The sequence below is a fragment of the Tursiops truncatus genome, chromosome 10, assembly GCF_011762595.2.
Source record: "Tursiops truncatus isolate mTurTru1 chromosome 10, mTurTru1.mat.Y, whole genome shotgun sequence".
Classification (NCBI taxonomy): Eukaryota; Metazoa; Chordata; class Mammalia; order Artiodactyla; family Delphinidae; genus Tursiops; species Tursiops truncatus.
This window is the reverse complement of record NC_047043.1, coordinates 62,010,665-62,079,058: the sequence shown is the minus strand read 5'-3', so window position 1 is coordinate 62,079,058 and position 68,394 is coordinate 62,010,665. Positions and strand designations below refer to the sequence as shown.

The 68,394-nt window shown below is 52.9% G+C and overlaps 3 protein-coding genes and 1 pseudogene across 12 annotated transcripts; 2 read left to right on the top strand and 2 right to left on the bottom strand.

Annotated features, from left to right (window-relative positions):
- Positions 1-1,239: 1,239 nt before the first annotated feature.
- Positions 1,240-2,547, bottom strand: LOC117313911 (dehydrodolichyl diphosphate synthase complex subunit NUS1 pseudogene; annotated as a pseudogene).
- A 9,306-nt stretch (positions 2,548-11,853) lies between these two features.
- PRSS50 (serine protease 50) lies at positions 11,854-22,909 on the top strand. The gene is given in 8 exon segments (XM_073787809.1): positions 11,854-11,880; positions 16,340-16,508; positions 18,561-18,752; positions 20,067-20,160; positions 20,162-20,227; positions 21,213-21,496; positions 22,742-22,838; positions 22,840-22,909. Coding segments are annotated over 8 exon segments (999 nt in total).
- A 1,811-nt stretch (positions 22,910-24,720) lies between these two features.
- Positions 24,721-35,531, bottom strand: TMIE (transmembrane inner ear). Its single transcript, XM_033864794.2, has 4 exons — positions 33,282-35,531; positions 29,961-30,078; positions 26,549-26,698; positions 24,721-26,245 (listed from the first exon to the last, which is right to left on the bottom strand). The coding sequence occupies exons 1-4, from the start codon at positions 33,375-33,377 to the stop codon at positions 26,145-26,147; spliced, it is 465 nt and encodes a 154-aa protein (XP_033720685.1). The 5' UTR covers positions 33,378-35,531; the 3' UTR covers positions 24,721-26,144.
- A 1,249-nt stretch (positions 35,532-36,780) lies between these two features.
- On the top strand, positions 36,781-60,835 carry ALS2CL (ALS2 C-terminal like). Of its 10 annotated transcripts, none has more exons than XM_033864734.2 (28): positions 36,781-36,915; positions 38,410-38,518; positions 42,557-42,682; positions 43,451-43,649; positions 43,981-44,046; positions 44,495-44,660; positions 45,169-45,300; positions 46,006-46,125; positions 47,569-47,627; positions 47,771-47,837; positions 48,258-48,454; positions 49,543-49,608; positions 50,041-50,139; positions 50,230-50,391; positions 51,129-51,240; positions 52,341-52,418; positions 53,272-53,402; positions 54,605-54,778; positions 54,933-55,029; positions 55,195-55,352; positions 55,942-56,010; positions 56,932-57,105; positions 58,334-58,376; positions 58,975-59,004; positions 59,204-59,265; positions 59,372-59,521; positions 59,811-59,907; positions 60,326-60,835. In XM_033864734.2, exons 2-28 carry the CDS (start codon positions 38,491-38,493, stop codon positions 60,383-60,385), a joined length of 2,922 nt encoding a protein of 973 aa, XP_033720625.1. In that variant the 5' UTR covers positions 36,781-36,915; positions 38,410-38,490; the 3' UTR covers positions 60,386-60,835. The 10 variants fall into 10 exon arrangements, with proteins under 10 accessions (XP_033720625.1, XP_033720622.1, XP_033720628.1 ...); XM_033864731.2 differs by lacking the exon at positions 36,781-36,915 and adding an exon at positions 39,341-39,462 and having other exon boundaries at positions 38,500-38,518; positions 43,429-43,649; XM_033864732.2 differs by lacking the exons at positions 36,781-36,915; positions 38,410-38,518 and adding exons at positions 38,595-38,690; positions 39,341-39,462 and having other exon boundaries at positions 43,429-43,649.
- The last annotated feature ends 7,559 nt before the right edge of the window (positions 60,836-68,394 follow it).

Genomic DNA, 68,394 nt, shown 5'->3' with positions numbered 1-68,394 from the left:
TTTTAGTTTCTTAAGGAACTTCCATACTATTTTCCGTAATGGCTGCACCAATGTACATTCCGACCAACAGTGTACAAGGGTTCCCTTTTCTCTACATCCTCTCTAACATTTGTTATTCGTAGATTTTTTTTTTTTAGTTTATGATCATTTTATTTCAACTGGTTTTTAAAATCATAAATGAGGTTTTGGAATCCAAAGTCAAAACATATATTCTTCGTAGCCTCAGAATTTGGCAAGCAATTCCAGACCTTGCTTTCCAAATCCAGTCTTCTTTGCTATTTTTCAGAGTCTGAGCCCTAGTTTTTAAACTACTCCATTCTAAACATACAATTTTGGATAACTATTGTGCACTTGTTAATACGATTCTTCTGAAAACAGCCCATCAAATATAAAGAATAATGGTTTCTGTCTGAGTATCAGCAGAGAGGGAAGAAAAACTAAACACCTATCAAAAAATCATTTCTTCATTTAAAAAGTAACAGAACCAGTGCTGTTCTCTGCCATGAAAGAGAACATGCAAAATTAAATTACTTTGTAGACTTTGGTAATGTTTTATTACCTACACAGGCCTCAGTCTTACTTAAAGATCATATTTTTACGCAAAGTCACCGTCAGGATTTATTAAGTAAAAATCCTGGGTACTAACATGGTCCTAAATGTGCTATTCCAAAGAGGAACAGGTTACTTTTGAGGAAGAGAGCTGCCTCGGTAATTTCCCTCAAATGCTTATTTAAATAAACACAGTTAATGGAAATTTTTTAAACCAGCTTTGGGTACTATCTAGCCCACTGCCCACCAAACAGAAAAGGAGATCAAAACTTTCTTTCCTTATTCAGGAAAGTTTCACCTTTACTTTTAAGATTACAACCTTTTCACCTTTTATGACTGCCTCATACAATATTTAAATTTTTTTAAATTCTGCATTTCAGTGTTGTAAGAGTTCTTTTTCAAGTGATCTTCACAACCCAGAACACAGACAACAGAGCGACATTTTCAAGTCACACTGTTTGACAATAACGAAGAGATGAAAATGGACGGATGTCTGAAAATATGTAGTCCCTTTGCTCCAAAGGTGAGCAAACTTTTAACATGTGAACAACACAGAACTCCATTCCTCTGGAGATCCCTCAAACTCAGAATGCTTCCGTTTAATACATCAGTATACTATTCTTAAAAATTAAAGTTTGGTCACTTGGAAAGACTGAACAAAAGTTATTCCCCTCCCCCCCAAAACAACAATAAAACAGCTGTAATCACCCCTTTCTCTCCCCACAAAAAAGGGAAGTAGTTGGGGCTGAAGCCTGTAAATCTGAAATTTCAGCTCCTAAAACATCGCTGCTATTTGCTCAAAGGTGCAAGTCCACATATTTCCTCCTCCAATACTTCCCCCATTTATAAGTTTATTTCCACACACGCATGCACATGCACACGCGCACACATAACACACTCACACATGTACTCTTACTCTCAAGTAAGACACTTTTTTGTGTTTGTTGATAAATTATGAGGATTATAAACTAGATGTGTACAGGGTTTCATAGGTGCTTTGTAAACATCAGAGTCACTTGAGTCCTTTTCTCCAAAAGCCTGAAATCAAATTACACAACCAGGGATCGCTGCTTTCCCTGACGCTGTTCACAGGCTGCATATTGACAAAGGGCAGAGAAAAAGTCCTCATAACTGATGTTCAGGTGGGAAGGCAAAGAGACAATCTCAGTCAACCTGATGTGCCAGGGAAGAAAGCCTAGTGTGCTGTCCACAGGACCAAACTTCAATAGTAAATCAGGATCAGGGAAACCATTTGAACTAAGTAAACTGTCTAACATATCTACATCCAAATCTGTGCATTTCTTTTGCTGCTGAGCTACTAACTGGCAGAAGTCTTGAGCAGCTCTCACAATATCTACTATTCCATCTTCTGGGGACAGCACCTTCACTGCCGATTGGCAATTTAAAACTTGATCATCTTTGTCATTACTATTTGCAAACTCTGGTGAGTATTTGGACCAATCTAAGCCCAGGAGTTCCTGCTGTTGTTTTAAAATTTCATCCATCAATCTGGAATTATTTCTTTTGAGAATACCTTGGTGGTCGTAGAAGCTAATGTAAGAAACGCCCACGGCCATACACCACACCACGAGGCTTGCGATGTCCCAGAAGAGAAGCTGGGCTCCTGCTCCTCCTCGGTGATCACCAGGCCCATGTGCACAGGCAGCTTCTCCAGGGAACTGCCGTCCGCGCGCCAGCGTAGCCGCGGGTGGTCGGCGGCCGGGGTCGGGCCCCCCGCGTGGATGCCGGTGGTGACGGCGGTTCCTACCTTTCCTGCCGACAGCCAGGAGCTTGGGGAGCGTGAAGCCGAGCGGCGCTAGGACAGCGGCGGAGGCGGCCCGACGGCAGCGCCACCAGATCCAGTTCCAGGTGCCGGACCAAACACGGAGCCAGGAGGTGAGCATGCGGTGCAGGCAGAGCAGAGCGTGCAGCACCCGCCACACCAGCTTGTACACCCTCGTCATACTCTCGTGGCGCCCGGGCACCCTACTCTCTCCTACACCCGCAGCGCGACCGCTTCTCATCCGGCCCTGCAGCCGGCGCGGGCCATCTCTCCGCGTTCCCCCGCCCCCCGCACCCGAACCCCTTTCTACTGCCAACACCTCACCTCGACCCCGCCGCCATCTATTCGTAGATTTTTTGATGATAGCCTTGCTGACAGGTGTGAGGTGATACCTCATTGTCGTTTTGATTTGTGTTTCTCTAATAATTAGCAATGTTGAACATCTCTTCGTGTGCCTGTCTTCTTTGTAAAAATGCCTAGTCAGGTCTTCTGCCCATTTTGATTGGATTATTTGTTTTTGTGATATTGAGTTGTATGGGCTCTTTGTATATTTTGGATATTAACCCTTTGTCAGTCACATTATTTGCAAATATTTTCTCCCATTCCATAGGTTGTCTTTTTGTTTTGTCAAGGTTTCCTTTGCTGTGTAAAAGTTTTTAAGTTTAATAAGGTTCCATTTGTTTATTTTTGCTTTTATTTCTTTTGCCTTAGGAGACTGATCCAAGAATAAAATTGCTCTGATTTATGTCAAAGAGTGTTTCACCTATGTTCTCTTCTAGGAGTTTTATGGTTTCATGTCTTACATTTAGGTCTTTAAATCATTTTGAATTTATTCTTATATATGATGTGAGGGAATGTTCTAACGTCATTGTTTTACATGTGGCTGTCAAGTTTTCTCAGTACCACTTGTTGAAGAGAATGTGTTTTCTCCATTGTATATTCTTGCCTCCTTTGTCATAGATTGACTGTAGGTTTGTGGGTTTCTCTCTGGGCTCTATTTCTGTTCCATTAATCTCTGTGTCCATTTTTGTGCCAATACCATGCTGTTTTGATTACTGTAGCTTTGTAGTATACTCTGAAGTCTGGGAGAGTTATATCTCCAGTTTTGTTCTTTTTTCTCAGGATTGCTTTGGCAATTTGATATCTTTTGTGGTTCCATATAAGTTTTAGGATTATTTATCCTAGTTCTGTGAAAAATTTCCTGGGTTATTTTTTTGTTTGTTAGTTTGTTTTTTGCGGTATGCAGGCCTCTCACTGTTGTGGCCTCTCCCGTTGTGGAGCACAGGCTCCAGACGCACAGGCCCAGTGTCCATGGCTTACAGGCCTAGCCGCTCCGCGGCATGTGGGGTCTTCCCAGACCGAGGCACAAACCCGTGTCTCCTGCATCGGCAGGTGGACTCTCAACCACTGCACCACCAGAGAAGCCCTCCTGGGTATTTTTATAGGGAGTGCATTAAATCTGTAGATTGCTTTGAATAGTATGGCCATCTTAATAATATTAATTTTGAAATCTAATAACACAGGATATCTTTGCATTTCTTTCAGTCTTCTTCAGTTTCCTTCATTAATGTTTTATAGTTCTTAGTGTATAGGTCTTTCACCTCCTTGGTTAAGATTAACCCTAGTTTTTTTGTTTGTTTGTTTGTTTTTGACACTATTTTAAACAGGATTTTTAAAAACTTTCTCTTTCAGGTATTTCATTATTAGAGTATAAAAATGCAACAAATTTCTGTATATTCAACTTGTATCGTGCAAAGTTACTGAATTCATTTATTAGTTCTAATAGTTTTGGGTGGAAACTTTAGGGTTCTCTATATAGAGTATCATGTCATCTGCAAAGGTGACAGTTTTACCTCTCCCCTTTCAATTTGGATACCTTTTATTTATTTTCCTTGTCTGATTGCTGTGGCTAAGACTCCCAATACTATGTTAAATAGCAGTGACAAGAGTGGGTATCCTTGTCTTGTTTCTGAATTTAGGAGGAAGGCTTTCAGCTTTTCACTGTTGAATATTATGTTGGCCCTGGGTTTGTTATAAATGGACTTTATTATGTTGAGGTATGTTCCCATATGTTGTTGAGATACCCACTTTGATGAGGGTTTTTATCATGATTGGATGTTGAATTTTATCAAAGGCTTTTTCTGTGTCCACTGAGATGATCATGTGGTTTTTGTCTTTCCTTTCGTTAATGTGGTGTATCATATTGATTGATTTGTGTATGTTAAACCATCCATGGGACCCTGGAATAAATCCAAGTTGATCATGGTGTATGATCCTTTTTATGTATTGTTGGATTCAGTTTGCTAATATTTTATTGAGGATGTTTGCATCTATATTCATCAAAGATATTGGCCTGTAATTTTCTTTTTTGGTAGTGTCTTTTTCTGGCTTTGGTATCAGGGTAATGGTGGCCTCATAGAATGAATTTGGGAGTGTCCTCTCCTCTTCAATTTTTTGGAATAGTTTGAGGATAGGTGTAACCTGTTCTTCCTATGCTTGGTAGAATTCCCCAGTGAAGCTGTCCAGACCTGGACTTGTGTTTGCAGGGAGTTTTTCTGTTTGTTTATTTGTTTTACAGATTCTATTTCACTTGTAGTCATCAGTCTGTTCAAATTGTCTGTTTCTTCTTGACTCAGTCTTGGCAGGCTATATGTTTCTAGAAATTTGTCCATTTCCTTGGTATTGTCCAATTTGTTAGCATATAACCGTTCATGGTATTCTCTTATGATTTTTTGTATCTCTGTGATATTGGTTGTTATTGCTCCTCTTTCTTTCTTATTTTGTTTATTTGGGTCCTCTTTTCTTCTTCGTGAGCCTGGATAAAGGTTTATCAATTTCATTTATCTTTTCAAAAAACCAGCTCTTGGTTTCATCATTCTTTTATATATATATATCTTTTAACTCTCTATTTTACTTATTTCCTTTCTGGTCTTTATGATTTCCTTCCTTCTGCCGACTTTGGGCTTTCTTTGTTTTTTTTTTTTCTAATTCTTTTAGGTGGTAGGTTAGGTTGTTTATTTGAGATTTTTCTTTTTTTCTTGAGGAAGGCCTGTATCACTATAAACTTCCCTCTTAGAACTCTTTTGCTACATCCTGAAGATTTTGGAAAGTTGTGTTTTCATTTTCATTTGTCTTGAGGTATTTTCTGATTTCCTCATTGATTTCATCATTGACCCATTGGTTTTTTAGTAGCATGTTGTTTAGTCTCCACGTGTTTGTTCTTTTCCTATTTTTCTTTCTGTAGTTAATTCCTAGTTTTACATCATTGTGGTCAGAAACATGCTTGATGTAATTTCTATCCTGTTAAATTTGTTGAGGCTGGTTTTGTGACCTAGTGTGTGATCTAACCTGGAGAATATTTCATGCCCACTTGAAAAGAGTGTGTATTCTACTTTTTTTTTTTCTTTTTTGGATGTAGTGTCCTACAGATATCAATTAAGTCCAACTGGTGTTTGGTGTCACTTATGAACTCTGTTGCCTTACTGTTTTTCTTTCTGGATGATCTGTCCATTGAGGTCAGCAGGGTGTTAAAGTCTCCTACTATTATTGTATTTTTGTTAATTTCTCCCTTTATGTCTGTTAGTATTTGCTTTATATATTTAGTTGCTCCTGTATTGAGTGTATATATTAACAAGTGTAATATCCTCTTCTTGTATTGATCCCTTTATCATTATATAATATGCTTCTTTGTCTTTCATTATGGTCTTTGTTTTAATGTCTATTTTGTCTAATATGAGTATTGCTACCCCCACCTTCTTGTCATTTACATTTGCATGAGATATCTTTTTCTATCCCCTCACTTTCAGTCTGTGTGTGTCTTTTGCCCTGAAGTGAGTCCCTTGTAGGCAGCATAATGAAGGGTCTTGTTTTGTTTTGTTTGTATCCAATCAGTCACCCTATGTCTTTTGATCAGAGGATTTAGTCCATTGACATTTAAAGTAATTATTGACAGGTATGTACTTATTGCCATTTTATTCCTTGCTTTCCAGTGTTTTTGTAGTTCTTATTTTTTCCTTTCCTCTTTTTTTTTGTTTTTCCCATTGTGGTTTGATTATTTTCTTTCATAGTATTCTTGAGGTCCTTTCTTTTTGGTTTTTGTGTATACAAAACCTACAATAGGTAGGTTTTTGATTTGTGGTTACCATGGGGTTTATATATATTGACCCCTAATTATATCTATTTGCTTTAAACTGAAGTCATTCAAGTTCAAATACATTCTAAAAGATCTACATTTTTTACTCCCCTCCTCCAGATTTTGTGTTTTTGATGTCATGTTTTATATCTTCATGCTTATCCCTTTACTGTTTATTGTAGTTATAGTTGCTTTTACAATATTTTTTGTTTTTTTATTCTATGTACTGGCTTACTTAAGTTATCTTCAATCCTTACTATATATTTGTTTTTCCTATTGGGATTTTCCCTTTCGGACAGATTCTTTCTTCTTTTCCATTTAGAGAATATCCTTCAGCATTTCTTTTAGGGTAGGTTTGGTATTGCAGAATTCTTTTAGTTTTGCTTGTCTGAGAAATTATTTCTCTTTCTTTCTGTTCTAACTTATAATCTTGTTGGGTAGACTATCCTAGGTTTCAGGTTTTTCCTTTTCATGAGTTTGAGTATATCATGTCACTCCCTTCTGGTCTGCAAAGTTTTTGCGGAGAAATCAGTTGATAGCTTTATGGGGGTTCCCTTGTACATGACTCTGTTTTTCTCTTGCTGCTTTTAGGAGTCTCTCTTTATCTTTAACTTTTGACATTTTAACTATGATATGTCTTGGTGTGGGCCTGTTTGGATTCATCTTGTTTGGGATCCTCTGTTCTTTCTGTACCTTGATATCTGTTTCCCCCTTTAGGCTTAGGAAGTTTTCAATCATAATTTCTTCAAATACATTTTCAATCCCCTTCTCTCTCCCTTCTCCTTCCAGAACCCTTACTATGCATATGTTGGCACATTTTATATTATCCCATAGATCTCATATTTTTCTTTCTTTTTTTTTTTTCCATTTGTCTGTCTGTCTGCTGTTCTGATTGGGTTATTTCCATCATTCTATCTTTCAGATCTCTTATGTGTTCTTCTTTGTTATTTAGTTGGCTATTCATTGCTTCTAGAGTGCTTTTTATCTCAGAAATTGAATTATCTACTTTTGATTAGGTCTTTACAGTTTCTAGTTCCTTGTTAAAAAGCATCTGTGTTTATATTGATACTCTTTCTTAATTCACTTAGCACTTTTTTTTTTTTTTTTGCGGTACGTGGGCCTCTCACTGTTGTAGCCTCTCCCGTTGCGGAACAGAGGCTCCAGACACGCAGGTTCAGCAGCCATGGCTTACGGGCCTAGCCACTCCGTGGCATGTGGGATCTTCCCAGACCGGGGCATGAACCCATGTCCCCTGTATTGGCAGGCAGACTCTCAACCACTGTGCCACCAGGGAAGCCCCACTTAGCATTTTTATTAGCAACTTTTTTTTTGAAATTTCCCCCTTTTCTTTTTTTTAAATTTTTTAATTTATTTTTTATTTATTATTATTATTATTTGCAGTACGTGGGCCTCTCACTGTTGTGGCCTCTCCCGTTGTGGAGCACAGGCTCCGGACGCACAGGCTCAGCGGCCATGGCTCACGGGCCCAGCCACTCCATGGCATGTGGGATCTTCCCGGACCGGGGCACAAACCCACGTCCCCTGCATCGGCAGGTGGACTCTCAACCACTGCACTACCAGGGAAGCCCCTCTTTTTTAAAAAAATAAATTTATTTGTTTTATTTATTTATTTTTGGCTGCATTGGGTATTCGTTGCTGCACGTGGGCTTTCTCTAGTTGCGGTGAGCAGGGGCTACTCTCCGTTGCGGTGCATAGGATTCTTATCGCGGTGGCTTCTTTTGTTGCTGAGCACAGGCTCTAGGCATGTGGGCTTCGGTAGTTATGGCACATGGGTATTAGCAACTTTTTGAAGTCAGCGTCTGGTAGACTGATTATCTGTTTCATTATTTGGTTTTTCAAGGGTTTTCTTTTGCTCTTTCAGCTGGGAGTAGTTCCTCTTTCTTTTCATTTTACTTAACTTTCTGTGTTTCTGTGAATTTAGGTGAAACAGTTATCTATTGTGGTCTTGAAGTGGTGTTTTTATGTGGGAGTGTCCCTACATAGACTGTGTGTGCCCAGTGTCTTTGGTGTGAGGGCTGGATTTGATGCAGATGCCAGCCACTTCTTTCCTCATGGTGTGCTGGCCACTATCACTTTGATAGAGGGTGTGGCTGGTGATGGAGGAGCTAGAGCCTGCACAGGGTGTGAGGTGGGACTTCCTCTCTGCTCCCTGGCTGTGGCTGTCCTGTCAGGGGTGGAGTCTGTTCCCACATTGCTAGAGCAGAAACTCTGAGGTCGGGCTTGAGCCAGCTCTGTTCCCTTTAAGTGTGTGTTTTTCCTTCTTGCTGCACTGGGGCTTTTGCCCCAAAGGAGGGGAGTGATGAAGTAAATGGGGCTGAATTGGAATATGGTTGATTTATAATGTTGTGTTGGTTTCAGGTGTACAGCAAAGTGAATCAGTTATCTATATCTATATAGATATAGATAGATATATCTATCTATATACATATAGATACAGATATATCTGTATCTATATCTCCACTCTTTTTTAGATTCTTTTCCCATATAGGCCATTACAGAATATTGAGTAGAGTTCCCTGTGCTATACAGTAGGTCCTAATTAGTTATCTATTGAGAAGTTTGACTTTAAATCAAGTCTAGTTTTGTGACTATTGCGTGACTATGGATATTCTGATTTCTGGACTGAGATGTTTATGTGACAGCGTAGTCATACTGATTATGATTACATTAATCACAGTGAGCAAAACGTTCTGACTCTGCCCAGTTTTTACCCAGGATCAGAGAAAGAACTCACCCCTTAAATACATTTTAAAGGGACAAAGGGGATTCCAATGAAGATGCCTTTTGTGTTCAATGTACCATTTACACTTTTCCCTGTCCTTTGTCCATGTTTTTCTGTTAAACTACTTTTCTTTTTATTGATTTGTAAAAACTGTAGATATTATATGCTGTGGTAATTGGTAAAGGAACATCATGTCTTTTTCAACTTAATTTTAAGTGGTTCATAAGTATAGGTGTATACATACACACATACTTATGGAGAGAGAGAGAAGATAAAACAAATATGGTTAAACATTAAATTAGTGAGTCTGGGTAAAAATATTATGCTTGTATATTTTCTGTAAGTCTTAAATTATTTCAAAATAAAAAGTTAAAAAAAAAAACTTTAGGAACCGGAAGTTTTAACCCTTTGTGAAATGCTTTACAATATTTTACACTACTTGTCCATGATTTACCTTTTTTACGTGTGGATTTCTTCCCATAGAGTTAATTATTAAAATTTTCATATGTTCATATTTATTGTTATTTTCCTTAATGATTGTAGTTTTTGTGCTGTGCTTAGAAATATCTTTCCTACCCTAAGATTATAAAATTCTTTACTCATACATGTTCTTAATTTTTTCTTTAAATATTTTAATTTTGATTCATCTAGAAGGGTGAGAGAGGAAACCAGTTTTATTTTTCTCCAAATGTAGCCAGTTATGTCAATAATTTTTATTGAATACTTTTTTTCGGCAGTGAATTAGAAATGCCCTCTTTATTATATCATACATTCCCATCTTATTTTTGTGTATTTCTGCCCTTTGCAGTCTCATTCGTGTGCCACCACTCTTTTTAAATTATTGTAGCTTTATAATTCCTTTCTGTATGTGGTAAGGCAAGTCCTCCTTCATTCTTCTTCTTTCTTTTTTTTTTAACATCTTTATTGGGGTATAATTGCTTTACAATGGTGTGTTAGTTTCTGCTTTATAACAAAGTGAATCAGTTATACATACACATATGTTCCCATATCCATTATTCTTCTTTTAAAGAATTTACCTTGCTCTTCTCCCATGTTCATTCTAATTGAACAATCTTTGTCTCGAGGTATTTTCTGATTTTTTCTTTGATTTCATTGTTGACCCATTGGTGTTTTTTTTTTTTAATTAATTAATTTATTTTTTACTGCATTGGGTCTTTGTTGCTGTGCGTGGACTTTCTCTAGCTGTGGCAAGCGGGGGCTACTTGTCATTGCAGTGCGTGGGGTTCTCATTGCAGTGGCTTCTCTTGTTGCGGAGCATGGGCTCTAGACATGCGGGCTTCAGTAGTTGTGGTGCATGGGCTTAGTTGCTCCGCAGCATGTGGGATCTTCCCCAGCCAGGGCTGGAACCCGTGTCCCCTACGTTGGCAGGCAGATTCTTAACCACTCTGCCACCAGGAAAGCCCGACCCATTGGTTTTTTAGTAGCATGTTGTTTAGTCTCCAAGTGTTTGGTTTTTTTTTCCCATTTTCTTTTGAACAATCTCAGTATAATACTAAAAGGAAAATCATGTGGTGATTTTGGGAAAATAGACTCTATTTTGCTCTATTTTATTTGTGTCCCTAGAGCTGGAGTTTATATAGCTTTCTCCATATAATTACTGCATGCTGCTTCTTAACTTTATTCCTAGATATTTTATATTACATCTCTATTGTAATATAAAATGTTTTTTTCAGTGTATTTTCCGTTTGTATTATATATTGATTTTTTGTGTATTTACTTTGTAATAAGCAAAATTCCTAGATATAGTGGATATAATGGATTCTCTTTAATTTTGAGACATACCATCTGCAAACAATGGTAAATTTGTCTCTTACTTTTCAATATGTATGCCTCTTACTTCTTTCTCTTGTTTATTGCAATGTCAAGAATCATATTCCAGAACAGTTGCTCTGTCTTCCAGGGGACACTGTGTTATCTTGTTTTAGGTATGTCTTTTAATAAACAGTGTAATGCTCAGTGCTATATTTTTCAACACATTTGGGAGGCTTTCCTTTAATTCATTTACCAAGAAGAATGTTTCTTTTTATCCCCCTACTTTATGTATTGGTTTGATTTTCTTTTTCCACTCCACTTTTCCCCTGTAGTGGTTTAAAAGTTGTCATATCTCAACGTCATTGTACTACAGATATTTTCCACACATGTATTTAAACTTGACTTAACACCTAGAGTTAATCAATGTCTACTGCTTCCTCCTTAGCAGGACAAGAGCCTTCCTTTTCACTTGCCTCATTTCCATCCCCCAGACTCATCTTGTTGAAAACATCTGGGAGTTCAGCTCACTGAACCCTTCTATTATATCCAAGAGTTTTTAATTCACTCTCTTGGGCTTTCCAGGTTTATGCCCATATGAGCTACAATTAGTGATGATTTTGCCTCTTTCGTTTTCATGATTTTTACTTTTTTCATTATTTTGGGTACTGCTCCCCAAAAGCAACCTGGAATTGTAGCTCTACTTTTTCCTGTTGCTTACCTTCCTGGAAGTTCTTCCCACACTTCATCATGAAGCATGTTGCTAACGTGGCATATCATCTGTCGAGGAGAGAGCCATTCCTTTGTTTCACTGTGGCATTTTATTTCAGGAATGAATGCTATGCTTCGTAAAATGTGGTTTCTGCAGCTATCACGATGACTCTACACTCTAACTCAGCTAGAGTGAGTTAGAGATATGGTTGACTGGACTCCATATCTAGAGTGCTGAGTCAGTTCCATGAACAGATTCTTCATGTCCATTTACCCTGCCTGCCAGGATTAGCCCTCCCTGGTCATGGTGTGCTTTGGTTTCATTCATCTGTTGGATTCAGATTTATAATATCGTTTTTTAGAATACATTTAATTTATTTGTTCATCCAACAAGACACCCCGTGCTGGGCTCTGGGCCAGGCACAGGATAGTGTTGGTGCATGGCCCAGGAAAGGTACTGGCCCTGGAACAGCAGTCCTATGAGACACCATCCACGCAGCCTTTGCGTTTTGTTTTGTCTTCCTCCAGTGAGGCTGGGCTCCACCGAAGGTGTGTTGAGGAAGGCACCCCCTTTGTCAAGTTATAGAATCACAAATATGCTTCACTTGAAAGCACAGTCTATGTTCTGGAACATTTGAAATAACATAAATTATCTGCTCCTTGAATGCTGGATAGAAGTTGCTTGCGAAACCACATAGGCCTGTTTTCCTTTGAAGGGGTAGTTCTTGAGCAATACTTTAAGTTGTTTTGTCCGTGATTATTGGATTTTCTTAGAAATTATTCATTTCATCCAGATTTTAGATCCATAAAGAGAAAGTTATAAATAGTCTTCAGATACTAGAAAGTGTATTTTCCCTGGGTCTGATTCTAGTCTCTTTTCTACTTATACCACAAAGTATTTGAATTTTCCTTCTCTTTGAGTTTTTCTTGGTAGGACTTACAAGATATTTATCTTGTTGTTGTTTTTTAAGTACAATTTATTGATTTTATTCCTCAAGTCTATGATTTTTTTGCTTTCTAATGCATGACACCTGCTTTTTGTCTTTATTAATTCCTTTTCAAGTGTCTTCAGCTGAATGTGCAGTGATAAATAATTGATGATGACAATAAATAATTTATTTTCATTCTCTCTTGTTTGGTATTAAAGTATTTAGACTAAGACTCTTCTGTGTGAAATTCAGGCCCGCATCCCATGGGCTTTGCAATGTATGGCCTTCTTATCTTTCTACACTCTAACTGTAGATTTTAGTTCTGTTTTTACTTTAACATTTTTGAAAGTTAATTTTTTTTTCTTTGATGGGGGTGGTTCACATTTTGTTACTGGAGTCTGGCTTAATTTCATTGTGGTAAGAGAATGTCCACTTACAAGATCTTTCTCTCTCTCTTCTATTTTCTCTCTCTCTCCCTCTGAGTTCTCTTTTTCTCTGGATTGCCAGAGTCCAGTCAACCATATCTCTGTCACTAGCTTGATTATCACTGGCTTGATTTTCCCCTTCATCTTCCATTTTCTCTCTCCACAAAAGGCCCCTACTGAAATCTGTTTAATACATGTCTTTAAAGAAGTCTGTATCTTTGAAAAATGCGTAGTGTTGCTATGTGTATATTTTACTTTGCATAAATGATGTTGTGCTGCAGTCCTCTCCTGTATTTGTTTGTTGAGGAATCTCAATTTGTTCGAGAATCCACATTAAATAGTTTTATTCTTTCCAGTCATTGCCCCCATATGCCCTGTGTCAAATCTTCTTCCCTTCTCCAAACATCATTTTGGGCAGAGCTCATAATTTTCAGTTACTTTCAGTTATTAAATACCTTGTCATATTATAAGTCTCAATTTAAAAATCAATTTGATTGGAACTTCCCTGGTGGCACAGTGGTTAAGAATCCGCCTGCCAATGCAGGGGACACGGGTTCGAGCCCTGCTCCAGGAAGATCCCACATGCCGCGGAGCAACTAAGTCTGTGTGCCACAACTACTGAGCCTGCACTCTAGAGCATGCGAGCCAAAACTACTGAGCCCACGTGCCACAACTACTGAAGCCCACGCGCCTAGAGCCGGTGCTCTGCAACAAGAGAAGCCACCTCAATGAGACGCCCAGGCACCACAACGAAGCGTGGCCCCTGCTCACGGCAACTAAAGAAAGCCTACGTGCAGCAATGAAGACCCAATGCAACCAAAAAATAAGTGAATACATAAAAGTCAATTTGATTTAAACTTCGCCAAGCCCTACTCCATCTCCCTCCTCTGGAGCATGGGGGTCTGGACACTGGGAGCTGACAACTGGGTCAGCCTAGACATGGAAACCTTCAAGTCTCCCTCAACTCACTTTCTCTGCTTGTTAATTTTCAGGGTTTCCTTAGATAGGCTAAAATTGACCTCTAGTTGGTTTTAGACAGAGAAAATGCCCTATCTTAATTCATCATCTATCTTCAATGAGATTTGGTGTCTTTCATTGAACAGATGGTCTTAACTTTGATGTAATTAAGCCTAACACATTTGCCCTCTTCAGGTTTGTGGGGTTTTATCTTATTTTAAAACATGTGCTTCATCCCAAGTCATAAAGTCATGGCCTTACATTTTTAATTAGCTTTATCTTTCTCACTTTTCACATTTAGAGTTTTATTTCCTCTGGAGTTTTGTTATGGCAGGGTCCAACTTCATTTTTCTCCATCAGTTTCTCCACCATCTACAGCAGAGACCTCCTTTCTCAGTCATGACACTTTCTGGAGCATGTGCCAAGTTTCCTCCACCTGCAGGCATCTGGCTGGCTCTCCATTGCCCCATTGGTCTATTTTTCAGTTTCTATGCTAGTACCGTGGTTTCTATAATTATAGCTCTGAAATAGATCTAACTCTGTTTAGATGTTTCTCCAGTCCCCAGCCTCTCCAATTTGCTCTTTTTTTCTCAAACCTGTCATAGAATTCATGGACTATTATCCTTCAATATCAATTCTAGAATCAGATTGTCAAGGTCCTGAAAAAATCCTGCTGACATTTTATTTGGAATCGCTTGAACTTTAGAGGTCAACATAAGGGGAACTGACATTGTTATAATTTTTGACTCTTTCACTCTCTGTTGAATACAGATAAAAGAATATTTATAAAATGTGTATGGAGAATAAAGAATAACACAACCAACACCAATACCCTCAGCACCAAGCCTATAAAATAGTGCATTACCAGAAACTTGGAGGCTTCCACGTGATGATTACTGAATCTCAAACCAGGAAGGCTCTGATGCTGCTTTGGTTTTTCTCTGCTGGCTGGCATTTGCTCTTGGTGCCTCAGCTTCCCTGTGTGCAGGGTGATGTTCTAAGAGGACATGTTCTTTAGAGTGTTTTTTTTGTGGGAGTTCGCTGAAGCATGGCTTGAAAGTGGGTTCCTTCAGTCAGAATCTATATTTGCTTCTGCCAGATACCTGGACATAAAACCAACCCAGAACCTCTTTAAATGACATTCTTGGCTCAAGTTTTTTTAACCACCCAGACAGTGTGAATTCAAGTTGCAAGTTCACATGAGGGCAGGTGTTCCTAGTTTATCGTCACTCGGAAGGTGTGGTCCTTTCTGGGAGGTATAGTTTTTTGCAGGAGGTTTCCTCTTGGGCTCCCCTCCTTGGGCAGGCCCTGGGTTTTGCCTTTCGTCTTCTGCACCCATGAATGAGGCTGTGAAAACCAAAGCTCAGTTTCACTGGGTTTGGCCTATGGCTTTGGGGCAAAAGTCATCTTCTGGGCTTTGCTGATGGCTCTGTGTTTTAGCCCTCCCTTGGGTTTTGCACTCTGAGGAGTCTTTATTTTCTTGCTAGCTCACCCATGCATTTAAAATCTCACAGGTTTAGTTATCTTCAGCAAGGTGGGAAAGGGGATCTAGTCTTCCATACTGTAGGAAGCCAAATGTTGAGAACTGACTTTTTTACATTGTTTTAAGTTGCCTCATCTAAGAACAACGGTATATCTGTACATTAATGTGGGTCTTCTTTTGTGTTCTTAAGTATAGTTTTATTATTTTTTCCTTACATGTTTTATGCACTCTTCATTAGATTATGTCTTATAAATCTTGGTTTACACTACAAGAAAAAATATACATATATGTGGGGGAGGGAGGGAGGGAGGGAGGGAGAGCATGAGCTGTTTTTCAGATTTATAAAACTTTTCAACAATACAGAAGAATGTAAGAAAGTTTTAAGAAAATCATAAACCCACCATCAGCAGAAATAACAGCTACTACTTTTTGATGTATGCTGTTGTAAACATTATTCTTATACATGCACCTGCTTTGCACAAAGAGAGAGGGGGCAGGTTTGCATTTCAAATGGCTCATTCTGTAAGCAGGATTGTAGGAAAGAAGAAAGTCAAGGGCAACACCTTGGAGGCCCACCACGATTTAAAGAGAAGGCAGAGGAGGGGACCGGCAGTTATGGTCAGGGAGTTAGCAGGGGAATGCAGAGAGAGCCCATTGTGATCCTGAACTTGGGCCCCAGTGCAGTGCTTCCATGTCACAGAGCAAGTTCATAGCCATGCGTTGATATCAGGGACAGCACGGGCCTAACACAGCTCGTGCTAAGGATATGGCCCCGGAAGGTGCAAGTTTATTTGTCCAGGACTTGCAGGGAGGCCTTCCTGCTGCCTCCTTTATGCCTCCCTTCCTCCCCTCCACAGGGTAACTCTGGCAGTTCCCTTGTCTGCCAAGTGAACCACACCTGGATTCAGGTGGGGGTGCTGAACTGGAGCTTTAGCTGCAGCCGGCACCGCTTCCCGGGCATCTACACCAGCACCTCCCACTTCACCGACTGGATCAAGAAACAGATCAGTGATGTGAGGTTCGTCAGTAGGGCCGGGCCAGGCTTCCTGAACCTGGTCTTCCTCACTGGCTACATTCTGCTGGTTTCCTTGGGCTCCCCGTGGCTCCTGTGAGTGATGTTTCCAGGGCAGTCCCTCCCGGAGGCCACTTCTTCCTCCCCTCTGTCTGTCCTCAGGAGAAGTGGAGGCTGGAGGAGCACAGGACATCAGGGCAGAGTACTCTGGGGGAGGGTCCCAGAGCCACTGTTTTTTCAGTTGTTCAGTGAAGATGCTCTTGAACTTTGTGTCACTGAAGTCATCATCTTTCTTCTTGATTATGGCCAGACCCTTCAAAGCCTCCCCTCTCCCAAGAGGCCTGGCTGTCCTCTCAGGGGAGCCTCCCTGATAGTCCTCCTTGTACTTGTGCTCATCATGTTCCCCTCTCTGGGCTACAGTTTCCTCTTCTGCCAAATATGGAGCTGGACTTTGTGATCTCACTCCCTGCTTAGTCATCCCAGCACTCCAGCAATTCCCAAGTCCCCATGACTCTCTCCTGGGTCTCTGACCCAACAGTTTTCCCTCAGGCCTTACTGTGAGGGTTGGCCTCTTCCCAAGAAACTCACAATGACCAGACCTGCACTTGTGGACCTGGTTCCAGAACATGTGGGTCTCTCCCAAGCCCTCATATCACCCTAGGAGTCTACAGAAACTGACTGGTTCCTCCTCTCTCCCTGGCAGGGATGGGTGATGATGGGGGGCAGGGAGGGGGGCAAGGCAGAGTGCCTGCTTAGGTGACTGTGTGAGGTGACGGCACCCTGAGCTCCTGAGCTGCCTTAGTCACCTCCATCATACTCTGAAGAGGAAGGACAGGCGCAAGCTAGCCAGACTGAGAGGGCAGAGCTCTGCCACCCTTGTGGAAGGTAGCATGGGCACCCCCTCAGACCTGGTAGGCCTCAGGTTCACAGTGGCCAGCTACCCTTGCCCTTGGAGTCCAGAGTGTAGTAGGTGTGGTTTGCAGGAGATTGGAGTACTGAATGGCCAGCCCTATCGTCTCTCCCAAGACAGCAGGACCTGGCAAATGTTAGACTGTCCTGGCTTGATTTAACTTTCACCTTACCTTTTATTAGGCTAGAATTTTCCAACAGCTTTGAACCAAAGCTTCTCATAGGATTTCCCCAGACTATTTTTTAATTGTATTATCCATCTCTGTCACTGAGCCATCAAAATGTTCCCCAAATTCCAACATACCAAGTGGCCTTCTGCTCCAGAAGGGCCCAATGGTTACTATCCCTCTTTCTCTGTTTATGGAAACCTCACCTGTGTCATCTTTCTAAGCAGATGGATCTGTAAGGGAAGGGCATTTGCTGAATGGCGACAGTGCTTAAAATTATGCACTCTTGAAAAATTATTATTGAAAACATTTTAATCTGCTTAATTTCAGTGCCCTGGGGCAAGGCCCCACCGTAATTACCAGGCTGGAGGGCAGGTGGGACGGCTTGGAAATCCCGGATGCCAGCCCCAGGGGTTGGGCCTTCATCTCACCGGGTAGGGATGGAAGTGGGCTGCCGGAGGAGGAGGTGCAAGAACCGGCCGAGGTGAGGTTAAGGGACTCCAGGAAACTGCTGGGCCAGGCCGACTGGGAGACACGGGGTCCCAGGAGGGCAGAGGCGTGGCCAGAAGCCAGGCAGTCCTGAGCACCAGCAAGCTAGACAGAGGGCGGCTGGGACACCAGGAGCACCATCGCGGGGGGGCCACTGGGGGGCGCCGCGCGGACGGGGTCGGGAGCACCCGCGCCCACCACACCAAAGAAGCTGCTGCTGGCTGCCAATGGGGGGCACCGTCGTGGGGCCAGCCCCGGGAGCGGCATCGCAAGAGGAGCGCCGAGGCTTATTCGCTGCTTCTCGGGGATGGAGCTCTGGTGTGGGGCGCTGGCCGGCTGGCGCAGTCCCCCGCAGCCCCCGAACGTCCGCCCTTGCCCACGCCGGGCTCCTGCTGATGTTACGGCTGTTAACTGCTGCTGCTGCTGCGGCCCGCGGGTGCCGCCCCTCCGCTCCTCCCACAGGCCTGGCCTCCACCTCTGATCCTCTGCGTCCTTCCACAGGTTGCTTGGGCGCTGGCAAAGTGCCGGGGGCACTGTCCACGGATGCCCCCGCCGACCTTGACGCCCCCTGTGCCCCCAGTGCCACCTGTCCCTCAGGCGGACGTCGCTTCCCCCGGCAGGCTGCCACTAGCCAGCCGCCCAGGACCCTGCAGTACTCTGCTTCTAAAGCCGACGAGGATGAGTTCCTTTCCCGTGAGTACTGGGAGGAGGGTGCCCAAGCAGCCTGAGGACCTTAAGGGGCAGCGGAAGAAGGGGCACGGAGAGTGAGAGGGGACCTTCCTTTTACCAGTGCTTATTGAGCACCTGTTGTGGGCCAGGCCTCCCATGCTGTCGACGTAGGAGGCAAGGAAGGTGGGGGGAGCCTGGGGTGTGCTCATGTCCTGCCTCCCTGATGGTCTATGGGGACAGCACCTCTCCATCCGGCCCAGTCCCTGATCCAGGCTCCCAGCCAAGGCCTTAGGGGGTCTCCAGCATGGCTTCAGGGAGCCTTCCCTTGTGTGTCTCGGGGCACACCCACAAGGCATTCTCTCCATCAGTGGCTTCCAAGCATGTTGAAGTAAGACCCACATAAGAAATACTTCTCATCCTGGAACTGAGTGCACAGAATTTAACTGTCGCAGAAAGTCACACACAGGACCCAGCTGCACCCTGCTGTGCTATTCCCTCTCCTGCGTTAGCCTTTACAGCCGCTGGTGACAGCCCACTTACATTGATCTCACGATCCTCTAGTCCATTTGGAACACGTAGGAGCGGGACTGCTGTGGTGTTAGATATGTGCATCTTCAGTTTAAAGAACTTTTTCTGTCAAATCTTTTCCAGGGTGACTGCACCCATTGACCTTCCCTCCAGCAGTGAGTGAACAGTCTGGGGCCCTGCTCCTCACCAACACTTGTTATCAGGGATATTTAGTTTTGCCTGGCAGGTGGTGGTGAGCAGAACCTCACTGTGACTTAAGTCCACACTTCCCTGAGGACTAATGGGGCTGAAGAGCTTCTGCATTTGTTTGCTATTGGGGTTTCGTCCTCAGATGTATGTGTTCTTGCACACTACCCATTTTTCTCTTAGGTCACCTGCCTTTCTCTCACTGAATCACAGGAGAAGGATCCTAGAGGAGGGGGAGGGGTCTTCCTTGGCTGAAGTAAGGGAACCAGATGGAAACACAGATGGGTTTGTGAAGGGCCTGGCCAGAGCTGATGTCTGCTTGACCAGGACAAAGGAGCTAGTGGCGCACCAGGCTGGTCAGCTGGGAACGCCCTGGGGCCTAAGCTGTGGGACCAGAGAGAGGGATACCTGGGGAGTGCTGAGGCCCTTCTGAGGCTGGAGACCCCAGTCCTCATGTGAACAACATCATTATGTGATGACCAGTGAAGAAGGAGAATCATTGGATGGGTGCAGGCCATCTAGAGAGGTGGGAGATCAGGCTGAGGGGAGGAGGAGGGAGAGGTGCTGTGGGATGTAGCTGGAAGGGCCCATTCGTTATCAGGCTCCTTTCGTTTTCCTCCTTAGCCTGTGGCTTCTCCTATGAGCGGGACACCACCCTCAGGGATCCGGAGGCCATGGCTCGGCGGTGACCGTGGATGGTCAGTGTGCGGGCCAATGGCACATATCTGTGCAGGCACCCTCATTGCCTCCGAGTGGGTGCTGACCGTGGCCCACTGCATGATCCAGTGAGTCGGGGCCTAGATGGATGGGTGGAAAGTCATTGGAGCCACCAGGGCCCCAGTCATCTTGCCAGCTGGCCCATCAGTGGCAGACACCATAGTCCTAGCCCCACCTCACCCTAGCTCTGAGCAGGTGGGGGATGAGTCCTGCAGATTCCTTCCTGGGAGCTGGGGGTTTCCTCCCCTCACCTGGCCCCCTCCAGTCCTGTGCAGTCATTCCATAGATAGGAAACGGAGGCTTGCAGCCACTGTCTAGGCCTCCTTCCTCCTATCCGCAGAAAGAATGTCCTAATTCTTCTGCTCCACACCCTTTGTTTCACTTACTCATTCCTTCCTTCATTCAGCCAACAGCCTTGGCACTCTTTGAAGCCAGGCCTGGCCTGGGCACTGGGGGCAGAAAAGGGCTGCACCACTCCTCTCAGGTTGCTGGGGAAGACAGACAAGAAGATAGATGCTCACAGGGGAGTCTGGTCAGGGTGGGAATGAGAGAGTGGGCATGCCCATGTTCTGGGGCCAGGGAGCGGCCTGAGGGTCACATCTGGCCATGAGGGCTGACCAGTGGAGAAGCGAGCTCCAAGCCTAAGGGACACGCTGAGAAAGTAGGCTGGAGGGCAAGGCAGCGCTGATTGCACAAGGTCTCTGTCACTTCCAGGGCCCAGCATGGGATGCTGGACAGAGTCCAGAGTTTGGAGCCAGAGAAAACTGGGTCCACGTCCCAGCTCCACACTTCTTAGCTGTGTAGCCTTGAGTCAGTCACTTGAGCCCCATTTTCCCTCTCCATAAAATGACGGGTTGTTGTGAGGACTGGACCACACAGTGTGTGTGCAGGGCCCCCTTCACATCTGTTGTGAGGAGTGGGCTCTGGGGCTTGAAGCAGGTGGGTGGCCTACCTGGATTTGCTCAGGGTGCAACAGTGTGGTGGAGGGTAGGGGGTGCAGGCTGGGGTGGGGTTCTTGGAGCTGATGGAGGACTCTCCTTGCTGTTCCCCTAGGAGTGATGTTACCTATTCAGTGTGGGTGGGGAGTCCATGGGTTGACCAGATATCCAAGTCTACTGTCGACGTCCTGGCGCAGCATGTCATCGTGAACAGCCATTATCGGTCCCATCGGTATTGGTCCAGGGTCGGCCGGGCCAATGACATGGCCCTCCTTAAGCTTGAGCGGCCACTCAACTACAACAAGTATGTCTGGCCCATCTGCCTGCCTGGCTTGGACTCTGCGCTAAAGGACCACGCCCTCTGCACTGTGACAGGCTGGGGACTCCCCAGGGTTGATGGTGAGTCGGAGCCTCCCCACAGCAGGGTGGGTGGTGTGGGAGAGGACCTGGGTGCAGGCTAGGGTCTACCGTGGGCAGATATTTCTGAGACACCTCCCCCAGGGACCCCATCCCCACCCCTATCAGGCTCTCATCTCTGAGGTCTCTTTCCCTTTGAGGGTCTCAGCAGTGAATGTATCATGGCCATTTAGGCCTTAGGGGACCCAGATTGCCCTTGAACCCTCAGGCCCAGGCCAGGGTTGTAAATAGGACTTCCTTGAAGGTAGAGGGGGCACAGAGTAGTATCTTGCTGTCTGCACACAATCCCAGGGCATCCGTGTCTTGAAGCAGAACAGCCAAGGTGAGAGGAGCAGGATTCTGTGTCTGTAAAAGGCTCCCCAGAAGATCCCATGTGGCTGGCTAAGGGCAATCTGCACCCAGAAGGTGGGAGTCACTGAGGGTCCACTCATGACTCCCTCCTGCAGCAGTGGCCCTCAATCCCTCATCATCCCAACTTAGGAGCCCAAAGGGCAGGACGGGAGTGTTGTCCCAGGGCCGTCCAAGGGACCATTTCCTTATGAGCCCTAGGAATGTCCATTTCCTTCAGGGAACCCCTATTCTTTTCCCACAAGAGAGGCGCCCTTCCTTGTGGCCTCACAGAGCCAGCTTGCCTGAAAGCACCCACAGGGTCTCCAGCCTAGGGTGGGGTGGCTTTTTGTCATGCCTTCCATGGCCTATCTGAGGAATGGCTGGGAATGGTTGGAAGTCACCTGTCCCCTAGGAGCTCAGACTAGGGACAGAGATACAATTGAGAGAACAGGGAGGGGAGTAAAGAGTGCCTGAGACCCACGGAGGGGAGTCTAGGGAAGCTTAGAGAAGGAAGTAGGCCTTTGGGGAAAGCTTGAAGAAAAGGCAGGATTTGGACCTTAGATGGGCCTGGTAGGCTTTGGGGATAGAAGGAACACAAGAGCCAAGATGCTGAGATCAGAATGGACTCAATGGATAGTACTCTGCAGGATGTGAGACCAGGTCCAACAAGGCCAGATCATGGGTAGCCTGCTCCCAAGGTCTCTATGTCAAGGGGCCCTTGGGAGGCATCAGCTGGAGTGGTGGGTGGCCTATGCCTGGAGAGATCTCCAGAGCTGCTGTGTGGCAAGGAGAAGGGGCTAGAGGAGTGGCGAAGAACAAAGGGAAGATGGACACAAAGCTGGCGGCAGTGGGCAGGAGCGAAACCGCCAAGCCTGAATGGGGGCCCCTGTCCCACAGGTGTGTGGCCCCAGTTCAGGACCATCCAGGATAAGGAAGTCACTATCCTAAACAGCACGGAGTGTGAAAGCCTCTACCACAGGTTCTCCAAAATCCCCTCTGATTCAGATCATCAACTCCCAGATGATTTCTGCAAAGGACGTCAACAGGAACAGTTTTGCTATGTGAGCATCTCTCCCCCTTGCTCATTTGCCTCCAAGGGCACCTGGCCAGGAATGGGGCTGGGGGAACAGGGAAGCCAGGACCTGCGGGGAGGTGGGGAAGGGGATGGGGATGAGCAGGGCTGACTGAGGGGGAAGATAGGAAGATGGGGGAGGGGAGACTTGATGAGGAATGGAGATTGGGAGGAAAGAGATGAAGGTTGGGGTGAGAGAGATGGGCAGAGGGGATGGAGGTTGGAGATGAGGGAGAAGAATGGGAGGCAGTGGGAAGATGGAGGGTGGGTATTAAAGAGATGGGGGATGGAGAACTGGCAAGAGAGAGATGGGAGGTGGAGCCCTTTGAGGAAGGTCTCCTGGGTCAGGACCTCAAGGGCACCCCCTCAGCTATGTGACACTCGGGGGCTGCAGGGAAGGTCTGATGTGAGGGCACCCTGCTTCTTCCTGAGCTGGATTAAGTCTCCCTTGGACTACATCTGGCCTCCTTTTTTTGTTTCCCCCACCCCTCCCCACAAGAGATAAGTGGTGAGCCCTTGGCCTGTCCTGTGGAGAGCATATGGTACCTGGTGGGAATGGTGAGCTGGGGCCCAGGCTGCAAGAAGAGCAAGGCCCTGCCCATCTACCTACACATCTCCTCCTGCCAGTAGTGGGAACGCCTCAATGGGCAGACGCTGCCAGCCCCATCCAGGGCCCTGCTCCTGGCACTCCTGCTGCCCCTCAACCTCCTCGCTGTCCTCTGACACTCGTGCCGTTGTCTCTGGGTGCACCCTCCCTTGCCCAGGCCCCTCCTCACCCTCTGTGCAGCTCTCACAGCCTCATAAGGCAGGGCAGAGACTAGGTGCTCAATTAAATGTTTCTCTTCCCCATGCTTCCTCCTTCCTGGGCCTGCTCCAGTGGGAGATGAGAAAACCAGACAGGGGTGGGATGGGCAGTTTATACTGAAAAGTACAGAGCCCCAGGATCCGCCTCCATCCAAAGGTTCAGGGTGGCTACCACAGAAGGTGGAGGGAGTGTGTAGGGATGATATTGGGGTCCGATGATGGAGGGCCTAGATACTGGGGTCAGATGATGGGGAGTCAGGCTGAAGCTGGAGCTGCCAGGACGCAATGTGAGGCTGGGAATAAGGGTGCAGCTCTGTCTGGGCTGGGGAGGTAAGTGTGTTCTCCTTGACTTTGGCCCATCTTCTGGCCGGTGGCTAGAACATACCCTGTTTTTGCCCTGAAGCACTGTAGTGGACTTTGACCTTCCAGCCCTGTCCCCTGTCTGGAGGCTGGGGCAGATGCCCACTGGGATCAGATATTATCCCCACCATCATCAGACATGCCTGTCCATAAAGGGCTAGTGGAGGCCCAGGTCAGAGGTCAGGGAGGCAGCTGGCAGGGTAGATGTAGCCCGGGCCTGGACTTACCCCAGGCATTACCAGCTGCTTCTCTGACTTATAGTGGCTCCTGCTCCTCTGGGCTTCTGCTGCCCAGCCAACAGGAGGGCTCTGGCTTGTATGAGTAGAATGATCTTTGCCACAGCCATATGTATGAGAAGCCCATAGGCTGGAGCCCAAGGGCAGAGTCAGGGTTCCCACTTGGTGGCGCAGTGAGAACTCAGCTTCCACAGCAGGGCCTTCTGTAATCTCTCTGCTCCCTCATGGCTGTAAGACCCCATGCTCCTTCCCCCATGCCAGCCTGGTTCCCTCTTCTTGTGTAATAATGGTCCAGGTCCAGATCAGAATCCAGGTTTGACTCCTCTGTGTCCCAAGCACCCACTTATTGAAACCCAGGGTGTGGAGCAGAGGCAAGTGGAGAGCAGGCAGCTTCCTCCCTGGTCCTGCTGCCCTGCCTCAGGGCTAGGCCCCACTGGCTGCAGCTGACCCTCTGCCTCTTGGCCACCACCTCTCCCTCCAGCTCATCTGAATTCAGGCTGGGAGAAAAGTCAGGAGAGGGAACGTCAGCCTGGCCTACACCACCTATCATCGATCACTGCATCACCCTCCACATAAGTGCTCCAGGGATGGGGCATCCTGAGGGGTCATCTCAGGTCACTCGGGTATGAGAAGGCACTCAGCTTTATTTACAAATCTCTGCAGGCTGCAGAGTCAGTGTCAGCTTTGCCAGCAGCTCCCCCTGGCTCGGAAATCTCCGGTGTCTCCTTAGTCTCCAGGCCCAGGTCTGAGTACCTCAGTTGATGTTCGCTGCCATCTAGAAACCCTTCTCTGCATCTCCCCTCCCCAAGGATTCAGTCCCCAGGTCAAGTTTGAGCCTTCACCTTCTGGCTAGCAGTGCTTCTTTTAGGCACCGTTGTTAAGAATGGAAGAGGAAGCTCTGGGCTGTTATATTCAGCACGTGGAAGGCTGGTTGCTACCTCAATCCCTAACTGCCCCCTGCGGTGATCTCCTGGGGTGCTGACACCTGCTACCACAGCTGAGCCTAGAAAGGGCCAGCAGAAAAACCCAAAGTCCCCCTTGGCTTCTCAAATTTTCCCTGTATTCCCAAGATGGGGCCCTTCTCTCTCTGGCCCACTGGCCTCAGCCTTCTGCACCCCTGCAGCCCCTAGCCCTGAGCCCATGGGCCTCATGCTAGGCCCTCCAGCAGCCTCAGCTGCATCACAGCGTGTAAGACAAGTGTACCCATTGCTTAGAGCTCGGTATCTGCTATGCTGGGGGTTCTGCTTCTGGTCTCCCTCTGCTCACTGCCCTGGGACAGAACCCCTGCCAGGCTTGGGGCAGCCCCCTCATCACCAGAGCTGCTATCCAGCTAAGTTCGAGAACCTTCTGCTGCCCCTGCTTCCCCCAGTGACCCTCTCTCTCCTCATGGCCAGCCTGGTGTGGCCTCACATCTAGCCCATCCGGGTCAGCCATCCCCTTCCAGAAGGAAACCCACATCCCATTACCCCTTTAGCCACTGCTGTGCCTGGCAGAAGAGGGGACAGAGGCATGTATGGGTGGGTAGAGGCCACTTTGGGTCTACAGAGGGACAGTGGCCCAAGACCACCTCTGCTGAGTGGCCACTTGGATGGGGTGACAGGAGTGGAGTCCAGGCTGGGAGGCAGCACACCTAGTGAAGTCATATCCTTGCCCCAGTAGGCTCTAGGACAGGGTCCTGGGCCTCAGCAACCCCCTCTGAGCAGGGAGAGGATGTTCTGCAACCTCTATGGTCCATGTATGAGCTTGGAGTCTAAGATGTCCGGACTCTGGCCAGGACTATGAGCCCCAGGGCCAGCTAGCCCCAGCCTCCACCTCCAGGAAGCTCTCTTCATTTCTCTTCTTTCTTCTTCTTGGCCTCATTCTTCTCATCCTCCTCTACCTTGATGGCCACTGTATCCACACTGTCCTTCTTCTTCTTCTTCTTATCACCTGTGGAGCAGAGGAAAAAGGGTGCAACAGGAGTGAGACAGGGTCCTAGGGCCTGCACCAGAGCCTCCCAGTCCAGCCCTTCATTCCTTCTTCCTTCCAAACCTCTCCTACCTGCAGAATAGCTCCTTGTTTTCCCTGCCTCACTCTGACCCATTTCTTTGCTCTGGTCTCCAAAAACAGGGCTGGGTCCCCTCCCTGAACCAGTGGAGGGGAGGAATAGGGCAACTCTGGGTGGCAGGATGGAGGAACTGGCCAGTGTGGCAGAGTCGGAGGGTGGCGGGGCTGGGGGCCAGGCCTGCTCACCTCCAGGGACTTCTGTGAGCTCATCGAGGGGTGGCACAGTCTCTAGTTTGTCCGTGTATATCTTGGCTGCCTTTCGCTGTAGGTACCGGGCTTCAATCTCCTTCCGGGTCCGTGGCACGCGGCAGTTGAAGACACAGCAAAGAGTGATAACTACGGGGAAACAGAGCAGGCTTGGCAAGGGCCAGAGCTCAGACACCCCAGGAATGGTTCCCAAATTTCAGGCCTGTCTCCATCTACCTATGTGTGTCCCACCCAAGAGACCCTCTCAGGAGGCTCCACATTTTGACAAAACCCCTGTGGGCTCTGGGATTTTCAAAATATCTTTCCTGAGCCGGGCTGGCTTCACATAGTAGGCCCACTTTCAGGAGGGCCTTGTGCTTGGTTTGTTATTCTGCTGTCACTTCCTTGAAATTCTTAATGATTTTTGAACAGAGGGGCTCACAATTTCATTTTGCACTGGCCCCGTATATTGTGTTACCAGTCCTGGTTCTGGTGGGTCTTTCTGACTAGACTGAGAGGTCCTGGAGGGCAGGCAGTGGGCTGGACCATGACTCAAGCTACAGCCTCCTGGAGGGTGTCCTGTGCTTCTAACCCAGGCGTCTGGGCTCCTGTGCATCCTAGTTTTTCCTCCCCAGGCTCCTGAGAGCACCTCAGACCCTGGAGGACATGGCTGCATCCTCCTCAACCTCCCTGAGGAGAAGCCAGGGCTGCTCCTGGCTGTGAGAGCGTGAAAGAGGGCACAGACCTTGCCCCGGCGCGTTCACCTTAGACAGGGTTATTCCAGGAGTGGTTTTCTGGCTCAGGGCAGCTGTGCCCACGCAAGCTGGCCAGGGCATGGAGCTGGCCTGTCTAGGGATGGGCAGGGCAGGGCTGCCAGGACCCGGCTGGACTGAGTTTATTTTTCTAAGGCCCCTACAGTCTGACCACCTTGGCCCCAGCCTCAGGGGAGGGGATGGAGCTGCTTCCTATTATAAATCAGATGACCAGACATAACTTCCTGACAGACTCCTAGGGGCAGGAGGGCCAGGCGGACAAGTCAGGCCTATTTTGGGGAAGATAGATCAGACCCATGTGGCCTGGGCTGGAGCACCCCTTGGGGTCATCTTGTGCAACCCCTTCAGCCAATGTTGTGGTCCCACTGAGTCTCCCCCAGACTCACAGAATGAGAGAAAACAAATGAATGAGATGGTTTCAAAGCCTTTGTGGCTGAGGACAGGACTGGACTCCTGAATAAATGGATGGGGTGTCAACAGCATCCAGGAACACATGGTGGGGGGTTAGTTGTGCAAGGGTCCCAGCAGTAGGTCTGCCTTTCTTACCCAAAAACCTGGGTTCTGGTCCTCTCCAGACCCCTGTATGCCAGAGGTCCAAGGTTGGACCTCCACCCTACTGGCTTGGACCACCTCTTCCAGCTACCCCACCAGGTGCCTCCTCAGGACCATGCCCATGCTCTCTGCAAAGGCTGGAGGCCTGGGCTTTAAAGGGAGCTCAGCCACAGCTATTGGCAGTCAGAGCAGGACTCCAGCACCGCCCCTCACTCCAGGCCTGCCCCACCCAGCCTGGCCTGTTTGCTTCTCTTCAAAGAGGAGAGAAACAAAGTTCCTTGGATCGAGTTCCAGGCCCAGGCAGGGGCTTGGGATAGGAGTCCCCAGGCTGGAGGGGACCCCGAAGAGGTACCCCATCCAACTCCAGCTCTCTCCACAAGGTTCTGGGGGTGATGCTCCACAAACAGCTGTACCACCTAGGCCCAAGCAGACAGGGAAGTGGGAAAGATGTTTCCTCCCCAGGAGATGGCGTTCCCTACTCCCTAGAGCCCTGCATAGAGGGTAACAAATGCTAAACTGTTGCTCAGAGGCCTTTGGGACTATCCCTTACCTTTCTCTAGGAAATGGGTTTAGGAGAGGAAGTCAGTCTGTGTGGTTGAGGTCCCAGTGCCTTTTTGGGCCTGACACTGCAACTTTCCTATGTGGCCCCAGGTACTTCTACCATCTAGGGCCAAGCAGAGCCCTGGAGAAACCATTGTGTGTCTTGAGGCCCCATGGTGCCCTCATCCCTGCTTCTTGGGGTGCCCCAGAGCTGCTCCTTGGACCTGCACCCTGGATTGCTCCTGTGGCCCCTGCAGGGCAGATACCTCCCCCAACCCTACCTCTTGGTACTGGGGGTTATTCCCCTCTCTGGACACATGAGCTGGGGCTGCAGCCACAGCTGTTTCTCTGTGGGGCCTCCACTCAGAAGCCTGACTGATCATTGGCCGTGGCTAGGAACAAAATGCAGGCTCTTGCTCCCACTCCAGCCGGGAAGACATGGGGGTGTGGAAGGGCACTTCTGGTGCCAGGAGAAGCACATGCAAATTAGAGGTCCTTGCCTCCCCTGGAGCCCCCGCATCTGGATGGGCCCTTCTGGTCAGCCCTGCCCCCAGGCTAGCTCCAGCTAGGACTTAAATGCTCCTTTAGCCCCTGACCCGGGTGCACTCAGTAAACGTCTTATGGGGGTTATCTGAGACCTGTGTGGAGGCCATTTCCTTGCACCTCTGCCCACACTGTACCTCTGCCTGTAATGCCTTTCCAGCTGCCTAACACAAAACCACTCATCCATCCTACCTATCTACAGCTTGGAGGACCCCTCCTCCATGAACTCTTCGCTGGGGGAGTGTGTTTTCTTTCTCTTTACTGCCTGTGCCCCACTCCTCCCTTTGGCCTGTAGGAACCTCTGTCAGACTCTGCTGTGTACCCTGGCGGCCTCTGCCATCCAGTCGGCGTTTCTCGGCCCCCTTTTCCCCAACTCCAGACCCCAACTCTGGAAGGACAACTGAAGGGAGCATGCCAAACCGGCTTCTGTTGCGACTTCGCATCAAGCAACTCCCAGGTCCGAGAGAGGAAGGGGGTCTCCTGCTTTTGACTGAAGTAGGTGAGTCGTTCCAGGGAAATGGTATTTGACAGTGCAGGGTTTGCAGCCTGGGAGCCACATTTGCTGGGTGTCTGGGGAGCCTTTGGGCTGAGCTGCAGCCAAAGGTGGCCTTGCTGGGGCCCCTGGGTGTGGGTGTTTTAAGCTAGCCAAACTGCAGAAAAAGCATGAGGAGGCCAACGATAGGGAAAAATGACACGTCTTCGTCCTGGTTCAGTGGAATCCCCTGTAATTACCATAATTGCCGTGTGGCTGCATCGCCGGTCCGGCAGAATACTTCAGGTCACCACCGGCCTGTCAGCCCTCCACAGGGACTTTGTGTGGATCAGGAGGTGCCAGAAACCACAGCGGGCCTCCTGTGGGCGCCTGGCCTGCCTGCACTGCCCGGAATTGCTGCTCTGAGCCCCTGGGGGTGGAGCGGGGGGGTGGAGGGGTGATGAGGCGGTGCCGGGCTCCTGCTGTGTTGTGGCAGCGGCAGGGGGCGGTGATGGGGGGAGCAGCTACTCACTGATGGACAATACGAAGAGCGAGAAGATGCCCACCACGTGCCACAGGCGCATATCCCAGAACACCACCGTCTCCTTGGTCAGCGGGGGCGGCTTGGGCTTGGGTGGGGCCGTGCTGGGCTGTGGGTCAGGAGAGAGTGGAATGAGCCAGGCAGAGGCCAGGGGCTGGGACGGGGCCGAGAGAGGCCCAGGTCTCAGCAAGCACTCACTCAGTCCAAACATTTCAGAATCTCCTAGAAGCAAGTGTCTTAGACGTTCATAAACAATGCCTCAGACCTTGGGAGGTTCCAGATTTAGAACGGGAAGAGGGTAAAGCCCCAGAACCATGGAGCTGGGAACTTGGAGTGCAAGGGTTGATGCTTGAGGAAACCAAAGCCCAAGGGGCAAAGGTGGATGGCTTGTCCCAGTCAGGTTCAAGGGCCCTTCTCTCCTCCTGCTCTGGCCCTGGGCTCCTCCACACTGGCAGATGGGGTCTCAGGACCAAGGCCAGAGACAAGGCCTTGTCTCTGTGGGACTTTGTTCACATGTACCTCCAGTGTGGGGTGGGGTGTGGAACTGGAGTCAGGGCTCCGTGACTCTGTTACTTGACCAGGACTCCCACCAGGTGACCTCAGCAGTCACCTGTCCTACCTGAGTCACCGCCTCTGACCAGGCTAGGCCAGAATCCTCACAAAACGGGTCTAGATAATATGTCTGAAGTGCAGTAGCGACACCTGGAGGCCAAAAGCTGTAAGCACGGCTGGAGCAATCGTGAGCAGAGCACAGCGCGCCACTTCCCACCTTCCCAGTAGGACACCACCCTGTCCTGGGAGTCTGAGGGGACATGGCCCTGCTCTGGTGGGTGGGAGCAAGACCTATACATGATCTGTGGGGCTGAGAGGGATATGACCCTATCTCTGTCACCAAGTTTGGCTGAGGGGTGTGGATGGGGGTTAGTACTTGGAGGGAGAGGGGATCCTGGGGCATCTGTGCAGTGCCTTGTCCCCTGATTAACCAAATAAGGACAGACATGAGGAGTCTCTTCCAGCTCTCTGGGAAGGAAAAGCAACCCGCAGTTCAACCATCTGTCCAGTCTTTCCTCTGGTGCATAAGCATGGATGGGGCACCTACCAAAAGCCAGGTACTTCTTCATCTAATGGACACCACCCTTCAGAATGTATTGGGGACACTTGGAGAGGATCAGCAACCTGTCCCAGGTAACCCAGAGGATCTGTGTGCCCAGGAGTGGTACATGATTCCTGGCTCTTTTCTCTTAACCAAGGCAAACTGGGGTAGGAGACTTCTTTTCTCTAGGCCTCGGTTTCTCCATCTGAGTGGGATGGTTCCAGCAGTGTCTGGGAAGCTCTCTACACAACCTGAGTGGTAAAACTGACAAGATATCCTTCCTCAGCATCATCCCAGGGGCCTGGACCCATTTGCGGGCTCAGACACATGTCTGTGGGGTCTGGCCCATGTGCGTGGGGTTGGGGCACACATATGGGGTTAGGGCTGGGCACTGTGGGTATAGGGCACGTGCGGTTGGATACACATGCATGTGGTTGGGCACCCATCTGTAGAGTCAGGGCCAAGGTCTGGGCAGTGGCAGGGTTCCCTGAAACTAAGGCTCAGTGTGTTAGCCCAGTTGGGTTATATAACTGGAAGATTCTGAGGGCCACGGTAAAGGTCTCAGATTCAGAGGCTGGGCAGCCAAGAGCTCACTTCTTACACATTCTTGTTCCAGCTTTGTTCAAGACACCCTGATAGGGGTCTTGGGTAGAGGGAAACAGGTAACAGTTGGGCATCTCCTTGTGGGCACTGCTAGGGGTCTGAACTCAAGCTTGGAGGCCTGGCCTCCAACAGAACCTCACAGGCTGATGGAGGGTGATACCTGTGGGTGGGGTGGGTGGTGCCATGGACCCTAGCCCTGCTCATCTTTCTGGTGCTTCCCTGGATCGCCTGGACTCAGCCAGGGCCTCGTTCAGGCTGTAGGCAGATGGCAGGCAGATGGACTTGAAATGCAGTTTCCCTTGATGGGCTGGGAGAAGATGTTTTCCTGGGGGCTGAGGGAAGAATCCTTGGCTCAGAAGTGAGTTGACCCCCACGCTCAGGCTTCTCCTACAGCCAGACCAGCTCAGTTTCTGCGCCTGAGGCCTCAGGGCAGCTGGTGAGGGGACCAAGTACACTGCATGGGGCTCAAGCCAGCCTGGCTCCCCTTACAGGGACACTAGAGCTGACATCTGACTCCAGCCCAGCCTTCTGATCACACCCCCTGGTCAGCAGCAGGAACAGGGGGTGCAGGGCTCTGTCTCCATGTACCTCAGACCCACCAGTTCAGGGCTGTGTCCCCTCAGACCCCACGGAACAAGTGCCCTGTTCTCCCTCTCCCATCTTGTCCCCCAGCACCTGCCCCTTGAGGGCTCTCCTGGGTGCTTGGCTGTCTCTTACACTTCTGTTTCCCTGCTGTCTCCACTCTGCCACTGCCTACAAGGCTCTGACCCCACTCCTCCCTTGTCCTGCCTCTTGGGCCTTCTCCCTCCAGCCTAATGCTCCAGAATTTTGGGTCTGGTCAGCCTCTTTGACTCCCCTTCCTGGCTTAGCAGGAATGGGGTACAGAGGGGCCAGCCAAGGAGGCTGCAGATGGCCCCCACCCTTCCCTCCCTGGCCCCAGCCAGGCTCCTGGCCAACCCCCCAGCCGTCCTCTTCACCTCTTCCCGGGCGATCTTAGCAGCTCCTTACAGTTCTCCCAACTGTGTGCCCTCTTCTGATTTATTCTCCTTCCAAACCAGGACTCATGACTCTTGCCCGCTCAGAAACGTTTGCTAGCTCCCAGTTATCACCAGGACCAAGTGAGACCCTGAGTCCTTGGGCCCTGCCCTGCTTGCCCCTCCCCTCCAGGGCCTAGTGTGCAGCATGGAGTCTAACTCAACACATGGCTGCTCTAGGAAGGATGTCCTCACCCTCCTGCCTCCCACCCACCACCTTCGACCTCACTAGACCAAAGATTAGAATAGGGGCTGAGTGTCCCCCATCAGACACTCGCTGATGCCCGGCTGTATCTCCAATCAGACCGGGAATCCCTAAGGTCAGGGTGAGTCTCCCCCATCAGAATAATGTTCCTGAAATCAGAGGCTGTGCCCTCCCATCCGACCAAGGACACTAAGATTGGGGGCTGGGTCTCCTCCACAGCCTGGAAGCACGTGGGATAGAGCTGTGTCTCCCCATTAAGTCAGGTCCTCTAGGGCAAGAGGAAGGGAAAAATCAGCTGCTGGTCAGTAAGGCGCCCCCCAACCCTCTGCCTGGAGGGTGACAGCCACCCCGAGCCCCTTCGCGCCGCCCCGCCTCACCTCCACCAGCTGCCCGGCGACCCCCGCGAGGCAAACCCCCAGGGCGGCGCCGCCCAGCGCCCAGAGCGGCCCCGCGCCTAGCCGCTGCCCCGCCATCTTCGCGCGCTCCGCGCAGCTCGGCAGCAGGTCAAGGGGAGCCGAGGGATGCCTGCCGGGCCGCCTTGGCTCGGTGACTAACCCCCGGGCCAGCCGGCGCTCGGCGGTGGCGATCTGGTCTCAGGCAGGCTGCGAGTGGGCATCATTTATTCATTGTCGGTGTCTGGTTCCTGTGCTGCCCGCTCCCACACCACTCTGGGTGGAGGGCCCGCCCCGCTGCGGAGATCACACTCCAGACTCCGCACTCCCCTAACCCGACCGAGACCGACATAGGGCCGGGAGTGGGTGGGAGGGAGGGCAGGATGGGGTCAGGTCCTTGAACGACAGGTCCCACCTTCCCTTCCCCACTCCGGCCTCAGTTTATTCATTTGGGACAAAAGGGAGGGGCTGGAATCTGCTGATCTAGGAGGCCCTTCCCATTCTGACGTTCTGAATTTGAAAAACTGTACTGGACCCAGATTGGGGGTGTTGGGAATGGCATGGCAGGCAGGTTGCCATGGTGACAGGTGCTCAGGGATATCCTGGTCTTTCTGGGCTGGCTTCCTGCCCAGAGGCAGCTCTGGTCACCCTGGACACCAGAGCAGGGGGGAGGGAGAGGGGGAACAGGGGATGGCATGGTCAGAGTAGCCAGCTGCGGGTGTGATGGAAGGTTCCTGAAGGAGCCAGCATCTGTGACCCCACAGGACAGGGTGGGCTCCCCCTGGAAGGGCTGGAGGACCATGTTTTGCTTCTGATTGATCCTCAGCCTCTGCCCCAGCCTGAGCTCTGACTCTCACTCCAGTCTGAGCCATGACCCTGACCTCACACTGAACCTGGCCCACACTGCACTCTGGTCCTGACCTCAGAGTGAGCCTTGACAACCCAGGGACTGAGGGAGGGAGGCTCGGAGGAGCTGTGGAGACCTGGGGAGGACTTTGGAAGAGGAGTGGGGAGGCCTGCGATAGGGAGACTCCTCTGATCCATCCTCCCCCTCTCTCCTTTCCTTCCTTCCTTCCATTATTATTAATCTGAGAAGCAGCCCAAGTGTTGGACCCCTGCATTCCTCATCACCAAGGGCACCAGTGGAGACCTGTGCAGGCTGGGGTGCTTTGGGCCTTGGGCCTGCCCTCAGAACTGGGGACCCTGTAGATCCAGAGTCTTTTGCGGCTCCTGCCTGGTGGTGCCGTAGATGGGCAAGGACCAAGGCAGGCTGCAGCAGAGAGGAGGGGGCCAGCTGCGGATACCTACAGGCGTCAGGGCTAGGAGATGACAGGGCAGGCAGGAAAATGAGAAAACCACTGGCAAAGGACAGCTGGTCCATCGAGAAGACCCTTGACAGTGGGTGGCAGTCTGGGGACTGGGTGGGCTGGACCACCCCACACTCCCCAGGCTTACCCTCGTCAGGCAATGGGGACTGGGTGGGCTGGGCCACCCCACACTCCCCAGGCTTGCCCTCGTCAGGCAAACCACTTGCTGCAGCTCTCTGCCCGCCATTTCTTCAGGCCATCTGTTAGGAGAGCCACACTGACCAGCCAGGGACAATGGGGTCAGAGAAGCCTGGCTGGACTGGGCTGAGGTTAGTGAGCCTGACAGTGGCCTTGAGTAAACCATTACTCCTCTCTGCTTTGATGTCCTCACCTATGGAATGCAGAGGGCAAGACTCTCATCACAGAGCTGATGGGAGGATTATATGATCTAACGATTATGGGAGTGATGAGTACAAGCTGGCTCTCCTTGATGGGACAGCTCAGCCCAGGAGGGGAGGGTGTCGTTGCTTCTTTCCAACCAAAAGGTAGGGAAAACCCAGTGAAGAAATCTGAAAGGGAATACAATCATGTGTGTCCGCAGTGTCCCCTGATATGGCCTCTGCTCCAAGTGTGCTTTACCTCCCAGCAGGCTGTTGAACACAGCTGAAATGTCACTGTATGCTATTTATCATATACCTTTTTCCCAGAGCTTTTTCCCAATACAACATCCTAGATCCCCACATCCCCCAAACACAGTACTGTCATGCAGGCTTTGGAGTCAAACTGACTTAAAATAACAAGATGGCCCAAAAGGCTTAGTGCAGTTTTAAGCTTTAATAACCTCAGAAGTATAAAACTGCAAACTTACAAGAGACACCATTTGAAAGTTTAATTATTTAAATTTCCTTTTTTGCCCTTTGGAGATGGCAAAACTTGACAGAAAAAAATTAAAGTTATCCAAAATTCACGATGAAATTAGCATAAAGAAAATATAAGGAATGAAACTTTCAAATTATGTTTCTTGTAAATTTGTAGTTTTATACTTTATAACTTATGAAGTTATTAAAGCTGAAAATGGAGACTTATGGGTCATGGTCATATTGACAGCTGTGAGCTCTTAGTGGGCTACTGAACCTCTCCAAGCTTCAATCCCTCATCTGTAAAATGGGTATAACTACAGTATCATGGCACCTGCACATTACAAGCCTTCAGTAAATGCAAGTCGTTACGATTATTGCTGTCACTGTTGTTAAAGGCAGTGTGAAATTACTTTGTATGAAACCCAACTATACTTGGTTCATTCAGTTCCTTATTCTCGAATATTTGCGTGTTTCCAGTTTTCCAGTGTTAAACACCATAGTGAGAGGGACATCCTGAAAGCTAAAGCCTTTTCCACCTTTTTATTCCTCCCCCTGTTTACTTGTGAAGAATTGAGGCCCAGAGAGGGGTTGTGTCCTACCTAAGGTCACTCAGGAACTGGGGCCTCAAACTCAGTTTTCAGCTCCTAACCCAGAGCTCTGCTCACTGTCCAGTACTGTTTCTACTTCTTATGAGGGTCCCCATATATTCCTGCACCCCACTCCCAGTTGGGCCCATCAGGTCTGGGGTGGCGGAGCTCTGGACACCCATGCTCTCCAGCCTGGCTTCCCTGGAAGACAGTGTTCCCTCCACGCATGGTGGCATGAACGCTGGCCTGCAGAATCCTGTTTGTCCCTTGTGTATTATTTTTAGTTCCTTTGGGTTTCCTGTAGGGATCCAGTCCAGCCTCCAGGGCCTCTGGGCTGGAAGCTGTGGGCAGAGTCATTTGGCAGGGGCCAGGGGATCCTGTAGACATTCTCTTCTGGAGCCTGAAACCCCAGAGCTCAAGGTTCAGCTCTGGGGAAGCAGGGGGTAGGGAGCGAGGATCCCCCTAGTCACAGAGCCAGGCTGAGATCCAGTGCATCTTGGACTCAGCCTGGGCTGGGGTTGGGGGCTGGCTGGCCTAGGCCTGTGACACAGTGGCTGGGGCCTGTTGGGAGCTGGCAGTCTCTGACCTTGTTGGCCTCGGGCCTGGCCCAGAATAGCTCTGGGGCTGAGCTGGGCCTGGGTGAGACCTGTGTGTTCATCAGCATGTGTTTATGTCCCAGGGCACTCAAGTACGTGGGAATACACATGCACTCTGCACTGGCCTCTGTATGCCTGGGTCTCTCAGTGCGCACTCCATGGAGCAGTGTGAGTCTGCACACATGCACGTGTACAGAGCTGCCACCCAAGTTATGCACTATGGAGGCCCTGCCAGTGGGTTCAACAGCAGATGGGTCCGTGTGACACAGGTAAGTGTACACACCACCATATTCCTGTGACTGTGGAGTCATGTATGTGTGCAGGGAGTGTAGGAGAGGTGCAGGTGGGTGTGTGCACATCTGTGGTGGGGTTGGGTAAGGGCCCTGGGCTGTACTGCAGGGGGTCAAGGGCAGGTGGACCAAGTGGAGGCTGTCTTTTGGGCACTACCGGGCACTACAAATTACCAACAACGCTGGGAGAGAGGCTGGGCAGGTCATGCCCCATTTATCAGGTGTAAAACGGCTTGGCAATGGCTGTGACGCTAGCCAGTGAGTGGGGAATGAGTGAGGGAAGACCAGCCCTCAGCCTTCCAATTCCCCTAGATGTGGCTGAACAGGAAATCTAGGCTCTGGGGAGGAAGTCAACAAGGCGCTTCTCTTCCTGCTTGAGCCCAGGCAGCACTGCCTTCCCTCAGCTACAGGTACAGATAAGGAAACTGAGGCCCAGAGAGGGGGAAGGGCTGGCCCAGAGACACCCAGCACAAGATTAGATCCCTCCTGCTCAGGGCCTGGCCTGCCTGCCCTGTTTGTTGCCAAGTGGTGGGAGCATACGCTCCTGGATCACCTTGCTCTCTCCACCTGTGGCTATGGCCACTCTTCAGCCCTTGGCCCTTCCTCCCAAGGCCCAGAGACCTCTTGTCTGCCCACCGCAATGTGCCAGGCCACTCACAAAACCGCCAAGACCCTGCTCATCTGTGAAGGAATGCTTGCAACCCGCCATGTACTCCACTGGGGATCTCTCTTCAGCCTGGCAGGACGGGGCATGCCTCCCACCAGCTCAGACTTGAGTAGAGCATTGGTGGGCCATCCTTTCTGCATTTCCACTGCCTGTCTATGGATGGGGCCTTTCGGCCTCAGTGTTGTCAGCCGTGAAAGGGGCAGTGACGTGGGTCATTCCCTGGAATCCGCGTGCCTCAGTAAGTGAATGGAGAACCGGAGGCAGGCAGCAGACTCCTTTGTTACAGGCTTGAACCGTGGGTCCTCCCCCTGCCGGGAGGTCCGCTGGAACAAGGCTTCTCCGCCACCTTTGCCAAGGTCGGAGGCCCTGGCGCGCAGACAACCGCTGGCTTCACGCTCTACTGGGCCATGTTGAGACTCAGGAGTGCGGGCAGGGGACTTCCCCAAGGTCACTCAGGAGTGGCCGCTGGCCACGGACACCCTGCCCACCGCGGGTAGCCTCGGTTTACCCTACTCTCGGCCACAGGTTTCATGAACCCACCTGGTGCTCCTCTTGTGCCGGCCCCTGTGACTGGTGCGGGCGGAGGAAGGTTACCGGGCTCTACCTAGGCCTGCAGAGAGTCAGAATGAGGGCGGAAGGGAGGGGAGGGGAGAGGGATTGGAAAAGACCCCGCCGGGACGAGGAAACCAAGACTGCTTCTTAGACACATCCAGGCTCTCCTGGGCGTGAGCAAGAGCGTGTGCGTGTGTGTGTTGGGGGGAGCGAAGGGCGGGTCAAGCTCCCACCTCCTCTCCTCCTTCTCCCAGCCCCCCACCGTGTCCCAGGAGACTTCAGACCCCGGAAGACAGCAGACTGAGACTTCAGGAGAGCCCTAGTGCACGGGGCAGATGGACGCCAAGCCCCGCCTACTTCCAGGCAGGCCCCCGCCCTTGACTCGGAGCGGTACCCGGAGGCGAGGCGGGGACGGGGGGGTGGGGGTGGAGTGGCCTTCGGGGTGGGGCCTGCAGGGGCGGGGCCGACGTGGGGCGGGCGTCCGCGAGAGAGCTACCGCGGCGGCTTTCCCGGCATGGGACCCCGCGCCGCACAGGTAAGGGAGGGCTGGAGGTCTCGCGTCTGGGGTAGAGCCCTTCTGCTCCCCGCCCCTGCTCGCTCCAGGTGGGACTTTAGTCTCCGCGTCCCCTCGGGCCGCCGCGCGCCGCCCCTCCACGACTCCTCGGTCCCTGGCAGCACTCACACCCGGGCCGTCCGAGTTTGTCCGAAGGTCCCTCCCTCCCAGCGGGGTTCAGCTTCGTCCTCCCTGCCCCTTGGTCACCCTGTCACCACGGGACAGCCTCCCTGGGCCCGTGCCTGACATGAGGGCAGACAAACACGTGGGCAGTGCCCAGGGGCTTGGCCTGGGCTGTGGGGTGACCCCGCAGGGCCTCAGCCAGCCTGAGAGACTGCCAGGAGGAGGTGACGCCGGCTAGTATTGCTTGCAGTGAGAAGGCATGGGCAAATGCCTGGTGGTGGGAAGTGGATCCCATGTTTGGGAAATTCCAGTGACTACTTAGGAAGAGGAAGGAAAGCTGTGAAAAAAGCGACCAGAGAGATTGGGAAGGTGGGGGGTGGGGTCTAGGACAAGAAGCCTAGAGCCACGGAAGGGCAGAGGAAGGGTGCCGGGGTAGGGTGGGGGGAGAGGCCCAGGTGGAGGCTGGGACCCGTCAGCTGTGACAGTTCAGCGCCCCCTCCCTTGGGCAGCCCCTCCCTCCTCTGCCTACCACTGAGTTTGCTGGATGATCAAAGGGGTTCCAAGGCAGCCCAGGAAAAAGCCTCCACAGCAAGCAGCACTTCCTTGCCTGTCCAGACCAGGAAATAACAGAGTGAGTACCATGACAGGGTGTGGCCCAGGGGCCTGAAGGGCCAGGCCTTGGAGGAGGCAAGGGAGAGAGGGACCCAGCGTGGACAGAGGCCTAGAATGCAAGAGAGAGAAAGAGAGAGAGCGCGAGAGAGAGCACGTGAGAGAGAGAGCAGGTCTGGCGGCTGGTTAGATTGCCACGGGGACTGGCAGCTGACTCACCTGGACACGCCAAGACTAGCCAGTCTGTCCTCACCCCGCCCCATGGTGAACATGAAGCCTGCCTGGGAAGCCTAGGTACTTGCTGTGGCAGCCTTTCAGGTGAGCTTGGTGGGACTGGGAGCCAGAGGCCTGGGTCTGAGCCCTGTACACGCTCTACAGTTAGTGTTTCTGGGCCCTCCCATGCCCTTCTGGGCCTCAGTTTCCCCATATGTACATCATGTGCAGTCTACTACTAAGGAACCTTCGAGCTGGATGGAGTGAGAGCGTGAGGAAGCCATGCCCTTAACCAGAGAGGAGTGGGTTGGAGGTGGGACTGGGGTTTGAAAGGGGAGACTCCTGCCGGGTCCCTGTGGTGTTAGGTTCAGCACCTCTTCCTCCTCCCTCGCCAGTATACACACTCAGGCGCACTCACGCCTGGCCTGGCCCCTGCCCTCACACTCTCCTCACTGCCTGCGGGATGAAGCCCCAGAACTCCCTAGCCTGGGAGCGGAGGCTCTCGGGGCCAACCAGACCAGATGTCTAGCCTCAACTGCAGTCTTCTCCCCACCCGCCGTCTCACCAGCCATGTTTAACCTCTGGCCTTTCCTCTGGGCAGTGTGACTCGGTTTCCTAGGGTTAGAGATCCTTTTGGGGCCACAGACCTGGCCAGTCTGTGTTGCCAGTGTTGCCAGTTTGTGTCGGTAAGACTCATCGTCAGGGGCCCCAGGCTGCACTGAGAGATAAGGGAGACTGAAGAGCAGGTCCCCATACCCAGAGGAGCTCCCCTCCACCGGTTTATGCTTTCTAGGGAGGACTAAAATAGTTTGAAAAGCTGTGATTTAGTCAGACCTTCATTTCACAGAGGAGGTGATTGAAGCCCAGAGAAGAGCAGGGATCTGGATAAGCTGGGGCATGGCCAGGGCCGAATAGCTGGGCAGAGGTCAGAAGGGGGTCCTGTGGGAGCTACTGAGGTGTGAGCCATGGGTCCAGGGTAGGGGAGCTTCTGCCAGCCCCATGGGGGCAAGGGGAGGAAGCCTAAGGGGGAGAGGAGTGCCCTGGGTGTGGCATTGGTTGGGGTGGGCCCCAGGTAAGTGTCGGGGATCTGATGTGCAAGGCCTCCCAACAGTGAGTTATCTGCTGCAGGTCCCCAGCTCACCCTGATCTGGTTCCTAGTCTGTACCTCCCATCCTGGCTGCACCCTCCCCCCTCCACCTTTAGCTGGTGTCCTCACCTCTCAGCTCAGACCCCGACAGACTGCCAGCTGAGGGTGGAAAGGTCACTTCCCAAAGGGTCTTTCCATTCCACCAGTTTCTGGAGATATGGGTGAGGGTCAGATGGGCCCAGGCCGCACTTGCTGTACCCCTGACTCCTTGGCTGTGTTGTCCTGGTATTCTGAGCTGACTTGGAGCAACCCTACCCCAGTCCTCCACAGGGGGCTGGGGCTGCTGCAGGGGGCCAGCAGAAAGAGAAGCCTGCAGTTGGGTGTCCAGCCATTTCTCCTTCCTGCTTCTCCCTCCCAAGGCCTCGCCCTCCTGAAGCAACAACAGCAGGAAAGGTGGGGCAGGAATGTCCTGGGCCTGGGCCCTTGGCCAGAGATCTGAGGCACTCATCTCACTCTGCCCCAGAGCCAATTCTCTGGGAATTGTAGGCTCTGTCAGGAGCCTGGAATGCCCTTTGGTGTCTTTGGGGTTGGGTGGGGAGGGATGAGACCCCTTCTCATTTGATCCTTTGGGTCTGTCTGTATCTCCTCATATTATGTCTACAGCCCCACCGAGGTCAACCAACTCAGAGCCTCAGAGTGTCAGAGTCGGAGAGAGGCCGAGTCTGAGGGTCTGGGGTTAAAAGACTCTCTAATTCTCAACCCTGAGACGTACAGTCACGTAATCTGGGCAGATGACCTCCTTTGCCAGGTCTGGTAGGAGAGGGCTGTGTCTGATTGGAGGATGCAGCCTGGCTATGGGGATGGGTTCGAACCCAGGCCCCTTGCTCCCCCTCCCTCCAGTCAGGAGGCTGCGTTCTCAGGTGATCCTGCTTTCTTGGAGGGTCCCGCTCTCCAGGGAAGGAGGTCCAAAGACCTGCCCACCCCCATGGCCCCCACCTCTGGAGTAGAACCCGTCCTGCAGCTTGCAGGGGGGCATGAAGTGTCTGGCTCCTGCCCACACTCACCTCACCCTCTCATGGCTTGGTATCATCTCCTCTGAAACTGTCACCAAGTCCATGTCCCCAAGTCTGACTTTGAATCCCATCACTCCCCCACTCTGAGGCCCTCCATGGCTTCTCTGTTAGCCACTTAGGGAGCTCTTGGTGGGCCACCTGCAGAGCCTGGGCCTTCATGCCCATGAGCCTTTGCTCTCATGGTTCCCCCACCTGCATGCCTTGTCCTCCTCTCTGCCTCTTTATTTCTTGCCCATCCTTCATGGCTCCAGCAGGATATTTCCCACTTCTCCCAGACCCCTCCTACATAGCCCTATTGGGTGACAGGGAGTCCTGAGCCATGGCCTTGAGATAAAGGCTGTGCTCCTCCGAGAGTATGTCCTTGTTTCCAGAGAGTCAGTGGAGAGAGGACTAGGTTGGAGCACTACTAGATGTTACTCTGAGCTCTTGGGAGCCATGGTGGGTGTTTGAGCAGAGGAATGAGCAGGCCAGAGGGCTTAAGGAGCATCTGCCTTTTGGGTAAAAAATAAATGCTTCCCTTGGCAGTTCTGAGTCCTCTTTCCCACTCCTTCAGGCTCCCCTCAGCTGGGCCCAAGTGGAGCATGAGCAGGGGTCACTGGCCAGTTCAGAAACTCCCCTTTGGGGTGACATGGGCTCCTTGCTCAGTTCTGAGGTAGGGTGGTCATGGGCCTTTTGGGCATGTAGCCTGAGAGGGCACCCTGCTCCCATGGCTGCTATTCGCTCTAATCTTGCTTGGTTCTCAGGCCCTGAGTCTGGCACCCTGGCCATGTGCAGCCCTGAGGAGGCAGCCCTGCTGCGGCTGGAGGAGGTCTTCTCAGCCACACTCGCACGCATCAACAGCTTTGTCCTCCAGCCCCTTCTGGAGGCCGGTGAGTTGAGGGGAGGGTGGGGGATGCAGGAACCGTCCTAGGGACAGGAGTCCTCCCTGTTGGACCTTCTGAGCTACAGCTTTCTCAGCTGCAAATGGGAGCGGTGACGTTTGGTGTGGGTGTCTTTGGATGGATCCAGGGCCCTCACCCCCAGTTGCTGGCTGCTTCCTTCTCAAAGGGACCCCAGGGAACCAGGCTGTGAACCCCATTCTAGCCCAGACCTTCTGTGAACGGAGACGATGTTCCATCCCTCCCAGGGCACAGGCCTGGATTCTCTGCCTGAATTCTCATCTTGCTTTCACCCAGGGCATGACTGGAAGGCAGGATGCCCGGTTTACAAAATGACCTTGGGCAGGTGCCTTCCTCTTGGGGGCTCTGTTGGTGCATCTGTGAATGGCAGGAGACTACAGGACCCTATGGGCTTCACATTCTGGACCTGAGGAAGCTCTGAAGCTCAGGGGGGATTCTTGTACTTGGTGGCCCTAGGTCATCAGTGCTGTCCCTGTTTAGTGAGGAGGTGGACACGTGCCCCTGTTGAATCCACAAGGGTGCTGCCCACTGCTGTAGCCTGCCCATCCCTTGCTGAGCTCAAGGGGGCACATGGGCTTCCAGTTCTGTCCCAAGGACCCCAGGGATGTGAGACCCTAGCTGCAGCTCCAGGGCTAGGGGTGCTGCTGCCCCTCCAGTGACCACCCAGGGCCTCTGCGTGCTCCCTGGAAGGTGGAGCGGCCCTGTTCCCCTCACAGTGTGCTTGTGCTCCTGCCCCAGCTCCAGAGCCCTCAGATCCCTGGGGCAGAGAGTGCCTACAGCTCCTGCAGCAGCTGCACAGGAGCTCCCAGCAGCTGTGGGAGGTGACGGAGGAAAGCCTGCACTCACTGCAGGAGAGGCTGCGCCACCCGGACTCCATCAGTCTGGAATCCCTGCTGCTGCTGCACAGCGCTGACCGTGTCTTGCAAGTCCACCTGGAGTAAGATAGCCGAAGCAGGGCTGGGGCCGGCACTGGGACTCACGTGGGTCAGGGCTTTGGCAAAGGTTTGGGTTCAGCCCTGGGTTTGGATGTTAGCCTGGTGACAGGCTCAGGCACCCCAGATCTGAGCCTGGTGGCCTCCCAGGGAAAAGAGACTTTGAGTTAGAATTGTCTAGTTGGGTCAGTTAAGACTCAAGGTCACCAGTGCCCAGAGCCAGGCCCTCAGGGCTGCAGCCACTCAGTGGGTGGGATCTGGGGACACCAGAAGGGCAGGGGCTTGGGTCTGGAGCTGAGCGCTGGGCTTGCTGGGTGTCCCCTGTGCTACCTACAGGTACATCGAGTCCTACACAAGCTGTGTGGCAGTGCAGGCCTTTCAGAAGGCAGTAAAGAGGAGGAGGTGAGCATGGAATACTGCAGTGGGCCTCTGAGTTGGGGGTGTCTGGGAGGGAGGGCTTGGGGAAGCCACGTCCCCAGAGCAGTGAGTGTCACGGCCCGGGACTCATCCTGAGCAATCCTGGCTCTAGAAATTGCATGCTGCTCCACACTGAAGAGAGGGAGGGAAGCCTAGTGAGGCTGTGAGCAGAATCCATATACCAACTCACGGGAGTGACCCTGGGGTGGGGGATCATTCCTAATTGCTACTCAGGGTGGGCTTTCATCTCTGAGATACTGCTACCGAATCTCCAACAGGGTCACTCAGCCACTGTTTTTCTGATGGGAGAGAGGTTTGGGGTCTGGGACTGTCCTGGGATCTGAGAGATTAGCCAGGGCAAGGGGGCAATGGTGGCAGGTGTGGGAACAGAGGAGGGGAGAGTGAAGGGGTGTGCGGCCCTCCCTCCGCTCAGCGAGTACTGGCAGGGCCAGCGGAAGGCGCTGCAGCAGTTCCTGTCGGGCATGAGCTCAGAGGGCTCGGTGGGCACCGCGCTGGTCCAGGCTCTCCGCCAGCCACTCACCCATCATGTGCAGCAGTGCGTGCTCCTCCTGCTGAGCCTCAGGGACACTGTCGGGGAGGTAGGTAGCAGGGGTGATGGGGAGTAGGGGGTAATTGCTGGTTATCAGGCCTGTCTCCCGTGGGGAAGCTGAGGGATGGGAGAAACAGGCCTCTGGCTCAGGGAACCTGCCTACTCAGGAACCCTGGTTTGAGAAGGACCTGGCCATGCCTTGGGGACATGGTCTTGCTCTGGGGGGGTTGAAGGGATATGTCCTTGCCCTGGGGTATCTGAGGTACATGGCCCTGCCCTGGTGGAGCCAGCAGAGACCCAGAGAACAAATGTAGAATCATGTACTGGGTGTGAGGACACATGGCCCAGCCCCAGCTGGGGGAGTCATCGAATGGTCCTAAATCCCCTGGAAGCATCCTCCTACTGCCAGAGGAGGGGCCGGCAGGGAGAAAAGGGAAAACTTAGACTTAGACCCAGACCTCCTGACCGGCTGGGGCCAGGCCAGGGCTGGGGCAGTCATCACAGGGTGGGAGAGGATTCTGATAATACCCCACCCCGGCTGCTCTGTCCCCCTACAGAGTCACCCCACCCGGGAGCTGTTGGTGCATGCAGCCACCGTCTTTGGGAACTTGCAGTCCTTCACGAGGCAGGAGCTGGAGCAGGCCATGGCCACGCAGGCCCTCTGGCACACTCTGAGCAGCCGGCTGCGGGTGAGTTCGAGGCCTGAGGGGCAGTGAGGGAAGGGGTTGCCATCCGGCAGGGGCCCGTTGGGTAGCTTGAGCTGCCTGCTGCCTGCTCCATGCCTCAGCTTCCCCACCTGGGTCGGGGGGCAGTGGCTAAAGCAGGTGTCTGTGACGTTCCCCTGTCCAGCCATCCTCACCCATTTGCTGAGCACCTCCTGGGCTGGGATGTGAGCTTCTGGCTCTGGGGAAGCGTGGTCAGCAGAATCGACCCTGTCTCCTGGGATGTCACTGAATGATTGCACCCCCGAGTCACTGCCCGTATTGCCCCTGCAGGAGGGAAAGTCCCCTGTGCTCTCACAGGACGTGACAGGCTTGGGGCCCAGTGCAGCAGAGAATTAGGAGGACAAGTGAAGGGGACAGGAATTGCCAGAGAGAGGCAGGGATTGTAGAACCCTGGGTGAAAGTTGATGGGGGCTTGACTGGGGCCGTGGCCTGAGATGGGTTGGAGGAGGACAAAGTAAGGCTTCAAGAGAAGTTGTGCTGTCCTTCTGGGTATAGCCAGGAATGAACCCCCCCACCTTGGAGCCCCAGTGCCCATCGCTGACCTGGGAGCCTCCAGGAGATGCTCAGAGTGTTGGGGGAGGTGCCTGGGGCAGAGGCGGGCCGTGGAGTGGCCAGCAGCATCCAGGACAGAGGTCCCTGAGCCTTGCACCTCCCTCCTCGCCTCACCAGGATGTGCTCTGTACCCCCGCTCACCGACTCTTGCAAGACAGCCAGGACATACCTGTGACGGTCACCCCGCTGAGGGCAGAGCGTGTGCTGCTCTTTGATGATGCCCTTGTCCTGCTACAGGTAGGGTGGGGCTGGCCAGAGGTCGTGGGGTCACAGTGGGGGTCTGAGGGCTGGTTGAAAAAAGGAGTAGGAAAGAGACATGTGGCTGGGAGCAAGAACTTGGGCCTGGGGAGGTGATGGGGGCAGAAAGGCAGAGTGCTAGGGTGGGGGCAGCAGGTGGAGCCATCCCTGAAGGAGTGTGGGCTATGGAGCAGGGCTCTTCCAGTCTCAACTCTCCACAGCTGGTATCCCTGTTAAATGTCTTCCCCTCAGTTTCCTTACCTGTAAAGTGGGACACTTGTCAGTTTGTGCTTCAGCAGATGGCAGACAACTCCTAGTTGTCTTCCTCCAACAGGAGAGGAACCTCAGACAACGGTCATAAGTGGCCCGTAGTGGCTGAGGAGGGCTGCGTGAACCATTCAGGGCACATGCAAGGCTTCTAGAGAGGAGTTCCATGTGGCAGCAGTGCCCGGGCTCTCGGCATTACAGAAGTCAGGAGGGAGCCGGTACTAGGGTTTGGGATTTGTTATGTGGCCCATAACCTTGGCTGTGCCTAGTTCCCCCTGAACTTATATTGCCGCTGTGATAGCCAGAGCACTGCCTTCTGTATCCCCCTAGAGTGTCAGCCTGGAGCTCCCCTGCAGATAGGGAGGCTGAGGCCTAGAAGGGATGCTACTTGCCCATCCAAACCTGTGTCTCCTGAAGCCTGGTTTTGGGGTTTTGATTCAGTTTGAGTTTCCCTCCACTCCCAATTTCACCCTCTGTGCTCCAGGTATGCTGACGAGATACTGTCACTAAAAGGTGCTGAGCCCTTTCCCACCTCTGGACCTTGGCACGTCCTGTTGTCTGTGCTGGACCCTCTCTTGTCCTGGCCCGTGTCTGGCACACTCCTCCTCCCCCTCAGGCCTGGGCCTGGTGCCGCTTCCACCTGTGTCTGTTGCCAGGTGAAAGGTCACTCCGCAAAAGCTTCCAGAGGAAGGGAGGTTTGGTCTATCTCTCAGAGCAGGGATGACATTCCAAGTAGAAGGAAGAGCACATGCAAAGGTTCAGGCTGAGGAGAATTTGTGGCAAACTGGAGGAGGCCCAGGCAGTGGAGGGGAGTGGTCTGTGTGGTCTCAGGGGTCAGGCTCAGCCGTAGGGACCTTAGAGAGGTTTCCAGCAGGGGCTAACAAGATCCATGCTGCGTTTCCAGAAGACCACTCTGGGGGCCCTGATGGAGCAGAATGTCGGGGGTGCGGGAGGCTTGTCCTGGGTTTCTGGCCAGGCCCTCGGGTGGGAAGGGAGGTGGAGGACCTGCCCTGGAGATGGGGAGCCGGCAGGGGTGGTGTGGGACTCCGTGCTGGGCGTGCCGCACTGAGCATGCTGGGGACACCCAGCGGTGTGCCAGCGAGCTGCTGCTTGGGAGCAAGGCCAGACCAGAGAATAGGTGAGCGTCTTGCCCACCTGTGCCCCCTTCTCTTCCAGGGCCACAGTGTCCACACCTTTGATCTGAAGCTGGTGTGGGTGGAACCTGGGCAGGACGGGTGAGCACCCCCATCCAGTGACACCCCAGGCCTTCCCTCCCTCTACCCCGTGTAACCCGCCCACGCCGGGGCTCTGACTTGGGCCCTCCCTCGGCACCCTCCTGGACAGAGCGGGAGCCCACTCATTGGCTCCATCTGTCTAGGTGCATGTTTCACCTCCTCACGCCTGAGGAAGAGTTCTCCTTGTGCTCCAAGGACCCACAGGGCCGGGTGAGTGTGGGCGGACTGTGAGTCCGGGGAGTGGGGTCAGGGGAGTGAGGGAAGGCGACAGGAGGGTAAGGGGAGGCTCGTTGGGAATGTCAAGCCCCTGGAGTCACGGTCAGAGTGAGTCAGGGGTCAGCCTGGGCTCAGGCATCAGAATGCCGAAGAGAACACGTGTTTTTCTCTGTGAAGCCAGGGTTGGGGCCTGTTCGAAGGTTCTGTTTGGCCTCTCTGGGCAGGCCCGAAGCTGCAAGCAAGTATTCAGGTCTGAGTGAGGCCCCAGGGAGCAGCACGGGAGCCGTTGGAGGTCCCTGCAAGTGATAAGAGTGGGTGTGGGTAGGGTGATACCTGATGCCGCCCCAGGAGGCTTCCTAGAGGGGCTGCCTCCAGCAACAGTGGCCTGTCCTGTGTTTCCCTGTCCCCCCGCAGGTGGCCTGGCAGCGGAAGGTCACCCAGGCTGTGTGCCAGACCTTGCGTGGGAAGAAGGACTTCCCGGTGCTGGGGGCGGGCCTGGAGCCTTCTGAACCCCCCACCTGCCGCTGTGGAGCATACACCTTCCGTGCGGAGGGCCGCTTCAGCCAGGCCACCTATGAGGGCGAGTGGTACGGTGGCAGGCCCCATGGCAAGTGAGTGACCGAGGAGGCTCTGGGCCAAGCAAGGCAGGGATCCTCCTGGGAGTCCGAGGGGCAGACAGGACCCGTATGGACCTAATTGCCTCGGGGCATGAACCAAAGGCTGTTACCCGCCTGTGGTGAAATCTGTTTGTCCCCCACAGTCTCTCTTAAGTCCTCTTGGACAGGACCTGGCCCACTGTAGGTTTGTGCCAGATACAGTCTTGATGGCAGTGAGGCTACCGAGCGTGGGGCAGTCATCAGGAAGCTGACCTGCAGGGCCCACGGTCACCATTCTGTTCTCAGGCGGGTGGAAGAAAACTCTCATGTCTACATAGCATTGTCTGGTGGTGGTAGAAATGTTTTGCAGACATTCTGTCTTCATCAGTCCTTACAAGAATGCTCTGGGGGAGTGTTATCACCCCCATTAGGTGATAGGTGCAGAAGCTGAGGCCCAGAGACTGGCATGACTTTCCCCAGGCCTCAGGGCAGGTTCTAGGGTGAACCTGGCCTCAGTTGCAGGTCGACACGACCCCACAGGCAGATAGGCTTTTGAAGAACATGGCCCCAACTTGTGCTACAGCTGGCGAAACCAAGGCCCAGAAAGCAGAAAGGACTCGCCAAGGTTACGCTTGCAAGCATTCCACTCGTTTCTGATACCCTGCCTGCTTCCAGAAAGGGCTTGAGGAAGCTTGTGAACAAAAACACAGAAAAAGCAATGCTGTGTCAGAAGAGGAGACAAGGACGGTAGAAACCCCACTAACTAGCACTTGGCTTGAGCTTGAAGGTTAGCTCTGAGCTTCCTGTTGGTCAAGGGAAAAAGGCAACCTGGATGCTTCCAGATCTCTCCCTGCTGGGTGTGGAGCACACTCTGTGAGGCTGCTGGGGCCATTGTGCCAGGAGTAGAGAAGGGCTGAGAGCCCATGTGGGGTCATAAAGCTCGGAGAAGAAGACCGAGTTGGGGCAGAGAGTCCAGTCCAAGGGGGATCGAGGCCTCGGAGAGAGTCTGCGGCGGAGGTTGGCTGGGGGTCTTGTGTGTCTTGAAGGTCTGGTGGGTCTGATGCCCATGGACCTGATGCCCGTGGACCTCGACTGTGTTACAGGGGAACCCTGAAGTGGCCAGACGGGCGGAATCACGTGGGGGATTTCTGCCAGGGCCTGGAGCACGGGTAAGGCTGGGGCTGACACAGGACTGTGTGGTGGGCAGGCAGGGAGTGGTTTCCACCCCTCTCCACTGTCACCAGCTGGGCCCCATCCTACACTCCCAAACCTCAAGCAGAAACTTGGAGGCCATGTGGTCCAGCTCCACTCATTGTCCTAAAGGGGAAACTAGGCCTGAGGAGGGGGGCAGGTCATGGAGGGAGTGGTCCAGGGCCAGAAGGCCCTCCCAGAGTGCATGGGGGTTGGGGTGGAGATGAGGTGTCCTGAGGGGCCCTTGGGAACAAGATGGGGCTCAGCACCTCTCAGATTCTCCCCATCGTCTGAGAAGGCCCCTTGGAAGAGCAGGGACACTCCTGGGCATGGAGGGGGTGTGACAGGTGTCTTGGGCCAGGGCTGTGGCCCCAGTGCTGACTTCCCTCCCTGCCCACCCACACTGACAGCTTTGGCATCCGCCTGGTGCCCCAGGCCTCCGAGGATAAGTTTGACTGTTACAAGTGCCACTGGCGGGAAGGCAGCATGTGCGGCTATGGCATCTGTGAGTAAGTGACCCTTGGCCTGATGGTAGGACAGGCTCGTGGGACAGGCTCGTCCTCTGGGAGGCAGGGCCAGCCATTGGTGACCCTCCGCAGGTACAGCACCAGCGAGGTGTACAAGGGCTACTTTCAGGAAGGCCTGCGGCATGGATTTGGGGTCCTTGAGAGCACCCCGCAGACCCCTCAGCCCTGCAGGTACACGGGCCACTGGGAGAGGGGCCAGAGGAGTGGCTATGGCGTCCAGGACGACGGCGACAGGCAAGTGCTCTGCAGCCCCGCACCAGGACTGAGGGGCAGAGGGGCCTCACAGGCCAAATGCCTCAGGGCCCGGGTTCCCTGTCGTCACTGGGTCCGTTCTGTCTGTCCCCCAGAGTCTCTCTGAAGCCCCTCACTTTCTTTCCATTCCCTCGGTTGTTGCTGAGGCTCAGGATGAGGGACCCCGACCTTGACTGCAGGAGCCCCCCCAACTCTGGCCCCTCCCTGCGCTTTCAGAGAGGAGTTTCTGGCCCCCTGATCTGGTCCTATCAAAGGATCACAGCCCTTCCAGGCTCTCTGGGCTGAGACAGAGCCCAGTGTCCTTGGCCTGACATTTGAGGCCTTGCCTGCTCCTCTGACCTCATGCCTGCCATGCCACCTGTGTACCCCCTAGCCTTTTAGACCACTGAACGCCCCCACGTATCTATCGTACACTCCTGCCTCAATGGCTTTGCATATGTTAAATGGCACCCTTACTTACTCCATCTGTCCTTCCTGCCACCTCTTCCGGGAAGCCTGCCAGGATGCCTTCCCCCAGGCAGGCTCCCTTCCTCCTCCACCCTCGTTCCTCCTGCAGGTCCTCACCTCACCTGCCCTATGTCTGACTTGAGTGGATTCAGGCCATGTCATTGCTCCTTATCTGACCGCTGCCCCCACCCCAGTCCCATGCCAGCAGAACACACAGAAGGTGCATGGGAACAATTCTGATCCAACTCTGGCCCTACTCTCTCCTCCCCCAGGGGTGAGCGCTATATTGGCATGTGGCAGGCTGACCAGCGCCATGGCCCAGGGGTCGTGGTCACCCAGGCGGGTGTCTGCTACCAGGGGACCTTCCAGGCAGACAAGATGGTGGTGAGTGCAGTGACCCACGTGTGTCCTGAGCTACCCTTTCCCTGCTCTGGGGGCTCCAAAGCTGAACTGAGACTGGTCAGGGGTGGATGGAGCAGGAAGCGGGGTTCCGACGTGCTGGAGGGAGCCAGAACCTGGGCAGGAATCCAGTTCTGCCACCTACCTACCCTGGCCTTGGCCAAGTCCCTGCCCCTCCCAGCCTCAGTTTTCCCATCAGCAGCTCAGGTGAACTACTTATGGTAACGACTCACTAAAATAGCAACAATGAAGTGCATAGTAATGAGGATGCCAGCAGCCTCTACCACCCATGTTTATAGACCCCTAACTGGGTGTCTAGCTCTGGGCTAAGCCTCCCAACATGATCTCATGGGATCCTCCCAGTAGCCCTGGGGTCATGTTATTGTCCCTAGTGTAAAAGTGACAAACGTGAGGCTCAGAGAGGTCAGAGAACCTGCCCACTGTCGCATTCTGTTGAGTGCAGGTCTCCCGTGCCCGGCATAGCCCTCACCTTCTGCCTCACCCACACCCTGCCAGGTGCTTGGCACATAGTGCGGCTCTGGCCTGATGGCTGTTACTGATATTGTGGCTTGTTTGTTTATCTATCCTTTGTCCTGGAAAGGATTGAAGGAGGAAGAAAAGGTAAGAATAGGCACATAAGATAGATTCAGAAATAAATAGAACACGAATTGTATCCCATTTGCTTCTGAGCTTCCTGGCAGCCAATGCAGCACAGGAGCCTGATCAGCTCCACGGTCCCCGGGGTCAGTGACAGGGAAGTGGGGATGGTTCAGGAAAAGCCCAGTACTTCCTGAGCTGTAGGTGGGAAGGAAGGGTCCCCCAGGAGGCTTCTTGAGAGAGGCTGCTGGAGGGGAGGAGCCAGGTCCCAGGGTGTCGGTCAAGGTAACCCAGGGTCGAGGTCCATGGGCCTTGTGCTCAGTGCTCAGAAGGCCAGGGGCTGGCATCCCACCTAGGCACAGTCCTGGGAGGTATGGCAGGGCTCAGGACCCTTCTGCCCATGGGTCACTGCCCACCTCCCCTCCCCACCGCCAGTCTTCTGGCCCTTCCTAACCCACTGCTCCTACCCTCCCCGCTTCCTTCCCTAGGGCCCAGGGATCCTTCTCTCTGAAGATGACTCCTTGTATGAGGGCACCTTCGCCAGGGACCTGACCTTCGTGGGGAAGGTGAGAGCCACAGAGACCTTACTCCACTCCCTGCTGAGACCTTGGCTGGGGCCTGTAATCTCCCTGCTTGGATTTAGGGCTGAGGGTAGGTGGAGCAGGTAAGGGAGGGCCTCTCCCATCTCCACTACATCTAGGGGGTGGATGCAGTGACGATTCCCTGCTGCGGAGGTGTGATTTGATCGGGTGTGAGTCAAGAGGGGATAGGTAGGCTTGCCTTGGGTGCAGAGGGTGCTGGTGGTCTCCCGGCTGTGTCTCCTCCTGGCCCCCAAGAGAGGGATCCACCCCCTCCACCACCACCATCAGTGCCTTGGGCAGGTGCCCCTGGAGGCATCGTCCTTCAGTATGTTTCTGCCTGAGCTGACCTCGCAGAAGGTATCCCTGCTGTATCCCTGCTGGGGCCTTTGGAAATGTGGGGGCTATTTGACTGGGGGGTACTATGGCATCTAGTGGATAGAGACTAGGAATGCTGTGAATGGAACAGTCGCATGCAGCAAGGAATTGCCCCTCCTCAAGGCCGGTAATGCCTCATGTCCTCCCGAGGCCTCTGCCTACTTCTGGACCCAGTGGTGGTCCTCCCCACTCTGACCTGTGAGTCCCTTCTCTGTCTCCCTCGCCGTTTCCTGCCTCAGAGATGAGCCCCTTGGTGGTGGACACAGGCAGGGGCTCCTGCAGGGGTGGAGGATTATGAGCCCCTTGGGGTGGGGCAGATTGAATGGATGGTGGGAAGGCCATCCATCAGTTTCTAGCCTCTGTGACCTGGGATGGACAGGCGTGAGGCCTGTCATGATGGGATGGAAGGGCAGCTGGACAGACAGATGGACAGACATCCCTGCATCTGTCTCCCGGCTTCCAGGGCAAGGTCACCTTCCCTAATGGCTTCACCCTGGAGGGCTCTTTTGGCAGTGGGGCAGGGAGAGGACTGCATACCCAGGGTGTGCTGGACACAGCTGCCCTCCCTCCAGATCCAGGCAGTACCCGCAAGAGGTGAGAGACTGACTGTCTGGCCTGTGTATTCTGAAGCCTTTCTGGGGGGGGGGGGTGTCTGTGTGTGTCTATGTTTCTACCCTAAAGACTCAGGTCTCATTAGAACGGCTTTTCTGTACCTCCTCTTAGCTCTTTGGAGAGTTCAGAGAGCTCAGGTCGCATAGCCCTTGTCAGAGACTCTTGGAATTAAGGGCTATGTGGCGGTAACTCCACATGCCACAAAACCGGAGAAAAATACTATGTGTAGGCTTTGCTTAGACCCTGCTTTTATTCTAGGAAGGGTACAAGACAGTGTATGAAACAAAACAAGCAAGAATAAGGTAGAAAATTAAAGTGTGAGTTGAGCTTACAAGAAAGGGAGGTGCAGATAGGCCTTATAATCAAGCATTAGCCTGGCTCTGAGTTCCCTGGCAGCCAGGGTAAAGAAGGAAACTTACTAAGTGGAATCACTGTCCCTATCCTGGGGTATTTGAGAAGAGGATGGACTTCTTCCCTATGGGGACAGAGTTCTTCCTTGGAAAACCGTTGTTCAAGTGGTGACTCTTACTATGTCTGTTGAGGTGAGGGTGGTGGTTCTAATGGTGCCAGCCAGCATTTCACATGTTGTTTACTTGACACATTGTCCCTGCGTGTTTCTTTTCCCTGACAGCAGGAGCTAGAAGTGGATGGCAAACCCTAGGGGTGTGAGCCCGGGTCGGGTGCAGGTGTAGGAAAATCTATGAGCGTGACATGGGAGAGCAGTGCTCCATTAGACACTGCACCAGACACACACACGGCCAGACCCCTAAGCCTATTGGCTGAGACAGGATCAAGCTCAGGAAGGACCCAGGTGTGGTAGGAGGGAGAGCGGGGTCCCGTGGCGGGGGCATCCTGGGATTTGGGCCCTGGTCTCTCTTAGGCCAAGACCCCACTCTCTGGACTTGGCCTTCAGCTCTCCAGCTCTTTCTGTTTCTTTTCCAGTGCTCTGTGTGCCCCTGTCTCTTTTCTCTACCGTGGAGTAGATTCTCTCTGACCCTTCTCTGCCTCCCGTTTCTCCTCCTGGAGCCTTGGAGGTCAGGCCGCTCTGCATCCCCCACTCCACCCACCCCACCTGGGCCCTGACTCTGGGCCAGGCTGGATATCCCCACCTCTCCAAGGGCTGATCAGGGTCCTGCCCAGCATGGCTCCATCCCTATCCATGTCCCCCACTGCCTCCATCGCAGGCAGCTGGGCCTGGGCGTCTTCCCCGTGGAGAGCCGCTGGCAGGGCGTCTATGGCCCCTTCCAGGACTTTGTTCAAGCCGGCTGCCCTGGAGACCTGCAGGAGGCCCTGCTGGGCTTCCACGTGCAGAGCTCAAGGGAGCTGCGCAAGTCCCAGGAGTACCTGTGCTGCGAGAGGTGAGGCCCAGGCATGCGTGGGCGTGTGTACCCATAGGGCATCCAGAGCTCAGTGTTGGGGTCGTGGGGCTCTGAGTGGGCCAGGGGAGGAAGGCTTCCCAGAGAGGGCAGGCCTGGGCGTGGGTGAGAGACGTGTGTGTGTGTGGTGCCCCAGGACCCACCCCGAGGACCACGCAGGCAGAATGGAGGACATCCTGGAGGAGCTGCTGCAGCACCGGGCGCCCGAGGCCCTGCAGCAGTGCCTCAGGAAGGTAAGGGCTCCAGGGGAGGGTGCTGACCAGAGGGGACAGGCCTGCCTGTGGGCCCTTGCTGAGAGTGCCTCGGTGCTCCCATTGAAGAAGTGGGGTCCTGCGTGGGCACGCTGTGCTCCAGCCCACGGTGCTGAGTATCTCTTTGTTGCCTTTGCACCTGCCCAGGCCCTGAGCAACTCTCTGCATCCCCTGGGAAAGCTGCTCCGGACTCTGATGCTGACCTTCCAGGCCACATACTCAGGCATTGGGGCCAACAAGCACCTGCAGGGGCTGGCACAGGAGGAGGTGAAGCAGCACGCCCAGGAACTCTGGGCCGCCTACAGGTGAGCTTGGTGGTACATGGGGACAACCACTGCACTGTGACCCCAGAGCGGGGTGTGGGGGAAGCTCTGCCCTTTCCAAGCATCAGCTCTGCCTGGTGCCCTGGGTAGGAAGGGTGCCTTTGCCTTGGGTCTGGATTGAGAAAGAAACAGAGGGTGGGTTGGTTAATATGCAGCTGGTGAGCATAGGGGTTAGAGGGTGGGGAGGTGGTAGCAAGCCCTGACTGCAGCCAGAGTCCAAGCCCCAGCCAGGCCCCGGGCTAGCCCTGACCCCAGGAGAACTCTAACCCCACTGCAAACGGAGCCTGACCTGGGCTCAGACACCATCTCCCGTCCTGTCCCGGCTGAGCTGTGACCTCGTCAAACGCTATAAACTGAAACCTTAGATGCTGCAGTTAGTGCTGTGGTAGGGTTCCAGGACACTCAGGCAGACATCCCGTACTCCCAACCTCCTTGCTGCTGGGGTTTGGGCCACTGGGCTCTGCTGTCCTCAGGCTCCATGGTTCTGGGGGTGGAGCCCACCTGCCTGGCCTTTGGTGACTCCCATCCTGTGGGAGATGGCAGCCACGCTGCCCCTCCCTTTGGTTTGCAGGGGTCTGCTGCAGGTTGCCTTACAGTGCAAGGGCCAGGTCCCAGAGGAAGATCAAGATGCAGAGACAAGGTGACTGCCCCCATTAGGTCTGTGGGGTTCTCTGCCCTGGTGCAAGCAGCCAGGCTCGGGTCCTGGGAGTCCGTATACCTTTGCTTCTGGGTCCTCCTTCGGGGGAAAAGGGTATTTCTTGGGAAGTGTTAGGGGTTCATGCTATTGACCAAATATTGCTCATTCACCGTTCAAGAATCAGAATGATCCATGACCTCTCTTCCTTGAGCAACCTGGGGAGGGGCCCTGCCACAGTGCATCAAGTGCGTCTTTGTTCTAAACATGTTATCCCACCCTCATCTCTTGGGTGTATGGCGGGTGAGCACTGCCTCAGGCACCTCCTTTTCCCTGTGCACAGATGTGGAAACTGAGGCCTGGCAGGGGCTGAGCCTGAGGTCACACAGAGCAGGAATTAAGTGGGTCATTAAATCTGTCTCCCCAGTCCCCCGAGACCAAACCTTACAATTTGCCTTCAGATTCCAGGCCCAGAGATCCTGATCAGAGAGGTCTTTCTGTTACTGCATTGCAGGAGGCATGGGAAATGGGGTTAGACATTAGGGAGAACTTCCCCCTGAGTCCTAGGAAGCACAGAAAACTAGGAGGCAGAAGTGGACTAGCTTGGAACGGCTGCTGAGAGCTTTGCTGCAGGTCACTCATCTATCAAGGCCCTGGTTTTGCTTTCAATTAAATGGGGATCAAAATTCTGCCTCAGCTGCCATATTGGTTCTCAAAGTCAAGTGAGAGTGTGAGGTAGTCACAGATGACAATTGGTTGTGAAATGACTGAGAACAGGCTGGGAAGGGTTTTCTCCAGGATGGAGGAGGCTGGAGGCAGGAACACTGTGGTGGGACGAGGAGTTCTGTGGACTCTTTGAGGGGCAGCCCAAGTAGATCCCCAAGCCCACCCTGCTGACCCTGACCTGTCCTGGTGGCTCTCACTCAGGGACCTGCAGGTGCACAGATTGATGCTACCCCTTGTCCTGCCCAGCTTCTACTCGGAGCTCTTCACTCTCTACCTGCTTCTTCATGAGAGGGAGGACAGCCTCTACAGCCAGGGCATTGCCAACCTTAGCCTCTTCCCCGACACCAAGCTGCTTGAGTTCCTGGATGTACAGAAGTAAGCGTCCCTACCATGCCACGATTGCCAGAGTTCTTGTGTAGCAGAGGGTACAAACCCAAATTGTCTTCAGCAAAAAAGCGGGGAGGTTAATTGGCTCGTGTATCCATGAAGTTCTAAGGTGTGGCTAGATTCAGGTGTGGCTGGATCGGGGTGTCCAGTTGCATGATAAAGGAAGCAACTTCTCTCATTCTCTGTTGGGCTCTCTGGCTCCCCCGTATGGTGACAAATATGGTACCAGCCACTCGAGGTTTATATTCTCCCAGCTCAGGCCCCACAGGGAGCTGGTGTCTCCTTCCCAGCAGCTCCAGCAGAGCCTCTGAAGTTCCTCCCTGGCTGGGCTGGGGTCTTGAATGTGCCCCTGAATGCTGGCTGTGGCCCAGATTGGCCAGGCTGGCCTCAATATCTACCACTGGGGCTGGGGCAAGGTCGCCTGCTCCCAGCTCTTGGACTGAGAGTGGGAGAGGGGAGATCCTCAAGGGGAAACTGAGGACTGTTCCGGAAGTAGGTCAGAGCCTCCCTTCCGCCCTCAGTCATCAAAATGTTCTTTCTCCTTCATGCCCCTTTGATCCAGTGATACTACCAGTGTTGAGGGCATGAACGCACTCTCTCCTCCCACACCTGGTTTCCTTTGTCTCAAGGTGATGGCGCTTCCCATTCCCCTTCCTGCCGAAAAACCTTGTGTCCCCTTCCGATGTGGTGAATGTTTCCTGTATCTGACCAGGCACCAGCCCAGAGACCTGGTTGTCCATGGCTTTTCAAGAGTCCCTCCTCCCCACCCCTCCTGCTGCCTCAGTGCCGCCTCCTCCATGCTGGCCTCCCTGCTCCATTGGCTCTACTTGCCTTGCGTGGCATCCCTACTTCTCGCCAGCCTGGGCCTGCTCGCTGAGCCCCTGGAGCAGTCTCTACCACTGAGCTCTCTGGCCTGACCCCCAGGACTTTGCCCGGGAGGGTCCCCTGGCCTGCAGCACTGCCCCTCTGTCTCCTCATCGTGTTCCAGTCCCACTCGTGTTTTGGGGCTGCATGGAGGGCTGCCCTCTCAGGGAATCCCTCCTGCCCTCCTCTTGCCTGGGCTTCACACAAGCGTTCCCAGATGCCATTGTGCATCCCCTGCCCCTCTCCCCTGCTCAGCCCTCCTGGGGGACATGGAGGTGCAGGGAATTTGCCCTCTGACCTCAGACCCCGCACCCTGGTCCTGGCAGAGCTTCCCACCTTGCTTTAATTTCAGGCACCTGTGGCCCCTCAAGGACCTCACGCTGACGACCAATCAGGTGAGAGTGTGGGCCCATTACCTGCCCAGGAGAGGGAGGTCTGAGCCTGAGCTGGGCCCCCAGGTTTGCCCAGGCTTCCGAGCAGCTCTCTGCCTCATGGTCACTGGTCAGAGGCTGCATAGGCGGGTGAGGGAGGATATGGCAGGCTTTCTGCACTGTTCTGATTTCCCATGTGGATGAGTGTACAGCCACAGTGACCAGGTTCAAGCTTAGGTTCCACCCTTGTACTGGCTGTACGACCTTGGGTGAGATGCTTGATCTCCGTGCCTCAGTTTTCCCATCTGTGGAAGTAGTCCCTGATGCGTACTAGCACTACCTCCTGTGGTTGTTGTCGGGTGATGTGGGCCAGAACATGAGGGGCGTTGGTTCTCAGTGTGTTTGCTGGATCGGCAGCATCCGTGTTGTCTGGGAGCCTGTTAGAAAAGCAGATTCTTGAACCCATCCCAGACCTACTGAGTCAGAAACTCAGGGAGTGAACTTGGAATTTGTGTTTCAACAAGCCCTGGGACTCAAGAACCATTGACATAGAACTGGGCGGCACCCAGTGACCATTGGCTGTTATGATTCTTATCTTCTTTTTCCATTTTGATCCTCCCAGCCTCCTGGAGACCATTTACCCCACTTTACAGTTGAGTAGACTGAGGCTTACAGTGGATCTGTGACCTTCCCTGGGTCACTTAACCCTCTGGGCAAAGCTGTCCTGAAGCCAGTGATGGGGAAGGGGGTGGGTGGTGAGGGGCTCGGGGGCCAGCCCTGACCCTGGGAAAGAGGAGGTGACGGAGCTGGGGGGCTGCGGCCTCATCTAACCCACTCCCCCAACCACGCAGAGATACTCCCTAGTCAGAGACAAGTGCTTCCTGTCAGCCACGGAATGTCTGCAGAAGATGATGTGAGTCCACACCCCGGGAGGGTGGGTGTGGGTGGCAGGAGTGTTGGGGCCCCTGGTTGGGACTGAACCTGAGGGCCTTGATCTGGAGCCGGCTACCCTCCTGCAGCACCACGGTGGACCCCCGGGAGAAGCTGGAGGTGCTAGAGAGGACATACGGGGAAATTGAGGCCACTGTGTCGCGGATGCTCGGCCAGGAGCACAATCTGCCCATGGACGACCTGCTGCCGCTGCTCATCTACGTGGTGTCGCGTGCCCAGTGAGCCCCAGCTGGGGGTGGGCTGCAGGAGGTTCCCTTCCCACCCTGCCCACCCCCAACCAAGACATACTCCAAAGTCTTTGAACATGGGGGTTTATGGACACAGCCTTTCTTGGTACACATGGGGAAGCTGAGGCCCAGAGAGGCCCACCCAGGGTCCTGTGGGTGCCAAACTCAGAGCAGGGACCAGGTGTCCAGCCACCCAGGCCAGAGCTCCTTCCCTGCTGCTGGAGGCGTGTCCCTGATAGGTCCCCTCTTCCCTCTCGTTGTGGTGGCGGTGGTTCTCCAGAATCCAGCACCTGGGAGCCGAGATCCACCTGATCCGTGATATGATGGCCCCTATCCACACAGGAGGCCTGTATGACTTCTTGCTCACGGCCCTGGAGGTGAGGGACAGAGGCGGTGGGCCAGGCAGAAATGCCCTGGCCACTGGGGCAGACCCCTTTCACCCCAGACACCATCACGGGGATGAGCTCAAATTCACAGCTTCTGTGTGTCTCCATGGGAAGGGTCCTCACAGAGCCACTGCTCTTGCCCTTGTTAAAAGGGGCTGGGTGGGGGGAGGTGGGCACAGTGCATCCCGGCCCTCGGATCCCCAGGGCTGAGTGTGTTCCAGGCTGCATCCCTGAGCACAATAGGAGAGGGAAGGAGCCATTTCCTTGCAGACTGTGGCTGAGGGCTGAGTTGGAGACACAGTGGTCCAGGCCCGGGAGGTGGGTGCACCCCAGTGTCAGGCCCTAGAGCCTGTGCATGTGGCTGAAGCGGGCAGGCCAGCTGGCTTCAGCCTCACCTCTCTCCTGCCAGTCCTGTTACGAGCACATCCAGAAGGAGGACATGAGGCTGCATCGCTTGCCCAGCCGCTAGAACTCCAGGGAGCCGTGGTAGCTCAGCTTCTCCTGGACAAACTGCAGAGCTGAGAGGGGCCGCCATGGAATTCCCGTGGAGTGAGCGTGGCCCACTCTGGCCCTTGTGGCCCACAGGACAGAAGGCAGGATGAGCCCTGGAGGTGGCTCTTGGGGGAGATGAGCGTTTAATTTCTCGCAGGGAGATGCTGCTGCTGTCCTGACTGGGAGGAGGGTGAGGGTGATGGGTGTGGCCCCAGAGCTGGTGGTTTCCCCTCCCCCTGCCCCCTGCCACTCTCTGGGCCAGCCTTGGATGACCTTCTTGACCAGCAGCAGCTCATGGACTGGGGGCAAGGAGCTCCTCGCCTCTCCTTACCTCATCCTTGCCTCCAAGTTATTGAGCCTCTCTGGGCCTCAGTGTTGCCATCTGTAAAATGGTGGACTACATGATCTGTAAAGGGCCTTCCATCCATCTTGCTGACTTCTGGCATCCTTCCGTAAGTCTGACTTTGGTCTGTTGGGCTGTAACTGAAGTTCTTATGTCTCGGGTGGTGTCATTCCATTTCTCCTCTCCTGGTCAGAGGCTCCAAGCTGCTAGTGACAGCTCCGTTTATTGGGCTTTTTTCCCATGAGTTGTCTCCTGTGGACCTGCCTTCTTCCCGACTGCCCCAGGGCAGAGCTGGCCTCTCAGGGCTGCAAGGCAGGAACAGCTCCACCTCCGCCCTGACCTGCTGGGTGGCCTCTGGCAAGGCCCTTCCCCTTGCTGGGTATGCAATTGAGAGCGTGGGCTTGGGGGTCTCTGAACTACAGTCCGCATATCATGGCCATGCTGGAGCAGGCTGGGGGCAGGGGAGGAAACACACCTTGCTTGCCTCACTGCCAGCAGGTGCCAAGGGAATTACACACCTATGACCTCTGTGGGCCTGCGTGCAGGAGGGACAACGGAGGCACAAGGTTGGCCTATGCCCTGACTGATAAGCACCTCTGGCTCAGGACCCCAACAGGAGTTGGGGAGGGAGGCATTGGGAGCTCCTTTGCCTTTGGGAGGGGAGGACTTTATTTAAATAGTGGTTCTAATGTGGAACCAAAAAACACAGAACTGGGTCTTGGGGCAGCTTCATCCCTGCCAGGCCTCAGTTTCTCCTCCCCACATGGAGGAGTTTGGGGCAGGTGGCCTGCAGGGGCTCCCCCTGCCCTAACAGGAGATGTGTGACGGTAGGCAGGGTGACTGTGTTCTGAAGTGGTCCAAGGGCAAAGCATGGGGAGAGGGTGGGTTTATGCAGGGGCGTAGCCCTGGAGGACAAGCTGGGCCTAGCTGCCAGGCCCATGCCTTGGACTATAAGAAAATTGGGTCATACATCTTGGCTCTGGGTGTGCCTTCCATAAAAAAACCCTGAGGGAGGCTCCAAGAAAGCCTGGGCCCAAGGCCGAATCCCCAGGGATTTAGCAGGGGGCAATCCAAGGACCCTCAGAGATACTGTGGGGCATTGAGTGGAGAGACTCAGCTGCCTCCATGCACTGCCGCCTCCAGAGGAAGGGGCGGGGGTGAGCTTTCCCTGGCTGTTCCGCCAAATGTGGCAGCTTGAATGGAGAAAGGTCCTGGGCTCTGGTTTTGCCAGACACTCCTGTGGTGTCCCAGCAGAGTCCCTGGAAGAGGGTTGAACTGAGGAAGGGTAAGGATATCCAGGCTGCCGTGGGCATGCACCTCACCCAGGACTATGGCAACTCTCCAACAGTTGTCAGGTAGTTCTTGTCCCTTAACAAGTGACAACAGCCTTGCCCAAGGGCAGCCCTGAGTTGGTGCGATGCCGCAGCCTCACTCCAGAGAGCACCGCACACTCCCCGGCTCCATCAGGATCAGTGCACGCTCACCGCAGTGCAGATTCACCAGGACCTTTCACCCATCCTCTTGCTGGGCCTCCCCAACACCTACTGAACTGGGGCCCCTGGACAGGGCTTCAGGAGATTCCCGGGGCAGCTCGGGCTGTTGTGTCAGACCCTTTCAGCACAACCATAAAGCCAGCAGGGGCCTTCGAATTAGACAGCGAATTGACAGCTGAGGTCAGTTCTTCATTTACAGAAGAGATACCTGGAGCCAGGTAACCCCCTGCCGTGTGGGTGCCTGGGGAGGCTGATGGGGATGGCCACCTGCGGGCAGGCGAGTCCCCGCTCCAGTGATGGCCTCCCCCGGCTGCTGCAGGAGCCCCTTCGCTGCAGTGAGAGCACTGGTATCCACTCTGTGAGTCTGGTTGGGAACCAGGAACTCTAGCGCCTCGGGTGATCCAGATGATGTCAAAAGCAGCCTCTGCGCTCTGTCTTTCTGGTCCCCATCTCTTCTCCAGGATGAGAATTCTGCTTTCAGCAGTGATCGTGAGGAAGTGGTAAAATTCTTCACAGTCAATCTCAATCAGGACTTCATGATCACCAGGGCCAGAGAGGAGAGAGGCCAAGGGAGATGCTTTTCACTGACGGCGTTCTGACAGGCTACAAAGAGCCACACTGGCCCTGCCCTCAAGGACCTGGACTTGGGGCTGAGAAAGACAGAGACACCTGAGAGTTATTAAATGGCCTCTCAGTGAGCAGATGTGTCCGAGTCACACGGCCCAACCCCCCACTTTTCTCCCCCAATGCAGTCCTGGTCCTGCATGCAGTCGCTCATGCAACCTCTCAACCCCTGCTTCCCCCCACCCTTTACTTCCCTTCAACAGTCAAACCTATCTGCTGCCACCTCCTGCTCTCCAGCTCCTGCCCCTCCTTGTTCTGTCCCCTAGAAATGTCCTTCTCCAGTTCCACTGGGTCCCAGGCTGCTCCATCCTCGCAGGCCCAGCTCTCATGAAGCCCCGTGTCCCGGGGCAGGAGTCTCCCTGCTCCCCAGCCCTTCTCCAGGGCCCCTTCCCTGGCCTCATCACGTTACTGGTGTGTGACTGGTGGGTGCCTGCTTCCCCCCAGTTCGCCAGGCACACGGCTCACTGTGCATGCTAGGCCGAGAGAATGGGGAGCTGGATCCGAGTTCTGACCAAGTCTCTTTATTCAGACCACCCCTGAGGGTGCTGGGAGCTAGTGCACAGTCTGGGCGGCCCCTTGCCCACAGCAGCCCCAGAGATGCTGGAAGGAGTCGGGGTGGGGGGTGAGAGAGCAGTCTGAGCAATGCTATGTAACCCGAGCAGGGACCTGAGTGAGGGCCACATGGCCACACCTGTCGGGGCTCCCAGAGGGATGGCTGCTTACTGTGGGGTCAGCGAATGGCAGGGACTGCCCTCCTGTGGGCACTGGGGAAGGAATAAGTTCAGGGTTAGGGTCAAGGTCAGAGTCAGGGTCAGTGTCAGGTTAGGGTTGGGGGTTAGGATTGAAGTGAGAGTGAGAGTCAAGGTCAGGTTCAGGTCAGCTCAGGGTCCTAGTGCAGGTCGGGGCTTTCCTGGTTGGCTTGGTCAAGAGTTGTACAGAAGTGAGCTCTGGCTTTTATCTCACCGTGAGCAAGAACCAGGGATGGGGACCAGGCTGCCAAGGCCTTGATCTGTCCATGACCTCGGCCAAGTCCTTCCCCTAACTGGGTCCTCTGCGCTGTGTGTAAGGAAGGTTGCTGCTAGGCACTATTGTTCTGCCATCCAGGAAGGAGGAGGAGACCTGGAGCGGAGGAGCATATGTTCTGCTCCTGGAGAAACACAGGACTGAGCGGCTAGGTCAGGATGGGGACCGAACCTAGACAGCCTCACTCCAGAGTGCAAGCTCCACCCGGGGGGTGAGCTAGAGCCCAGGAGTCGGGGCCACCTCCCCTCTCCCCACATGCACAGGAGGTGCTTCGAGATGGGCAAGTCTCTCCCAAAGCCACCTCCGCATGTGCCCCTGGATGAGGCTTGCCCCCTCAGATCCAAGGGGGGCTGGCAAGAGACCGGGAGAGGGGGAGGTGGTCCCGTCAGCAGGACCAGGTGGGAGGTGACAGATCCAGCAATCAGTTCAGTGTAGAGCACTAGCTATGGTCTGTAGGAAGCACACAAGAGAAGTTTGGTTTTGTTCTTGTTCTGACAGTAGAGGGAGACCACAGGGCACCAGCAGTAATAAGATGACGCTAAGGGAGATCGTATCAGCATCTAGAAAATTAATCTTATTTTGTCATTTTGTTGGAGGCCATCCTGCCTCCCCAGTCAATAGTCGTCAGTTCAGAGTGTCCCGAGAGTGGGTGTCCAGGACTTAGATCGAAGGCAGTGGTGATGGTCTGGGATGAGGTTGCCAAAGCATTCTGAGATGACAGGCTGGGCCAGGTGTCCTGCAGGTGAGAGCCAAGTTGCTAATGCCCCCCTCCCCAACGTCTCTGACCTTCAGGAGTCCGAGGTGCCCCTTCCCCACCAGCGGAGCAGCTGTCCTTTCTCGGCCGCACGGTCAGTATATGTATGACCTGTCCCTGCAGCACAGGGACTTTACGCTTTGAGAAGTCCTCGCCATTTCTTACTCCGGCTGGATTCATCCCTAGGAGATTGCTATGTGGCATCCCTGAACGTGGTGGCCATGCTGGCAGGACCACCTTAGGAGCTGTCACCTCACACTCATGCTCATTATCAGCGATGTCCACAATTGCCCGATCCAGCAAGCATAGGCATGAGGTAAGGGAAGCCCCAGGCTTGTCATCTCAGAATGTTTTGGCAACCTCGTCCCAGACCATCACTACTGCCTTCAGGAAACCAGGCTACGGGACCTGTGGGGGCAGAGCAGAGCTGAAGGTGGGCACAGGAGGGGAAAAGGGAAGCGGGAGAAGGCTCGTTAACGTGAAAGGTCCCATGAGTGCCAGATAGTTGTCTGCTGTTGGCACGCGTGACCATGAGGGTGGCATCACCGTCTGACTGGACGTGTTCAGGGAGTTCAAATATGCAGCAGCACATTTAGGAGTTCTCAGATGGTATGGCCTGCGTTGGCTCTGCGAGTGGGAATTGTTGTGTTGTACCCAGAAAGGGTCTCACTGTAGTCAACACCCAGTGGTACCCCTGGGACAAGGGTAAAGGGTTTCTAGAGTCTATTTGCCAGGACTGGCCAGGTCTAGTGCACTGGACCGTGCACCCCAGAGTTCCCTTTGTCACTTGCCGGTGGAGCTGCCAGTCAGGCACATTAGCCAGGCTTCCTTGGCCTCAGGTGCTGGCATTGCCGTGCCCTTTGTGATGATGTATCCGGGTGGCTGTGGTCTTTACCTGTGTGATGCAGAATTGGTCAGCATGTCGGTTCCAATGATGTTCATTGCCAAAGCATCCTTTTCCATGGGTCATGGACAGAGTGCATGGGTCCTGTGCAGTCTGCTGCCACAGCGTTTGTCCCTAAGGGGCTGGGATTCGATCCCGGTTGTTCGGTTGTCAGGTGCTACACTGATGTCCATTGGCTACTGGCTGCAAGCTGGTGAAAATGTAACGAGATGTGTTCAGTGGGTGTCTTCCAGGACAAGCACCAGTCTGCATCTCTGTCCACGGGCAGAGTTTTTTCCTTTCTACATGCTTTGGCTTTTTCCTGTGGCTGCCCAGTCACAGTGGACCGTTTAATATAACTGGGCTGACTGTGCGTCGGGCCCAGGCATCCTCTGGTACCTTGGTGTACTGAAGACCCCACGTCTGAGGTTCACCCATTCATGCAGGTGAGAGAGTCCATTGATGGCTGGTTTACTTCTTTCTTGGATGTACCAGTTTCATTTAATAACAGGTGCTTGCTGGGCAGGGCCCACTTTATCCCATAACACATGTGCCGGGGAGGAGCAACACAAGGGGAGTTGGTCTCTCATCGTCCACCTATGCCCAGTTAGAAGCCAAGTGAATTGGCCCTCACATGGGGTATGCTGAGCCGTGACTGTCAGGCAACTGCCACTCAAAACACCAGGGGTCGCCTTTGCTGCGTGTCAACTTCCTTCTGCCCCAGGCTCCAGGTTGCGTATCTCAGTCCCCCACACTGTCATTGGAAAGGCTCTTTAGGACAGTTGGCCTGAGCGGGAGGCAGTCTGTACAGCCTGCTGGTTGCTTTCTTTAGGCACTTCTGCGTCCACAGCTTTTTAGTCAGTGTGTGGTGATCTCCTTCCCCGTCCACCCTTGTCTTCTAAACTGCTTTACTGCTACCATGTGGCTGGGCCGGGGAGCCTGGAGGGCACCTGTTGGGCACCAGTCCCAATGTCATTGTCCTGACTGTGGCCTTTCCCCAATGGCAGCATCCCTCACAGTAAGGAGAAGTAGTTCTCATCCTAAAACCTCTATTTCCGCAAGGCATTATTCAGCAGGGTCAGCTACCTGGGTGTGTGGAATGTCCACCAAGTGAAACAACACAGGTTAGTTTCAAGCACGTGGTAGGGCCAGTGTTGGCTGAAACGGCACCTTCGTAACCTAAAAAGGACAGCCTAAAGCACTATCCTTGCCTGGAGAGGAGTGGCCAGAGATCTCATCAGGAGCATAGAGGGCCACAGCCCCATGGAGTGTGCCTTTTTTCCCTGTTAAGACAACCTTCTGACTGGAGTTACAAATCCAGCACACAGTGATAGCTTCTGCCTCAGAAACATAGGTTCCTCCACCTTGTGAGGGACAGCAGTTCTTTTCTTGCTGCCCGAGGGAGGCACCCCCTTCTCAGAGTTCTGGGTTCCTTCCCCATAGGGCCCGTCTTCCAAGTTTCTATATTTTCATATCTTTAGCCTCCCCCATTTCTTCCTCCAGCCCTAGGGAGAGGAAGCTGCTTTATATAACTGTTCGAGCATTCTTTTTTTTGCCTTTTTAGTTCTTCAGTTGCTGGGTGTGGTAGGCAGAATAATTGTTCTCCGAAGATGTCCACAGCCTAATCCCTGGAAGCTGAGAATAGGTCACCTTACATGGCAGCAGGGACTCTGTAAATGTGGTTAAGTTGAGGACCTTGCAATGGGGAGCTGATCCTGGGTTATCTGGGTGGGTTCAATCTAATTATGTGGGTCCTTAGAAGTTGAGGAGGGAGGCAGAAGAGAATCAGAGGGAGATGTGACCACTGAGGAATGGCCCGGGAGACGGCAGTGTTGGAGCACGGGAATGTGAGAGACTCTAGAAACTGGAAAAGGCAAAGAAATGGATTCTCTCCTAGAGCTTCCAGACAGGAACACAGCCCAGTGAGAGCCGTGTTGGATTTCTAACCTACAGAACTGAAAGAGAATGCATTTGTGTTGTTTGAAGTGACCAAATTTGTGACAATTTGCTCTCGCAGCAATAAAAAACACATAACTGGTTAATGCTTTTATATTAAATCCTCTTTGTTAATATAACTGGTGAGGTTTCATCCTCCCTGCCCTGGGCTAATTCAGAGACTCCCTCCAACTCCCTCACGTCCTGCATGTTCCTGTCACTCCAGATGGTGGGCAGTGTGCGCTCAGGGCAGATCCCATCTCTCCCGCCTCTATCTCTCATGCTGGGTGGCTCTGACATGCAGGAAATTCTTCCCTCTGATGAGCCTCTGTGTGTCTCTAATCTTGTGTGTCCTATAACTGGCCCCTGGATGGCACAGACCCCACAGGATTCCCAGGCTCCCAGGAAGCTAAGATTCTATTCCCTCCTTGCTTGTGACATCTTCAACTGTCATCATGTAGGGCCTCCCCAGAGTTGGGGCTTTTGGCCCCAAACCCTCTTCAGCCTTTCACTTTAGACCTTTCTGGTCATGTAGACCCAACTCACTCAGGGCAGGTAACAAACCACATACCCTCCAGTTCTGTCTCATAAAAAGGGATGGTGTAGCTTCCTCCACAGACCACAAAAACAAGCACCAGATAAACTGAATAGTTAAAAGGTAAAAATAAAACTAAATATATTAGAAGAAGAGATAGCAGAATAAGTCCCCAAATTAGTATGTGAAAGACCATTTTAGTTAAGGATGAGCATGAACTCCTGTTGATGCTGCCTAATGGTTTTGGGGACCAAATTAAAATAGTAGACCACCTGGTAGACTGTACCAACTATCAGTGCGTAGGCTAGAAAATTCATTCAAGAAGTGGAGGGTAAAATGAAGTTCTTGTAAATAGATAATAGATCTAATGTTGGTGAGCAGAATATCCAAGATGAC

What these genes read in the sequence shown, in the direction of transcription:
- TMIE (XM_033864794.2), bottom strand. Translation starts at nt 33,377, where the DNA reads ATGGCGGGGCAGCGGCTAGGCGCGGGGCCGCTCTGGGCGCTGGGCGGC. An exon ending in GCTCTTCGTATTGTCCATCA is followed by an intron (nt 26,699 to 29,960) that starts GTGAGTAGCTGC and finishes GTTTCCCCGTAG; the next exon opens with TTATCACTCTTTGCTGTGTC. An exon ending in GCTCACAGAAGTCCCTGGAG is followed by an intron (nt 26,246 to 26,548) that starts GTGAGCAGGCCT and finishes TCTGCTCCACAG; the next exon opens with GTGATAAGAAGAAGAAGAAG.
- ALS2CL (XM_033864730.2), top strand. Translation starts at nt 42,442, where the DNA reads ATGGGCTCCTTGCTCAGTTCTGAGGTAGGGTGGTCATGGGCCTTTTGG. An exon ending in GAGTTCCTGGATGTACAGAA is followed by an intron (nt 57,106 to 58,333) that starts GTAAGCGTCCCT and finishes CTTTAATTTCAG; the next exon opens with GCACCTGTGGCCCCTCAAGG. An exon ending in TCTTGCTCACGGCCCTGGAG is followed by an intron (nt 59,908 to 60,325) that starts GTGAGGGACAGA and finishes CTCTCCTGCCAG; the next exon opens with TCCTGTTACGAGCACATCCA.